Below are 65,969 nucleotides of genomic sequence, written 5' to 3'. Positions count from 1 at the left end.
AGCTGCAGAGGGGAAGTGCCTGCTGTAGCCTAACTAAGGGTGGTAGAGCTGCCACTCCAGTGTCCATACTTCCTGATTGCTGGAGGAATTCTCACAGAGTCAACCCATATCCCTTCAGTGACCTCACAGCAGCATGGCTTTCCCACAGCTTCCCACCCTAAATGCAGCGCAGACAGTGGCTTAAAACCACAATCTAGCCAAGTTTATTCTAACAGATCAATAATTTTGAGCACATTGTTGGAGCTAAATCAATTATCTTAACAGGGTTGCCCACCTTTTACTATCCCTGAAAGTGCCAGGCCTTGGACACTCCTTGCAGGTCTATCAAATAAATGCCATTTGGGACATAAAGAGGGTCAGAAATGCGAGACAGTTAATGCTGACAGAAGATCACGGAGACCATTAGCTTTACAACACACTATATCGAGAAATGAATGTAATTTGTAACATCTTCCTGTAAATGAAGCTTAAATCAACTGCAGAACACCATAAATGTATTTTGCAAACCAGCTCAGTTGTGGCTGGAACAATTCCAGGTTATGATTTTACTTCTGTAAAATCAAGCATTGCAATTTAAAATGAATGCCTTCAGGTATAAACATTTTTTAATTCACTGATACTGCCATATTTGCCATTAGGAAGGAAGGGTCTATGAAGAACTAGGTGAAAATTCTTTAAATACAACACTGAAACAAAAGAGATATTTTAAAATTAGCAGAATTATAAGGAAAGGCTCAGAAAGCACAATGCTGTTTGAAATCTAAACCAGGTGGGCATGGAATGTTGCAATCAGCCCAGCAAGCAATGTACAAAAGAATGACACTGCTGATGTTATCTACTAAGCATAACTGTATACTTGTGTAATATGAGTCCAATGCTGCTCCTCTTGAAGCCAAGTGGGAATTTTGCCATTGACTTCAAATAGAGTAGGATGCAGCACTGTATTTCTATATTGACTAATATCTGATTTACTTGTGTAAATTTGAGGGGCATGGAGGTGACTGAAAAATAAATTCATTATTCAAAGGCTAATGCAATTTTTCTTCCTATCTCTAAAAGCCTGTGTATTGGATGAGATTTAGAAAAATATACATCCTGATGCACTAGTTTTCCATTTTTTTGTCCAAAAGGAAGTTCCATTTAGAATGTATTTTGCTGTAAGTTCAATTCAGAGTATTTGAAATTCACAGACAAAAAAACAAAACAAAACAAAAATATACACACCCAAGCCAGGCTAATAAACATTTATAAATTAAATGTCATTGGCATTATTGCTGAAATATTTCAGAATAGCACTATAGCAAATCCTAAACCTTATCTCACTGATCTCCTACACTGCTCGCTAGATGAACTGCATGCAGAACGGAGGAGTTTTAAGTTTATAGGGCTGAATTCTGACCTGATGTAAACCCTGCGTCAGACAATTGGAGTCCATGGAGATGCATTGGTTCAGGTGACAATGATTCTTGATATGACTTGTAAATATTATGTGGAAAACAAACTATATCAGGGAGAAGTTTTATATATAGCAATTGAACGAGCTGGCTCTTTCACCTTATTACTATTCAAACTAAGTCTCTGGTGGTGATGTAAAGGTCCAGCGTTTAATGTAAGGTCCCACAGGCCTAGAATCCAGGCCTGTAGAGCTGCTAGGCAGCAGCATCTTCAGGCTGCCATCCAGCTGTAGCCATTTTGTGTCCCACTGCCATTGGCTCACTGTGGACACAGACTGTGGGAAGTCCTGCCTCAAAGGGTATTATAGGCAGTAGTCCCATGGCTCCTGATTGGCTGCCTGCCCTAAATAAATGCAAGGGGCACTCCAAGAAGTTCCAGGCAACAGCGCAGGTTTCCTGTAGATGCAATGACCACTCCTGCTCCCTTTTCTGGAACTCCTGGCTTTGACCTCAGCTTGATTTGGACTTCGCCTCGTGGCCGAGACCCTAAAACCTGACTTGGACTCTTACCCTTGTTATCAACCCCTGAACAGCTCCTCTAATCCCATTCTCAGGTTTGACCGGGCTCTGACCTTTGGTTCAACTGTCCTTGTTAGGATGTTGACACTTAAATTGAACTGGGATTACTTGGTGTAACCGTACGGGAAAGGCAAAATGCTGCATGAGGCAGGTCTGCAGATGAGATAAGCCCATAGTAATTGAGAGGCAGCACCACAGAAGTGTGACCTATTTCCTTCATCCTGCACCAGGATATCCCTATGCCAGTGATACTGCTGACATCACTGGACTGATCTACTCCTTCTCCCCACTGCTTTTTGACAATATGTCACTGCTGAGGCAACTTTCCAGGCACGCAGCTACATAGCTCTGTATTCTCCATAGGCGGAATAGACCTGCTAACTAGGGAGTGATTAATCACCTTCTATCAAACATAGAGCATTAATGTAGGGCAAGGACGCATGGTCAGCTAGGCAGGCCTGCAGAATCCTCTGAGCCAATAGTGGAGCAGTCCTCAAACTGTGAGGCATGCCCCTGTAGGAGGTGTGGAGGAAAGTTCAGGGCAGTGCAGCTGGGCTCAGGCCAGCCCCCACAGGGCGGGGAGGGAGTGCCATCCAACCCCTCTCCGCTTCCAGCTCTTCTCTGGCTTGGCCCCAGCCCTGGGCCCAGCTGTGGCTCTGCTCCCGGCCCTGGTCCTGGCCCAGCCTTGGCCCCTGACTGGGACCTGGCCATGGCTTTGCTCCTGGCCCTGGTCCTGGCCAAGCCTTGGCCCCTGACTGGGGCGCAGCCATGGCTTTGCTCCTGGCCCTGGTCCTGGCCCAGCTTTCGCCCCCAGCCTTGGCTCCTAGCCATGGCTCCGCCCCTGGCTTTTCCCCCCAGACCTGCCCCCAGCTGCGGTCCCAGCCTTGGCTGAGGTAAAGGGGGGCATGACTCTGAAAAGTTTGGGGATCACTACATTAGAGACATGAGCACGAGACTGAGCCTACACCAGATCTGCTTTGCTGAGAGATGGCAGATAGAGCCTATATGATCTATTTTCCCCCATCCCTTGCCACTAGATATCTGATCCAGATATTCCCATTCATTGCAGTGGGAGCTGGTTCGGGCCCTAGAAGAGATGTAGTATGTAGCCAAGGAATTCAAAGGAGCTCTTGTTACTGGTACTTTTAGTAATAATACTCATTTATCTCTTTGGAAGAATTCCTATTTGTCGTACAGCAAAATTGATTTCAAAGGAATTACTTTTTGTCAGCCACCGTTGTTTCTCAGAGTAATAATTTACAATGTGCACTACAAACCTGAAACCTATGAAACCTATCACGCAGGTAAAGTGCCATTTTTCTAATCTGCTGTTTACAGCAGAAAATAAAGCTGGTAAACAAGGTAAGTGCCTGTTTTGCATATTGCTGCTGCTATAGTAAATACAATGGCTTTACCACCATGAAGTTTTGAGTTTGTGTACAGTTGTCTTACTTTTTTTCCCCTTATAGATGGTCTCTGCTACACTTTTTGCATGATAGTAAAATTTGATTGGATTCTCTTAAAGAGATTTTTTTTTTGTCTTACTAAGTTGAAGAAACACTTTGAAGATTAAAACAATTAAATTATTTATACAGCACCATGGACATGTCTGACACTTCAGCAGATTACAGATCTCTGCCCCACAGAGTTTAGTCATTATAATTTCTGATGCACACATGTGATTTGTTTTTAATAGCGGGCGTGCTTATTTTATATTCTGTTTAAAATCAAATCTAATATTGACAAATTATTCAGGTGTTATTACTTAATCTACGGGCAAAGAGATAGTGGTAGAAGATTGTGCTTTGGAAACCTTACATAATCCTTCCTTTCTTTGTGTTATTGACTGGAATGAGGGTCAGACCCTAGATGGACAATGGCAGAAACAATGCGTGCACTAAGACAAACGTATGGGGGAGCTGTTATGCTGCAGGCAGGAAGTGCACCTTCCGCTCCCTCTATCATACCCGGTTTTCCAGAAGTGAATTCTTTCTTCACTGCAACAAGTTGGTGGTTTTGAAATGTTGTCTATTAGCTCATTCAACTGCTTTACTAAATGCTCAGGCTTGTAACATGTAGGTAAATCTACAGTAGCTTTACATCAATATTTGTACAATTCTTTGAAGATATAAAAGCTTAACACTATTATTACAGGCAGGACATTAAAAGATCTTGTAAAATTGAAACTATATTAAAAGGGAAATTAAAATGTTTACATTGGACAGTGTAAGCATACACTAAGGCATGGGGATTTGTCAGAGGAATTTTGAAAGGAAATAATATGACTAGAAGTGTTTTTTAAAAAAATGGAAAGAAAAACAAAATATCAGAGTAAAATTGCAACTATGAATGGATTCGTATCTTGAAATAACAAATTTAGGTATTTTCATCAATTGGGCAGAGCAAATGCCCAGCTTTATTATATATATAATATTTTATATGTATAGGTAATTGTATATGTTCTGCTAGCTAAATATGACATCTTGACACATTTAAAACTAGAATAGACTATTAAACATACAATAGGGAATAATCCATGGAAATGGACTATGACCTAAGAAGGTATTTCCATCTTTAGATTCCATGGGACAGTTTCTGGGCTCATTTACACTGGTGTAATTATGGAGCAATTCTGTTCAATAGAATTAAAATACTTTTGCACTATCAAAAATATGATCCAAATTTGGTCCACTGATTCCATGATCATCTTAATATTTTGTTCAGTAAAAAAAGCCTATTTACTCTTTTGTCTAATCCTCTTCTCCTCTCCCCCGCAAAAAAACTGAAAAGGCATGTAATGTTTCAACTGAAAGCACAAGAAGTGCCGAAAAATAATTGTAGTGTAATTACTGAATAGGATTTTCCCACTAATAAATTGAGCTGGGTGAAATATTTTTTAATCAATAGTTTATTTCAGGAGTTGGCAACCTCCGGCACGCGGCTCCTCAGGGTAAGCACTCTGATAGACCAGGCCAGTTTGTTTACTTGCCACATCAGCAGTTTCGGCCGACTGCGGTTCCCACTGGCCACGACTAAAAACAATTGATGAATTTTACACAAATTTGCTGAGTAGGTTCAGCCCAAAATTTCTAGATTCACAGGTTTAAGTGCCATTCACAAAATGGTGAGAGGAGGAAATAATGTTGGAGGAACAGGTTCAACAGGAGAGATTGAATGATTTACCTGAGAATATTATAGAGCCCAAGGGGGAGATCAGGGTTCAAATCTCTGTTCCAAAGCAGGTATTCAAACCTGGATCTCCCACATACCACGTCAGAGGGCTAAAGGTCCTGAGGAAGAGTGACACTACCACTTCAAGCCAAACAGAATTTTTTTATTTTTTGTATCTGCCCCAACTTGAAAATCTATTAATAGCCCAGATGTACTCATAATCCAGTAGAAAAAGCCACTGAATTCTGTATCTGTTGTGAAGTTTTGTATGCCTCAGATCAATATAATATTATGCTTTGTAGAATGGAACAATTAGCCTAAATTAACCTATCTTGAGATGGGAATATAGTGCTCTTGTCCTTCCTCCTTCATTCCCACCCTGCAGTGTACTTGCCTCCCTTTGTTGCCTGAAATCAGACTGTAAGCTCTTTAAAGCAGGTAGGTCATCTTATATGTCCTATGAGGCGCTTGCTCACTTTTGAGTGCTGCTAAATGACATTATTAACCTTAATTTACAGATTTTTTTATATGGGGCTTATTGCTATGTCTACCAGCCTTATATTGCTTGTTTGCTGCACATTGGATAACAAGATTAGTTGCCCTCCCTTCATATGTATGGGATAGTATAGAAAAATGGTCTCAACAAGGAGTCCGAGGCCCCCTGGGGGACTGTAAGTAGGTTTCAGGAGGGTTGCCAAGCAGGGTTAGCATTAAACTTGCTGGGGCCCAGTTCCGAAAGCCAAAGCTATGCTCCATGAGGTTGAAGCCGGGCGCCTGAGCCTCGTCACCTGGGGCTGAAGCTGGAGTCTGAGCAATGTACCTTTGCAGGGGACCCTGTGGCAGTTGCCCTGCTTGATACCTCTTAATGCCAGCCCTGGCTTTTATATGCAGAAAACCAGTTACTGTGACACAGGTGGGCCGTGGAGTTTGTATAGCATAGTTGGGGGTAGGGCGAAAAGAAATAGGTTAGGAACCCCTAGTTTAGAGTATTTGCATGAAGGTTACCTGGAGCCCAAGCACGCATGCTTACTGCTGGCCATGAGACTGATGCAGATGATAAATCTACTGGTAAGCATCCTCCTGTAAAATCCTGTGAGAGCAACATGTGTCTTGACTTCCTTCATTAGCTGAATGTCCCCTGGATGCTTTCTGATGAGATACTGTGGTCTTTTGTATAGAAGTAGGGGATATAACATGGGCAAAGGGATTTTAAAAAAATCATTGTACAGCTTCATATTAAGCTGTTAAGCTGTATGATTCATTTCACCACACCCTTTTAGAATTGTAATGATACACCGTAGTACCACCTGCGTGCATTGTAGAAAGGTGCATACATAACATAGTGTGGTGATGGATACCTGACAAGAACCAGTTCCCACATCGTCCTATCAGCAGACTTCTAGCACTGTGGTGACCAACACCTGACAAGTTTGTTCATATGTCAGCCTTTTTACAGTTAACTGAGTATAGGTAGTACAATAATACAAATAACTAACAGCAATAATCACAGTTCTATCAATCACACCTAGCATTCAGTAGCACAGTTATGAATCTTGATAGCCTAGATGTTTACAGAATAAGTCATGAGTTTAACTACTGGGGGAGATGAAGAGGATGCTTCCTGCTTCTAGAGTAACCTCACAACTCAGGATTCCCCCTACTTCTGCCACAGTGCCAGAATCTATGCCTACTGCAGATAAGCCAATGATTGCAGAATGGAGGAAGTAGCTAACAGGGAGAGGCAAATCTGTGCTATTTCACTGAGTCTTTAGACTCACACAAGCCAATGGACTCCTGAATTTGTTGGTAAATTAGAAATGGAGGAATCTGAGTTGCGTGAGTGACCTAATAACTTTAGCAGGTACCGGGAGCATATGAGAGGTGCTCAGAGATACTATGGTGAAGTGAGACATGTGAGTACCTAGACAGATGAATTAAACAACTGAAGAACAAAGGCTAATCAAATAAATAGGTAAAGTGAAAAAGGGAACATAGTTTTAAAGGGTTCAAAACTGAGCTAAAGGGAAAAAAATCTTGGGCTGTAACCCATTGTCTATTTAGCTTTTTAGTACTTTGGAGCAGCAATATTTCTTCATGTGTGTTTGGTCAGTGCTTAAAAGACTGAAGCTTTATATAAATAATTACAGAGGAAATGCCAGTTTGCATCACCCACATCCTCAGTACTCCAACACAATAACAGTGGCACACCTAGCTTCCAGCATTGACCTGATGATATTTTGCTTCCTTCATACGTGACTGCAGCCTGCCCTGCAGCCACTGACTTAATGGTCTTGCTCCAACAGTGCTAGGCTACAACATTTCTTGTGATTTGTTGTGACTAAAAGTATTGGAGAGCCAACTGTCATGCAATTTGTTGTCAATCTACAGATACTGATTTATGTTTGGCTCAGACAGGATTGCAGATGTATGCCACTCAACAGCCAGCAAAGCCTGGCACATTCCGAAACAGAACAGAATGTGGTAGAAGTGTGTAGGCCCTCTGGTTCACAAGGGGAAGAGCCACAATTATGCCATGTAAAAACGGAATCATGCATGGACATGTGACTTGCCCAAGTGACTCCAAAACTGCATCTTGGAGCTGGATTCTGCATAGGAGAGAGGAAGGAGTCTCCACCCACAAGAGAGAGTCTATTTAAACCCCTGGGAGATGCCTCCATTTTATCTTCAGCTGGCTCAAGAGAGAGCCTCTTCTGCCCCCGCAAGGACACCTGAGAGAAACTGGAACAAAGGACAGTAATTATAGGGGATATGAGTGATTGCTGGACCCAGACTAGAAGGAGGCTAGTCTGTAAAAGGAAGCTCACTGGAACACCTCTAAGGGTGAGGTTTTATCTGTATTTAGTTTCCTTACTGTATTTGACATAGAGTTGCGTGTTCTATTTTGTTTTGCCTGGTAATTCACTTTGTTCCGTCTATCACTACTTGGAACCACTTAAATCCTACTTTCTGTATTTAATAAAATTACATTTAACTTATTAATTAACCCAGAGTAAGTATTAATATTGGGGGGAGGGGCAAACAGCTGTGCATCTCTCTCTATCAGTGTTACAGAGGGCAAACAATTGATGAGTTTACCCTGTATAAACTTTATACAGGGTAAAATGGATTTATTTGAGGTTTGGACCCCATTGGGAGTTGGGCATCTGTGTGTTAAAGTCAGGAACACTTCTTAAGCTGCTTTCAGTTTAAGCCTACAGCTGTTAGGAGAAATGGTCCAGACTCTGGGTCTGGGTTTGCAGCAGACTAGTAAGTGTGGCTCAGTTGAGGCAGGGCACTGAAGTCCCAAGCTGCTAGGGCAGGAAAGCAGGGGCAGAAGTAGTCTTGGCACATCAGGCAGCAGCCCCAAGGGGTTTCTGTGATCCAGCCTGTCATATACCCTATCAGTACTTTTAGTGTGTTGTGGAAAGGGAGGATGGCTATTTAGTAGTAGCTCATCTTTGTTTTGGTCCTGTGTAATGTGCAGCAAATTGATTTTAAGTAATAGGATAATAATTTTGTGGAATCAAACAGTTTCTGGCATTCTGACCATACTGGACGAAGTGGTGTGGGGCAAGCATGGGATATTGCTCATTACTGATAAGAAGCTATGAATTATGTTAAGAGTTATGAATACTTTGGGAATAGAGGTTGTTCATAACTTTGAACAAAACATTATGGTTGTTCTTTCAAAAGTTTACAACTGAACATTGACATAATAACAGCTTTGGAATAGAGATGTAAATATAGGTTAAAAATTTTACTAGTTAAATGATTAAAATTATATCAATTAACTGTTAACCAAGGTTGCTCCGGACAGCCTGGCGCAGCGGCGGCTGGGGCTGGGGTTGTTCCAGCCAGCCTGGTGCAGAGCCACCAGAGTTAACGATTAAGGTCGGTTAACGATAAGCGTAATGCTTACTAGTTAATCATTTAACCTTTTACATCCCTACTTTGAAACCTTACTATGTAAAAGAAAAATGCTGCTTTTAATCATCTTAATTTAAATGAAGCAAGCACAGAAGCAGTTTCCTTACCTTGTCAAATCTTTTTTTTAAACTTTCCCTCTATTTTTAAGTTTATATTTAACACAGTACTGTACTGTACAGTATTTGCCTTTTTTGGTCTCTGCTGACTGATTGCATACTTCTGGTTCCAAATGAGGTGTGTCGTTGACCGGTCAGTTCGAAATTCTGGTGTTCATAATTCTGAGCTTCTTTTGTGCTTTTATATTTTCAGTGTAGTCTGGTGATCTCCATTCAGCTTTTTTTTTTTAAAGATACTGTAAAGTTTATCAAGTGTTTAAAAAATGTTTCTATAGTGAAACATGCCTTTGTTCTTATACACATTGCAACTGTGTGTGTGTACTGTGGTGGTTTCTCTAGTCTTAGAGTGTAGCTACTTCCAATCTTGAATCAAAAAAGTAGCGATGTGTTTGTGATCCTTATGCAAGTGTTATCAACAGAGATGATGAGAAACATCTTTCCTATGACAGCAGTGGAAGTAAAGTTACTTGGAATAGTTGAGTTTTGTGACACTATGTCTTTAAAAATAACATTGGGGGAAAGAGGTCAATATGGTTTGATGGTTCCATGATTTGTAGGTATTTAACTACAGGCTGGTCCATATGCCACATTCACCACTGATCCTAAGAATGCTCCTCTGATGGTCTTCCAACATTGCCTGCAGATTCTCTCACTCTGCAGTCTTCGGGGCGGGAGTTGGAGATATCTGCTCCCTTTTACCTACTAGTGATGGAATAATATCCAGCAGGGAGGACTATTTTAAGCTGTCAAACATATCAGCATAGAAGAAGATGTACTGAGCCATTGTAATACCAGCAGCACTGTCACTCTATCACTTATGAGTTGAGTGTCTGCTGTTTTAGGGAAGAAGATGGGATCAGAGGAGCATTTTCAGGTTCTTTTGGGGACAAAGTCATCTACTGAATCTTCATGTGCAAAAATCCAGAACTCTTCTGCCTGTTAAATACTCAAAATCTGATTACTATGCAGCAGAATTACTCAAACCACCCATCTGTCCAGACATTGTCTGGAAATACTATTCACTATATCCTTGTCTTTGAACATATTTAAAATAAGTCATCTTCCTATCATCCAATATGTGTTTCTGCCAGAGATGAGGAAATTGGCAGCCTATTTGGATCAGGTCAATGTTATCAATTTCCTCTATAAAGAGTGTAATTTGGCATATGGTTGCTAATACCGTATTCTGGCTAGCAGACTGAAGGTCAGGTTTTCAGTGAGGTTGGCATACAATTATTTATGCAAAATATCTTGCACACAGCCATTAAAATTTCACAGTCAAGTAACTGCAAAAAAGTGTCTAAATAGCTGTTTGCACATACAATTCTTGATCTGCATACACAATCTCACTAATTGCAAATATATACTAGATGTACAACCGGAAACACATTTTGTGCATACAGTGGCATATCTAAGCTTTCTGGAAATCAGTGAATGTTTCACTATGAAAACTCAGTGATCTACTGCACCTGACTGCTGTATTTTCCTCACTGCATAGAGTGTAGGCAGGCATACCTCATAAAGCTGTAGGTTGAAACAGCTGTAGATTGTATGAAAAACTGTGTAATTTTCATGTTCACTGAATATGCGTCACTTTACTTACATAAATACTTCACAATTTAATCTTTCAATTTCTTACTCCTCCCTTTAAAATCCATCATTTCCCACTCTTGACTTTCCCCTCCCCCCTCTCTTTGGCTTCCCTATTGAGTTTCCCTCACCTCCTTCATCTCTCTCTGGTCCCCCACATCCTCTCCTCCTAGAAAAATGTTATAACAGCAGCTACTTAAATTAGACATTTTAAAATCAACAGGTCAGGATAACTTTTATGCAAGAGTTTTTAAATTGCTGGATGAGGCGTTCAGTAGATCATTTATTTTGATCTTCAGTAAGTCTGGGGAAGTTTGAGGAGACTGGAAAAAACCTTATGTTTTGCCAATATTTAAAAAGAGAAAACAGGAAGACTTAGGTAATTATAGGTCTGTCAGTCTGACATTGATCCTGGTCAAGATAATGGAGCAGCTGATACATGCTCAATTGATGAAGACTTAAAGGAGTGTAATATAATTCATGCCAATCAACGTGGTTTTATGGAAAACAGATCCTGTCAAACTAACTTGATATCTCTTTTTGACGAGATTACATGTTTGGTTGATAACGGTGGTAATGTAATATACTGGGACATCTGTAAGGTACCACAATGACATTTTGATCAGAAAAACAACCTAGAATGATACAAAATTTACATGGCATGCACTAAATGGATTAAAAACTAGATAGCTGATAGGTTTCAAAGTTAAATTATAAATGGAGAATCCTTATTGAGAGGGAGTATGTGTGCTGGGGTCCCGCAGGGATATGTTTTTTGGCCCTATGGTATTTAATCTTTATCAATGACCAAGAAAAAAACATATCATCATCACTGATAAAGTTAGCAGACAACACACAAGTTGGAGGAGTGGTAAATAATGAAGAGAACAGGTCCCTGATTCAGAGGGATCTGGATCTTTTGGTAAGCTGGGCACAAGCAAACAATATGCATTTAATATGGCTAAATGTAAATGTATACCTCTAGGAACAAAGAATATTGGCCATACTTACAGGATTGGGGACTCTCCTGAGAAGCAATGTGTCTAAAAAAGGTTTGGGGGTTGTGGTTGCGAGTCAGCGGAACGTGAGCTCCCAGACATGACAGTGTGGCCAAAGAGCTAATGTGATCTTGGATGCATAAACAGGGGAATCTTGAATAGGAGTAGAGGTTATTTAATGAGATACCACCAAACCTTTCATGGGTTGTCTATACAACCAATATATCCCTTGCCTAATGCTACTATAAACTATATAAGTCTCCAAATCCTATTACCGGATAAGTCTGAGTTGATAGTTCATGGGAAAGCCATAATGGCTTGTGAATGGTACACTGATTTAGTGCCTAATAGTTTAGTGATGATATTGTGTATGGCAGCATTTTAGTTATGTACATTGATTTCTTGTGGGGTCATGTTCAGGATTCTATTGACCTATACTTTTGTTCTCTTGCAATGATTGGCATGAGGTCCACAGTCTATTTTATGATGTTTGTATTAATTTCTTTGCATCTGTTTATCTTGATTATACCCTATGTGCTGCAAGTAGAAGTACTGTATGTGCTCCCCAATGGCCACAGTAGACATGTGAATTGACAATTGATGTCAACAGTGGAGAAATTTCATTGTACTCCACCTCCCACCTAACTCATTGTGAGCTCACCAAACTGCATGGAAACTTTTTAAAAACACCCTAATAGAGGCTCAAATTAAATGTATACCCCAAATAATAATATTTAAAAAAAACGAAGTAAATGCCACCATGGCTAAACAACAGAGTAAAAGGGGGCAGCTAGAGGTAAAATGGCATCACTTAAAAATTGGAGTTTGAATCCTAATGAGGAAAATAGAAAGGTGAATAAGCTGTGGCACATGAAGTGAAAAATTGCTTTTCTAATTCTTTTTTGACTTGCACTTAACAAAAAACTCAAACTAACAGCAAAAAAAACCCACCACCAACAACAACAACATGAAGTACATCAGAAGCAGGAAGCCTGCCAAACAATCCGTGGGGCCACTGGACAAATGAGGGCCTAAAGGAGCACTCAGTGAAAACAAGGCCATTGCGAAGCAGATACATGAATTCTTCGCATCGGTCTTCACTGCAGATGACGTGAGGGAGATTCCCACACTTGAGCCATTCTTTTTAGGTGACAAATCTGAGGAACTGTCCCAGATTGAGGTAACAGTAGAGGAGGTTTAGGTTCAAATTCATAAATTAAATAGTAATAAGTCACCAGGACCAGATGATATTCACCCAAGAGTTCAAATTCTGAAGGAACTCAAATATGAAATTGTAGAACTACTAACTGTGTGGTATATAACCTATCACTTAAATCAGCTTCTCTACCAAGTGAATGTGTAAGGAATATCTAATGTGACATCAATTTTTTAAAAAAGGCTCCAGAAGTGATGCTGACAGTTACAGTCTGGTAAGCCTAACTTCAGTACCAGCAAATTATTTATCAGAGGGTTAGCTGTGTTAGTCTGGATCTGTAAAAGCAGCAAAGAATCCTGTGGCACCTTATAAACTAACGGACGTTTTGGAGCATGATCTTTCGTGGGTGAATACCCACTTTGTCAGATGCATGTAGTGGAAATTTCCAGGGGCAGGTATATATAAGCAAGTAAGCTAGAGATAACAAGGTTAGTTCAATCAGGGAGGATGAGGCCCTCTTCTAGCAGTTGAGGTGTGAAAACCAAGGGAGGAGAAACTGTTTTGGAGCTGGCAAGCCATTCACAGTCTCTGTTTAATCCTGAGCTGATGGTGTCAAATTTGCAGATGAAGTGAAGCTCAGCAGTTTCTCTTTGAAGTCTGGTCCTGAAGTTTTTTTGCTGCAGGATGGCCACCTTAAGGTCTGCTGTAGTGTGGCCAGGGAGGTTGAAGTGTTCTTCTACAGGTTTTTGTATATTGCCATTCCAAATATCTGATTTGTGTCCATTTATCCTTTTCCTTAGAGACTGTCCAGTTTGGCTGATGTACATAGCAGAGGGGCATTGCTGGCATATGATGGCGTACATTACATTGGTGGACGTGCAGGTGAATGAACTGGTGATGGTGTGGCTGATCTGGTTAGGTCCTGTGATGGTGTCACTGGTGTAGATATGTGGGCAGAATTGGCATCGAGGTTTGTTGCATGGATTGGTTCCTGAACTAGAGTTACTGTGGTGCGGTATGCAGTTACTGGTGAGAATATGCTTCAGGTTGGCAGGTTGTCTGTGGGCGAGGACTGGCCTGCCACCCAAGGCCTGTGAAAGTGTGGGATCATTGTCCAGGATGGGTTGTAGATCCCTGATGATGCATTGGAGAGGTTTTAGCTGGGGACTGTATGTGATGGCCAGTGGAGTCCTGTTGGTTTCTTTCTTGAGTTTGTCTTGCAGTAGGAGGCTTCTGGGTACACGTCTGGCTCTGTTGATCTGTTTCCTTATTTCCTCATGTGGGTATTGTAGTTTTGAGAATGCTTGGTGGAGATTTTGTAGGTGTTGGTCTCTGTCTGAGGGATTAGAGCAGATGCGGTTGTACCTCAGTGCTTGGCTGTGGACAATGGATCGTGTGGTGTGCCCGGGATGGAAGCTGGAGGCATGAAGGTAGGCATAGCGGTCGGTAGGTTTTCGATATAGGGTGGTGTTAATGTGACCATCACTTATTTGCACCGTGGTGTCTAGGAAGTGGACCTCCCGTGTAGATTGGTCCAGGCTAAGGTTGATGGTGGGGTGGAAGCTGTTGAAATCATGGTGGAATTTTTCCAGAGTCTCCTTCCCATGGGTCCAGATGATGATGTAATGAATGTAGTGTAGGTAGAGAAGGGGCATGAATGGACAAGAGCTGAGGAAGCATTATTCCAGGTCGGCCATAAAAATATTGGCATATTGTGGGGCCATGCAGGTGCCCATAGCGGTGCCACTGATCTGGAGATATATATTGTCATCAAATTTGAAATGGGTGTGTGTGAGGATAAAGCCACAGAGCTCAGCAGCCAGTGGCATCATCATAAGGGATACTGTTCTTGACAGCTTGTATTCCATCTGTGTGTGGGATGTTTGTGTAGAGAGCCTCTACATCCATGGTGGCTAGGATGGTGTTTTCTGGAAGGTCACCCATGCATTGTAGTTTCCTCAGGAAATCAGTGGTGTCACAGAGATAGCTGGGAGTGCTAGTGGCATAGGGTCTGAGTAGAGATTGAAATTATTTGAAACTATGGTAAAGAACAGAATTATCAGCTGGATAGATGAACATGATTTGTTGAGGAAGAGTCAACATGGCTTTTGTAAAGGGAAATCTTGCCTCATCAATCTATTAAAATTCTTTTTGAGAGGGTCAGCAAACATGGACAAGGGTGAGCAAGCTGATATGATGTACTTGGGCTTTCAGAAGGCCTTTGGTAAAGAGTCCCTCACAAAAGGCTCTTCGGAAAACTAAGCAGTAATGGGATAAGAGAGATGGTCTTCTCATTAATCAGAAATGATAGGAAACAACAATTAGGAATAAATAGTAAGTTTTCAGAATGTAGAGGGTAAATAACGGTATGCCCCCGGAATCTGTATTGGGACCAGTTCTGTTCAACATATTCATAAATGATCTGGAAAAAGGCATAAACAGTGAGGACTTTGCAGATGATACGAAATTACTCAAGATAGTTAAGTCCAAAGCAGGTTGCGAAGAGTTACAAAGGGATCTCACAAAGTTGAGTGACTGGGCAACAACATGGCAGATGAAATTCAGTATTGATAAATGCAAACTAATGTGCATTGGAAAACATAATCCCAATTATGCATACAAAAGGATGGGGTTCTAAATTAATTGTTACGACTCAAGAAAGAGATACTGGTGTCATTGTGGATAGTTCTCTGAAAAATCCTCCCAATGTGCAGCAGCAGTCAAAAAACCTAAGAGAATATTAGGAACCATTAGGAAAAGGATAGATAATAAAACAGTAAATATCATAATACCACACTATAAATCCATGGTACAGCCACACCTTGAATACTGTGTGTAGTCCTGGTTGCCCCATCTCAAAAATGATATGTTAGAAATGGAAAAGGCACAGAGAAGGGCCACAAAAATGATTAAGGATATGAAACAGCTTCCCTATGAGGAGAGATTTAAAAACTGGGGCTGTTCTGCTCGGAAAGGAGACAACCAAGGAGGGATGTGATAAAGGTCAATAAAATCTTGAATGATGGGGAGAAGGTGAATAAGAAAGTGTTATTTACCCCTTCACATAACACAAGAAGCAAAGGTCACCCAATGAAATTGATAGGAAGGAGGTTTAAAAACAAGCAAAAGAAAGTGCTTCTTCACACAACACAAAGTCCACCTGTGGAAGTTGTTGCCAGGGGATGTTGTGAAGGCCAAAAGCATAACTGGATTAAAAAAGAATGTGAAGTTCATGGAGGATAGGTCCATCATTGGCTCTTAGCCAAGATGGTCAGAATGCAACCCCATTCTCTGCGTGTCCCTAAACCTCTAACTGCTAGATGCTGGGACTGGACAACAGGAGTGGATCACTTGATAATTGCCAAATTCTGTTCATTCTCTTTGAAGCATCTGCCATTGGCCACTGTTGGAAGAGAGGATACTGGGCTAGATGGACCATTGGTCCTACCCAGTACGTCCATTCGTATCTTCCAGGGATGGGGTGGTGTTTTCTTCTGCTGCTCTTATCTCTATGAATTCCCATGAAATACAATGCCACAGATATCAACTGCACTCTCTGCTTTCCTACCTCCTGCCAGGGCCGGCTCCAGGCACCAGCTCAGCAAGCAGGTGCTTGGGGCGGCCAAGGGGAAGGGGCGGCATGTCGGGTTCTTCGGTGGCAATTCAGCGACGGGTCCCTCGGTCCCTCTCGGAGCAAAGGACCAGCCGCCGAATTGCTGCCAAAGAAGAAAGTGGAGCAGACGCCGATCGCGATCACGGCTTTTTTTTTTTTTTTGCACCGCTTGGGGCGGGAGGAAGCCTGGAGCCGGCCCTGCTTCCCGCTTGTCTTCTCTGCACCTTCTCACCAGTGCACCTTAGGGAGAGCTCAGTCTCAGCAGTGCACTTTAGGAAGAGTTCAACAGTCCCCCAGACCTAGCCCTTCCTATATACCCCTCAATTAGAGCCACCCGACCTGTGGAGGCAGAGAAGGTTATCCAGCCCATACACCTTTAACAAGGGAAGTAGGAAAAAGATGAGCTGTCTTGCCAATGCTACTTGAGAAGAATGCTAAGATAGTAAAACCTGTAAATATTCATAGTTTGGAACACAGGGTATGCAGGGCCAAGTCCACTACTGACGTGCAACCCGTGTGATTCCATGAATTTCAGTGAGCTTGCAGAGAGTTAACAGACAAACTGTACAGTTACCTGCTATGATACAGTGAACTCTTATTATCAACAAACATCAGTATGAAATTCCTGGAAATTTCCATCAGGATTCCACTAGGTTCTGCACAATGCGTCACCATACACGTTTCAAATGCAGCCTCCTATTAGTTGAACTGACTGTGGAGTACTAGAGCTGAGGTGCACTTAACATCTGCATCTTCTGAGGAATTTGTCCTTTAAACTGGAGATTACGGTAATAGCATTGTGCTGTAGTTTATCTTGAAATATGTGAAATGTGCCCTAACTGATTAAATGGTGATGACAGCATGGTGTATTTCAAGTACGTGAATGTAGCAGTCTGCAGATGGTCAGCGAAAAGTTATGGCTTAGCTGATATTTATTGTATTTTCAGTTTAATTTCAGAAAGACATTACTCCATATATAGTACAGACATAGTGAAGGACAGATCCTGCAGCTCTAACTCACTCAATACCCTCATTACAGTCTATGAAAGTTTTATGCCTAAGGAAGGAATGCAAGATCAGGCCATTAATGAAGTTTTTCAACATGTAAATGTCATGTAGCAGTAAATGGAAAAAACTGCAAATAGTTTGTGTAATCTCTCTCATCACACACAGAATCAAAACGGTCTCATATTGGCTTAATCATGGGAGAATTGTTACAGGAAAATGAATATTTCAAGAAAAATCTACCTTTTTTTTATATAAGAGCAACATTTTAGTATTCATTACTGTGATCTGATTTTTAAAGATTTATTTGAAATACTACTTCCTGTGCATAAAGACAGGCTTTTTTCACTAATGGAAACATCAAATTGTGCTGATAAATCAAAAGAGCTTAGTCTGTCTTTCTGAGGATCACAAGCCCATGAAGACCAGACTTTGCAGTAAGATTTTTCAAGAGGAAAGTCAGCCTTCTGCAAGTCACAAAAAAGAAACGTAACTCTTTGCACCAGAGAGCTTGAAAGCCACTTGGAGTGAGGAGGAACATTCTTATAACTGAATTCTCACATTCCTAGCCATGACTAGTCTTCATTCACTGCCAGGGATCTTATTATGGATCGAAGACTGGAATCATTCCCATTCCCAGTTGAATGCAGAGGAATGGCTTTAAAAATTACAGTGTGTATGCAGATGATGATCTGTAGTTTCACAGGACCCACTGCGATTTAGGTGAAGGAGGCTCTCTGTTTAGTTTTGGGGGAAGATATGGAGGGTGATTTTTTTTTTTTGCCCTATCTGGTCTGTGGAATGGAACCATTAGCTCAAGAGATTTTATTAGACTGCCTGCACCCTATTCAACATGTCCCTTGGCTTTTTTCATTGTACAGTGCAAAATCATGAATGCAGTGTGATGTATTTTGGAATATGGTTGATATGAACTTAATCTTCTTATAGTCTATGATAATTTTCTTATAAAATACTAATGCCCATTCTTTATAAGGACAGAATGTTGCTAGAACACACCTACTATATACTGTTTTACATTATTCCAGGAAATACATATAATATCAGTGCCTGTAAAATTTAGAAAGGAAAATTAAAGATGTACAAGTTTTAATATGAGGTATCTGATAAAAACTGATGAAATGAAAATGACTGTACAAGAGAGAGAAAGAGAGAGAACATTTTATATTAAATGAAAAAAATGTAATAAATTAAACCTATTTGATATCCTGTTTAAAGTTGTGTTGTAGTGTACAGCCCAGCAGATGGCACTAAAGTATTCCTTTTACAAAACCTCCTATTGTGAATGTTAGCCAGGATTGCCCCCAGTTTCTACTCTAGACTAACAAGAATTTATGAACAATAGAAAGAAGAATTTAGTAGCTATAAAATCCTGATCTCAAACAAGAACAAGCCTCATTTTCAGTGTGTCTGTTTACTGTATTTAGTTTATGATTTGTCTGAAATATCTTTATACATTCCATCCTGTTTGGAAGCTGTGGGCCTATTTACACAAACATTTAGTTTTCAGCAACCTTGGGTGTAAATCTATCCTGTACCACCCTGCTACCCACTGTCCATGTGGACACTGCTGAAGCACAGTACAGTTTATTAGTGTGCTTTGATCTACCCTTTTCTCCTATATTTTTACTAATCTTTGTTAAGTAAATTACAGGATTTTTGAACTGTAAAGGCAAGCAAAGTCTGCAGCCCCCGTGCCCTCTGTTAAGAGGTGATGTAAAGAACTGCGTAGTGGAACTCATTTGCAGTGCCCAACATCAAGAAGTTTTATTGGTTCTGCATAACCCAGAAATGAAATTTTTAAATATCATCTTCTAGATTTTTTTCTATTATTTTTTACATAGATAAAGACATAGAGCACTATTATAACACCCTTTTCCAAATAAGTTGCTTAGGACTTTAAACACTTAAGACAATGGATTGGAAGAAATGAAGCATCTCCCACATCAGGTTTTTAAATAAAGTTTGAACAACCCAGCATACTTTTGAAGCATCAGTGAGTGACAGGTTTGCCTTATCGATGAGATTATAGCAACAGTGGAGACTACTGGTAACTGGTAATCAATGTACAGGAATGGATGAAAAATTGTAAGTGGGTGTGGATTGTAAATATTCCCCTGAACCTGTCTGATATTTTAAAAAAAATGAAAATTAATGAAATGTGATGCATTTAATACCTATTAACAAGAACATAAGTGAAATTTTATTGTTTTTGACAGTGCCCACTTTATCGATGAAAATAGCATTGCTCGCTCATGTGTAAAAGTAGGACCCATAATTCCAGCTGAAATCAATGGATGCAAATGTGGTGGTTCAGCATCTCTGAGAATCAGACCCAAGGCATCTCAAGTTAGCAACTCCAAAACTGAGGCTCCAAGAATCAGTGGTTATGTTTGACTATTTGGGCCTCAAAACCTTTATTTCTGGGCCAGGTGACCAGTTACCTTTTGATAGCAGAATCTTAATTGTTTTTCTGTGTATGATATATTGCATCTATTGCCACAGAGAAGGCTATTTGCCTTGGCCTTACATCTAAAATAAAAAAGGAATTAGCAATTTAGAAAAAAACAAACAAAATGCAATGTATAATATTCCACTAACGAAAGGCTGGCAAATCCCCAGCTAATGCGATGAGATTTATAGGAATTTGGTTAGCTGACCAGCTGCCATTTGTATTTTAACTGAGAATATGCTAGAGCATGCCGATCACAAAAAGTAGAACTACTGCTATTTATATTATTGCCAAACATGCTGTGATGGAGGTGTGCACCTCACAAAGGCCCTGAAAGGGTTATTGTGGGCTTGAGGGGTCAATTATGTTATCTGGCTGCACTTGGAGAGAGAACCAGGCTTAACTGAACATGAAGCCCAGCTGGGTAGGAGCAGGCTCCTTAGTCTAAAGCCAGGAAATTTAAAGCAGAAGGAGTCTGCAGAGAGAGTCTGTGATCATTTCCCGCGAGCAGAGAGGTAGGGAGGAGAAAACCCACAAGGGAGAATAAGACTTGGAAGAAGGATCAATCCTAAAAGAATTGTGGGGGAAAGAGAGCCTGAGAGCGCCGAGTAGGAAGAAGCTCAGGGAAACAGCAGCAAGGAGTAGGACTTCGCAGGACTTCACTGCTTGTTATAGGGTCCCTGGGCTAGAACCCAGTGTAGAAGATGGGCCTGGATTCCCTTACCAGCCACTGCGAAGTAGCACAGGATTGTTGGAAACACCAGCTGGTCCAGAGGGACATAGTTACCCTCAATAGTCCTCCCCTTCCAGTGTATGTCTGCACTACAGTTAGACACCCGCAGCTGACCTGTGCCAGCTGACTCAGGCTCGTTGGAATTAGGCTGTGGGGTTGTTTATTTGTAGTGTAGATGTTTGGGCTCAGGCTGCAGCCCTAGCTCTGGGGCCCTACCGTCTCTTGGGGTTCTAGAGCCTGGGTTTCAGCCCAAGCCCAAAGGTCTACAGGGCTAGCCACGGGTTTGTAATTACTGCGTAGACATACCCATAGTGACCTGGCCAGAGGGCCGAGTCAGGAAGAGAGAGCATTCTGAATTGGTGTGTGTGTGTGGAGGGGTGTGTGTGTCACAACATGAATAACTGACAAAAGGGGGAGGCCAAAGTGGGTAAAAGCTGATCTCCAAATGTAGCCGTAAGGAGGTGCTACCTGTGGCGAGTGTACCCCTTCATACTTGGCAAGAATGATTAGATCTTCTACCTGATCCTGCACTCAATGTAGTCAATTATAAAACTGTATCACCATCCACTTCAATGGGCACAAGATCGAGAGCCTCTGTTGTTGACTCTCTTTTTTGCTTGTGATTTTTTTTTTGTTTATTCCATTGTCACCTAATGGAAATGGGGACACTAAATGTCTTTTAACTGCATAATCCTACAGTCGTTTCTAAGAGAAAACACCCTGAAGTGTTTTGCCTGAGTAAAGGCTGTAGAATAGTTGTCTGTATCTCTAATTGTCTTTAGCTGAACTAACAGCAAAATTATTTCTCATGTTAGACCTTGCTGTCAAACTAGGAAATCCTCACTCCAGCTTTTCTTTAGTTAGCACTGGCACGGAAGGCCTGACCATGTTCTCGTCAGGTTCACTTAGACCAAAAAAATCCAACTTTTGCAAATATTTTGAATTGGATAATATTTCTTATATCACTCATTTAAATTTTATACATACACTATTCAAATACTGTTTATATTTAACATTTATTACATGTATACTTTATGTGTTTGGGCTGCATAGCTACCCATAAATAATACCATTGGACAAGAGACCCAAAGAAGACTTGTAAATGAACAATTTAAACACATGCATATGGAGACTGAATATTAATAACAGGTTTTCACCAGATTAGGAGTCAAATCCTAGTCAGTTAATTCTCATGGCTTGGACAATCAATATCAATGAAATCATCTGAATAAACAAGGCAGGAAAATCCTAATTCCAGTACAGGAAAGCCCATATTTATGTGATTTTCACTCTCTTCCAGTCCCATAGCATGTAAATTACACCAGTTTAGCCACCTTGAGGTTCTCTGACATAACTTGTATCTCCTTATACACCACCTCTGAATTAGACTCAGTTCAGCAAAGGACTTGAGCACTCGTGTAACTTTTAAGTAGGCAACTAGTATTATTGAAGTCACTGGGACTTCTGATATGCTCAAAGTTAAGCTTCTACTTAAGTGCTGTGCTGAATCAAGGCCTAAAAGAACTCTCATGAAAAACACTTTAATATTAATTATGAAGTCAACTGTCATCATCAACTTTAACAGCAATAGTTATTGGTAATGGTAATAATTCCTACTCTATATGACTAGGTGGTTTTAGACTATGCTTTGGGACCAACTCTTCAATCCATAAATGGACAAAACTGCTTTTAAAGTCAATGAGAATTTGCTGGATATTTGAACTGCAGAATTAGCTCCTTACAGGGATAAACTCTCTCTCTCCATCTCAGATACAAGGGGGTGGTCAGTTTCCAAAAACTGTAAGAAAATATGCTTTGTGGAGCTTGGATACAGTATTTCACTGGGGACAAATAGATCCACACCCCCTTTCATCCCCACATCTTCCTCCACACCTGTGGAGTGCACTGGGCAATGGACCTGCATCCCTGAGGCTGAAGTGGCAATCATGGCTCATACAGAATTGAGTGGGGGAGAATTCCTTAAATCAAAACCCCAAGGAAATCCTCATCAAACAGCCTGGTTACTTGTACTGTGCACTGACAATAGGATTTAGTCTGTAATGTTAACTGATGAGAATTTTTGGGGGGAGTGGGGGCATAATTAGAAAACGTACTAACTAGCAGAGTGGCTTTGTGGTTGCTGCCACTCCATAGAAGTTATTCTGGACTTTCACTTTTGTACTTCTGGGTTATGGTCTGCTTTATGAAGCTTGCACAATTGAGCATTTAAGGTATAAATAACCATATGGCATGGAAATGTCTCCTGCTGGCAGCATAGGTGTCTGTCTCAGAGGAGACTCAGGCTATTACCTTTCCTGGTAAGAGGAGGAATATGATGAAAGTAGATACACAGGGAAAATGGTACACACAGAATGGAGTTCGTCATAGACTCTACTGTACTAGCTTGTGTGCCATATTCAGAGATGGTAAAGGAACAGCCTAGACAGGGATGCCTGTTGAATATGGAAATGGGATCACTTTCAACATAGCAAAAATATTATTTTTGAGGTAACCAAATGCCCATATTAATAAACAGCAAAAGGAGAAGTTACAAAATCTACCGAGAAACAGAACCTTTGTTTTCCCAACAAGAAATATGAAGGATGAGAGCTTAACAAGAAAGGCTTACTAAAATGTGTGTAGTTAAAGTACTGCAAAGACCTGTTTCTGTGACATTTAAATCAGTCTTCTGTATATTGTGGTATTTATTTGCCTGAAGACTTTTGTGATAATTTCTGCAAAAAAGAAAGATACATGCATGTTAATTTGAAATACATGAAACAAATCCTAATTGTGAGACTATTCTTTATAAAGAACTTAAAAGGGCAAGGACATGGTCATAACCTCCACCATATGTCAGCTGACTTGGGCTAGTATGTGGCCAGGAGTATTCACCACTCTCTTTAAAGAGGTATGTCAGATATTGTTACTGTGTGTACTCCTTCACAGGAGTCAAAAACAATGTGCCAGTCTTGGGTACAATACCTTTGGGAATTACTGTCTTTGCACAGCTCCTGTTCCCTTGTTCCCAACACATGGGTATGTCTACATTGCACCTAAACACCTGTGGCTGTCCTGTGTCAACTGGCTTGGGCTACGGGGTCCCAGAAGGATGCCCCCTAATGGGGTCCCAGAGTCCAGGCTCCAACCCAAGCCTAACAAATACACTGAAATTAAACAGCTCTGTAGCCCAAGCCGAAGACAGCTGACACGGGACAGCCAGGGTTGTTTAACTTCAGTGTTGACATACCCACAGTGGCTTAATGTCAAAATCTAACCCCTTGAATTTTAAGAGGACTGAATTTCTTTGTACTTATACTGTTTTTACAATAAATTTTAAACATGTAATGTGTCAGTATACCAAACGAAATTTATTTTGTTTACACATCATATACAACATCCTGTACATAGTGAAGTATGTAACATTCCCAAACCACCTCAATCAGCTTTAAGATCAGTATAGCTACATTGCTATATTTAAAGTTGAGCATTTCCATGAGGCATCTCATTTGGGGAATTTAATCCCACTCTGTGTATTTATATGGCCCCTGTCATAGTATATGAGCCTCTCCCAGCATTATTATTCTTGGCCTTGCTTGAAAGTGTACATTTTAGATGTTTTAGTCCTCAGAGAAATCAAAAAAATAGAAGTTTCCATTTTGCAAAACTTTGTTTCATGTGCTCATGATAAAGTTAATGAATGAGGTTCAAGGTTACCATCCTTCTAAATAAAGGGTTATGCAATAAATTACTCTGCCACAAATATTTTAACTGTTCATTGAAACCAATGTACACAAATCCAAATAAGTCATATCCTGTCACTGATGCCACATTTTTTTCCCTAGTAGCAGTTGTAACATCAAACAGTAGCTAGACCAGAGACTCCAAAACATCAACAAAAACCCGTCACTCTGAAAATGAGACCCTTAAAGTGTTTACCTGCAATGTATTTGTCCCCTTCTTTTTAAAAATTAATATTAAGAGCAGTAAAATTTATAAATTCACAAGTGTTGAATAAATAAAGCTGTGACACAAACTAACAGTTATGAAAACTGAAGAAAAGGTTGATATTTAGCAGAAAATATGCAGTCTTCTCTAGTCAGTTTCCATAAAGAACCCTATGAGCTTACAACATTCAATAAGTACATGAGAATTGTACTCCCCTGTGGCCCAATTGCTACATGTCTATTTAAATAAAGGTTGCTCTCTAGGATCAATGTAGCTCCTACTGCAAGATCTGCATTCAAGTGGTTCAGCATTCAAGAGGTTAATATTAATGGTGGCCCTACAACTAAATCCCTGCATCTTTTGCTGAAAATTTCTGTCTTAACAGGTAATGTCTTTCTGACTTTCCCTTTTCAGTGTGAAGAATGGGGCTCTATGCAGTTTGCAAATGGTGGGCCTAAAATTAATGGAAATTAGGAGCGCTCAATAAAAATAGCATACCATCTGCAGAAATTCAATTTCTGTTTGAAGAGCTTCACAAACATTTTCCAAGTCATCATCTTTGTAAATGTCCAGTTCTTTTTTAATCCTGTTTCAATTTAAAAGAAAATGATATCTAAGGTTAGTCAATTATTGTTTCATTCAAATTTGGCCCAAGCCTGCAATCTGATCAGCGTGGGCAGACCCTGATGTCCTACCTGCACAGATCTAATTGCATGATCAAGAGCTAGATTTGCAGTTATGACAGACCTGCATGTTCAACACTGCATAACTCCTGGAGATTATTCATCACTGGCAGTTGTGGTAGTGATGAGGCGAACTTTAGAAAATGACAATCTCTGGGTCTGAAGAAAATATATCTAGAATAAGTGCTGCAACAGACAAATGTGAATTATAGGGCTGTAATTCTATTGCTGTGTTGTAGTGATATCATAAACTATGAGACGATTATAATCTCATAATTCAAAATTTGCGTTTCTACTAATGCATGGATTTGAATCATTGATCCAGGCTTTCCACAGGCTCCCACTACTTTGCCTCCATAGTTATCGCTGCTATCTCTCCACTGCTATTATGTTTGTTCCATGCTGGTGCTGTCCTCGCCTTTGCAAATACCAATAACCTATGTCAGGGGTTCTCAAACTTCTCCACAGTGTGGATCAATTTCATTAGAGTGATTCTCTGATTAAACCTCCCCTCCTGTTCATTGTGCTGTACCACATTTCTCCTTCCATTCAATGTCACGTGACAACCCTATGGCAACTGTAGCAATTGCTTACCTGGAAAAATAGTAGTATTAAAAGTATCTTTAATTTTTAAATGTGTTTGTAGCTAAATTGGAAATGCATTAGCAGCTGGAAATAAGTAGGTGCCAGCACCTTGTGACCAGCCACCTCACTATGTGGACCACCAGAAAGTGCTCTGCAAGCCAACAATGGTTCAGAGTCTGGGAACCTCTATGTTAAATCTTTCTTAAACTGAAGGGCTCTAGGTCTTCACATTGAGCTTCCAGGAGGGATGTTATGGAGAATGAAATTGATCACAAGGACAAAACTGTCTAATTGTCACTCAGTACCAAGCTCAGAAAGCAGCCCCTACAAACACAGAACCTGTGACCGAGTTAACCTCTGGCATGGAAGCACTTAATACAGCAGTTTCTTGTCGTCAAAATTCTGAATTGTGGCAGATCCTGAGACAGAGGAAATGCCCCCTCCAAATGTTACTGGAGACTGGATAGAACCATTGAGAGGGATTGACTTACCTAATACTGTCTCCAGAGTGGCCTCAGAGGCCACGACCAAAACAACAGATGCCCTGTTCATCAGATAACCAGAGTCTGTGCAACTCTCACAGAACCAAAGAGAGCTATTCACAAATAAATAATCCTCTCTGAAGAGGGCGGGTTCCCATGGGGAATATTAAAGTTTAGGAAACAAGCAGGCAATTAGTGCTGTCAAAGGTACCAGTCCAAATTACTGTGCATCACCCATTATATTTACTTAGCTAGACATTTAATGGACCAAGGAAAAGCTAACCCCAAACTTTTAGTGGCCTGAAGTATATCAAGCAGTAAAATTATATGGTGAGTCCTATCATGGGTGCTAATAGGTAGAGAAACAGAAGAGAACTGCAAAGTTAGGTTAAGTCCACTTCCTATAACAGAAGAACAATTTCAAAAGGTCACGCTGGATATTTTGGGCCTACTGTATAGGCAGATAAAAAGGAAGAGGTATATCCTGGTGCTACTGAAATATGCCAGCCGTTCCCTTACAGCAGAAGACCTGTGCACTGCTGATGTTGAGAGAGAAACTAACAATCTTTAAGTGTTTCATACTAGTGAGTTAGTATGTGTATATATAGGTGACATTTCCTGAGTCAGCCTAACGTGGGCAGAGTATCTCTTCCACATGGAGCAGTGATGCTTCTCATAAAAATGGCTTTGCTAACCATGAAAGAAAAAGTGTAACCTTGATTTGATAGAATTAGCTTATTCAGGACACAGAGTTCTAGAATGGATGTATTTAATAACAGAGACTGATGTTTGTTTCATTTTTTTTCCCATTAAAGTACCAAAAATGCAAACGGCAGAAAGGGATAGGTTAGAGCTGTATGTGATGTGTGAGGTCTCTCTGTTTACAGAAGGGTTACAGAAGCTTACAGAAGCATTTATTTGGAAACAAACTGCATACATACATGTGTTCTGACAAAAAAGGAAGATTTTAAAGAAAGTTTTAAAGATGGTCTACAGTGTGGTCCACAAACTTTTTAGTACTGCAGTTCCCTTGCAGATATTTTAAGATTTGGTGGCTCCCCATACCAAATCCCTTTTTTTTTCAAACTGACGCAGGATACTAGAATCAAGATGGACTCTAGAGTTTGGATGCTTTTTGTCACTTTAATTATATACAGTTTGTTTAATTATATAATCTGATCTAATCTGGGTTTTTAAAACTATAATTTGAAACTATAGGGTTTTTGTGGGGGCTGGGGGTATTGTCTTTGGACAAAGCCTAAAATGTTAGTGAAAAGAATGGACCTGTTCTGAACTGCACGGTTGTGCAATGTTTGGTTGAATCTCTGATAGTGCTGGATATTAGTTGTTTTCCAAGTTTAAATGATTTCCGTGTTTAGTTTTCTTGGAAACAATTGCTGAAAATGCAGACACACAGAAATAACTAAAACTGAATGGAAGCAGTACCTTTGTAGCTTCATCACTGAGTTCTTTGTACTCTCCCCTAGCAGAAATCCAGAATTTCTTATTTGTCATATTTGAAAATGTGCTGACAGTTTTTAGCATGTGATCACTTGACAATTCTAAGTGATTTTCTTGAGCTGGGATACCTAAGGTTGGAATTGAGTTAGCTGTTACCAAGAATGTCTTTCAAATGCAATCGATCTGGAGATTAATGTTCAACTTCAAGAAAATATTCATCAAAGTGGGAATACAATCCAGACAACTGTGTGAATATTGGGTCGTTAATTCCATTTTGATTACTTTCACTTTGTTCTTTTTAAAAGTCTGATAATATTGGAAACATCTTGGTAACTCCCTTTCCAATGTGGCATCTTCAAAGACAAACTTTCTTCATTAATCCCGATTTTCTCTTTCATATCTAGTATATTTGCATTCCAACTTTGACGTATAAGGTTCAGTGCATTCAATTTGCTAATACACCTCTACCCCGATATAATGCTGTTACTTGGGGTTCTTTCAACCCAAAGCTCTTGGTAACTTTTACTCTGTGTGAGGAGGTGTCAGAAAATAAATCAGGGGAGGCACGGCCGTCTGACTGATAGATGGCTGGCACAAACAGGATAACACAGGAGTGCATTTACTTAAACCTAAACTTTACTAGTCTCAAGCACTTACACACTCCCGCAACAAGATTAGTGAAACACCTCCAACCCTGGATAATTTCAAAGCTGAGTGTGACTTTCGAGTGACACAGCGGCAGGCTTCCGGTGACCAAATCTTCCGTCTGCCGGTGGGGAATGCAAGATGTACCCAGAGGAAGAGTCCAAAAGAGCCCCCAAATGAGTCCAACTATCTTAAGGTTTTCCCCCTTATTTATACATTAATAATAGAATGACATGTCCCTTAAAGAAACCTTGTTAAGTAAGCAATTTCAATGATCAAGCCAGAGGTTCCTTCTGATTATTGATTAACCCGTTGTGGGTTTTTCCAGCGTCTGCAGCCTTGAGACCCCAATGGACATTCCTGAGGGTACATCCTGCTCTTTTAAAATGCATGTATCAGCAACTTCAACACAATTCTTATCAGGAAGGACGCAGGGTCAAGCTTCCCTGGCTATGGCACCCCAAACCCAAACCCCTCCCCTCCTGCCTTGGTCAAGCTGCATGGCCACTTTACGGCTTGCTGATTAGGCCGCCTTTAACAATAAGCTATAGTGGTTTTAGGCACTTTACTGGTTTGCCAAAGTCTCCCCCGTACAAACGTGACCTGATATAACATGAATTCGGATATAATGCAGTAAAGCACTGATCCGGGGGGTTGGGGCTGCGCACTTCGGTGGATCAAAGCAAGTTTGATATAATGTGGTTTCACCTATAACGTGGTAAGATTTTTTGGCTCCCGAGGATAGCGTTATATCAAGGTACAAGTGTATGTCCCCTGGTTAATCCAGTGTAGTAAAGAAGTCCAATTACATATGTAATCTGCAAGATCCGTTTTCCCCAAAACTTGAATGGTCAGTGCCCATTTGTTCACAGAACATACTAAAAGAGTGTATGATCACCAAGGATCCTAGTTTTCTGTGATTTAAAAAAAATTCTCCTATAAGAAACATAAACATCCACCTGTTTCTGTGATTAAAATTAAATGTTGAATTTTCAGTTTCCCTAGCCACAATATATATAGGTATCAGTTGAACAAAAGGTTATTGATACAGTAGACCCTTGTTTGTCTGAGCCTCCATTATCTGGCTCTCCATATTAACCAAACTCGGGCTAACAGCTGAGCCCTGGGATGGCACCACCATCAGCCCCAGGGTGTTTAATATGGAGAGCTGGATAATGGAGACTCAGCTAAATGGGATACTACTATATATGTTTTTATTTTTTCACAAAATGTAAAACCTAAAGATTCTCTATAAAAATGCAAATTCCATGTTTTTCCATTGTAGATGGATGTCTAGGATCCCAGGTGATCACTGCCCAGGATTTTATAAAATTAACAATTTGAATAACAATGTTGAGAGCCTTATATACTTCAGGCTGCAACTTCTTCAATGGTAAAGCTTGGTGATGAATCATACAGAGTGTCCAAATTGATGCTGGTGTTACTTTCTTTAATTGTGCTGCAGTGTCTCCGTTCTTTCTAGTCACGGCTGCAGCCCCCTCCTCACACAGCCCAGTTAAGACCTTCATCCACTATGAATTTATCAAGGATCTTGAGTATTTTCTCACTTGCTGTTTGAGTTGGGCTTTTTTGCAAAATAAAAGTTCAACTATTGTACCTGCTATGACAAATTTCATATAATGCAGAAACTGAACTATGTTGGCTATGTCTGTGGATTCATCAAGCTTCAGTGTAAAACATTTATGCTTCTTAACTTGTACTTACAACTGGTCCTAGCCGTTTTCTGCAAAATCATCAGTGTGCAAAGGGATAGAATTATTTGACATCGGAATGGTTTTGAATGCCATGGCTGTTCGTTCCCCAATCATAATTCTACACATCTATGGCTGCTGGAAGAAAAAGGCTCTTGCCAACAGTGTGTGCTTGTTTGCATTTTGCAATTCACATCTAAGGCTTTTTGAGGCAGCTTCTTTAGGCACAATTCTTTTTTTATTTTGTTTTGTTAAATCTTTCATTCTTCTTGTTTATGAAAGAAAAAATTGTGGCTTTTGTATACAAATTCCAGGTATTTATTTTCTAAATGTCTCTGTATTTTCTCTGGCCTCAGATTTTCATTTATTAACACTTGAAAACAAGGGACACATTGTGACTGTGGACTCTCCACAGTAATATCAAGACTCAAAAATCCAAACATAATATAGTTGTCATCGTATCATCTACTTTTCTTCCTTTTTCAGTTTAAATTTATTAAAGTCATCATCATCTTCAGCCAAACATTTGCTGCATATAGGCTTAACGCTTGATAAAAATCATTCCATTATAAAGATAAGATGCACTTGAATTATAGAACCATAGGGTTAGAAAGGACTGCAAAGGTAATCTAATCTAACCCCCTTCCAAAATACAGGATTTGTTGTGTCTAAACCATCCAAGACAGATGGCTAACCAGCCTCCTTTGAAAATCTCCAGTGAATAAGCTTCCACAACCTCATGAGGAAGTCTGTTCCTTTATCCTACTGCTCTTACAGTTAGGAAGTTTTTCCTGAGATTTAATCTAAATTTGCTATGCTGTAGATTGAACTCATTGCCGCTTGTCCAGTCCTCTATGGCAAGAGACAACAACTTTTCTCAATCTATTTTATGGCAATTTTTCAAGTATCTGAAGACCAATGTCTTATCCCACCAAGTCTCCTCTTTTCCAAACTAAACATACCCAGTTCCTTCAGCCTTTGCTCATATGGCTTGCATTCCATCTCTTTGATTGTCTTTGTTGCTCACCTCTGGATCCTTTCCAGTTTATCTACATCCTTTCTACATATATTGGTGACCAGAGCTGAGGCTTAACCAGCAGCGAGTAGAGTGATACTATCACCTCTGGTGACTTGCATGCTATGCCTCTGTTAATGCAACCTAAACTTGCATTTGCTTTTTTTGCAACAGCATCACACTACTGACTCATGTGAGGTTGTGATCAACCACAACTCCCAGATCCTTCTCAGCAGTGCGGCTACCAAGCTGGTTATCCACCTTTCTAGTTTTGTGCCTTTGATTTTTCTTCCCTATGTGTAGCACTTTACATTTGTCTTTGTTGAATTTCATTTTGTAGTCTATAGCCCAGTTTATCAAGATCCCTCTGAATTCTAGCTCTATTCTCCAAAGTATTGGCAATCCCCTCTAGTTTTATGTCATCTGCAAACTTGATCAGTATGCTCTCTCTACCTACAGCCAGGTCACTGATAAAGATGTTAAATAACACCGAACCAAGAACAGATCCCTGTGGAACCCCACTTGAGACCTTCCTCCAATCTGACATAATTCCAGTAATAGTTACTCTTTGTTCGTGGTTGTTCAACCAATTATGTATTCGTTTAATGGTAGTTCCACCAAGCCTGCAATTTCTCCAGCTTACTTATCAGAATGTCTTGTGGGACTCAGTCAAAAGCTTTGCTGAAGTCCGGGAATATTATGTCCACTGCATTTCCCCGTATCCACCAAATTAGTTAGCCTGTCAAAGATGAAATCAACCTGGTTTGGCATGATTTGTTCTTGGTAAATTCATGCTGGCTGCTGGTGATCCATGCTGGTTGCTGCTTCATCTTCCACAAATTCGCAAATTGAATGTTTTATACATTGCTCTAGTAGCTTCCCAGATATTGAAGTCAGACTGATTGGTCTATAGTTCCCCAGCTCCTCTTTTATTCTCCTTTTAAAGATGGGGCATTACATTAGCCCTTCTCCAGCCTTCCAGGAGCTCTGCTATCATCCATGAGTTTGTAAATATTATTGCCAGTAGCTTTGAGATTTCTTCAGCTAATTCCTTCAGTACCCTCGAGTGAATAGCATCGTGCCCCGCTAATTTGAATTCATTCAGATTGGTCAGAAAAATCTCTTTACTTATCTCAATCTGCATCCCTTCCCTTTTTTCTATGGTAACATCACTTGTCCTCTGGTCACACATTATTTTTTGTGAGAAGACTGAAGCAAAGTAGGCATTGAGCAGCTATGCCTTCCTATCATCTTCCGTTACGAGCTCACCACCTTCATTAAGTAGAGGACCCACACTGTCCTTGGTCTTTATTTTTTGCCTGGCATATTTTAAGAATCCCTTCTTGTTGTCTCTAACATTTCTTGCCAGCTGTGACTCACTCTTTGCCTTGGTTTTCCTGATGTTGTCCCTATGTGCTCACGTTATTCCCATGTATACTTCCTTGGTGACTTGCCCCTCCTTCCTTCCATTTCCAGTATGTATCCCTTTTGATGCTTAGATAGCTAAAAGGCTCCTTGTGCAGACTGTGGCTCTTTTTATCCTTTCTCGGCATCGGAATAGCTTGGTGTTGAGACATCCCCCTTTGACTCCTCTTCTTCCTAATTGGACCTTGCCTACTATTTCTCTGAGTCAGTTGAAATCTGCCTTTCTGAAGTCTAGTGTCCTTGCTGTTCTCATGTCCTCCTTTTTGTAGGATCTTGAATTCTATCAGATCATGATCACTTCCTCCCAAGTTCCTGACCACCTTCATGTTCACAACTAATTCATCCCTGTTTGTCAAAACCAGATCCAAAATGGCTGACCCCCTAGTTGTTTCCTCAACTTTTTGAATCAGAAAACTATCCTCAACACATGGTAAGAATTTGCAGGACGTATAATGTTTTGCTGTAATAGTCTTTCAACCGATCTCAGGGAAGTTTAAATCCCCCATTAATACTAGCTCATGTGTATTAGTTAATCTTGTTACCTGCTTGTAGAATGACTCATCCACCTGACTTTGTGGCCTATAATAGACCCCCACCATAACGTCGCTACTGTTCTTTTCTCTTGTTATCTTCACCCAGAGACTTTCTGTAGGTCTGCCTCTCACTTCCCATTGGACCACGGAACAAGTGTATACATTCTTGATGTACAGTGCAACGCATACTCCTTTCATTCCCAAACCTATCCTTTTGGAACAAGCATACTCCTTTTATTCCCAAACCTATCCTTTTGGAACAAGCTATCTCCCTCAATGCTGGTACTCCAATCATTGGAGTTGTCCCCACAGTGTCTGTGATGCCAATTAACTCATAATCTCCTTCATATACCATGTTCCCCATATGCCTTGTATTTATATATAGGCATAAAAGATATTTTGCAGACTGCCTTGTTGCTTTTCTTTTTGCCTTTTTAATGCAGTTGTGATTTCTAGTCCCTTGTCCAGAAATTAGCCCCTTCCCCTGGTCTTTGCCTAGATCCACACTGGACAGATTTTTGTCACCATCCCCCATAGGACCTAGTTTAAAGCTCTCCTGATCAAGTTAGCCAGACGATGTCCAAAGATGCTCTTCCAGTATTTGATAGATGGAGCCCATCCCAGCATGATGATCCTCTTTCCTGGAACATCCAATTGTTGTCAAAGAAGATAAAGTCCTCTTGCCGACACCACCTGCATAGCCAAGCATTTACTTCCATGATTCAACTATCCTTGCCTGGGCCTTTCCCTTTAATAGGGAGGAAGAATGAGAACACAATTTGCACTCCAAATTCTTTTATCCTTCTTCCCACAGCCTACATACTCTGCAGTGATCTGCTCCATGTCATTCTTGGCAGTATTGCAAGTGGAAGGGGTAGAGGTCTCAGTGCTTAATGAGTCTTGGCAGACTTTCAGTCACATCCTGAATTCTAGCTTCAGGCAAGCAGCACACTTCTCAGGATTCCCAATCTGGATGGCAGATGGATGACTCTGTCCCCCTGAGGAGGAAGTCCCTGACCACTAACACCCATCTCCTCCTCTTGGGAGTTGGTTGGGTTCTCCCTCAGCAGCTCTCTTCAACTATCTGGTAGTGTGGTGCTGCTGCTGGCACTGGAAGTCTCTTTGCCTACCACTCCAGCAAGAGGCCTTCAGCAGAGACTTCCTGCTGAACACTTCCCTCAGGAGGAAGTCTCTCTGCTGAAGGCCTCCTGAAGGAGTGGAGGGCACAGAAGCTCCCAGCCTCAGTGGGAGCAGCAGCATAAGCTGCAGAACCATAGATGAGGTACAGGAAATTTTTAAGCTCAGTTTAATAGTCTCTTAATTAGAAAATAAAATGGGCATATCTCCTCCTCTCCCCCCCCCCCCGCCCCGCCCTTCAAGGCTTCTTTGGAGAGCCAAGGCTCATAATTTGGGAGGCACTGCTCTAAGAGGTAATATGCACTGCACTGTAATAAAGTTAATGTATAGCTCACAGCACCTTTGGAAGGGAGAAGTGGTACATTTAAAGGTCTAAGCCTCCGATTCTGATCTTGGTTACATTTATTTAAATCAGAGTAACTTCATTGTCTTTGCTCCTAATTTATTACTTTCTGTATTTTCCTCTGTTAGTTTGATATTAAAAGCCTAATTTGTTTAAGAAAAACAAAAGCATAGTTTATTTAATATGGGAATAGGCAGACACTGATTGCTTTCAAAGTGAATATTGCTGTTCTTGTCTTCTGGAGTCAGGTGAAATTGATGTGTCTGATAGTCTGGTTGCGGGTCTTGAGCTGCAAATGATACCATGGCTGTGATTCATGTGAGGAGTCCCAACTCAGTTTGTGGCACCAGTACTAAGGGTAAAATAACTGAGACTTGAGCAATAATTTTCACTCATATTTGCTTATCTGCCTCTCGGAACTATTATGAGAATTCTCTGTGAAGTGCTTTGAAACTGTCAAGGGCTAATTAAATAATTATTTATGCATTTTATTTTAAAAGTTTTTCTAAAACTTTTAAATAGTCAGGTGGAGACATTTACATTTCTCAGAGTTTGGGGGACAGTGGTAAGTCATTCTCATTCAAACGGAGAGGTTAATTTTACATTAATCAATTGATTCTACTTTCAAGTCTTCCTTCTTTCTTATTTAGAAACTAAGTAATTACAGTATGTGCCAGGAATATTATACTCACAAAACAGGAGATGTCTGTTAGGTTATAGGCTACACAATCAATGCTGTGGAGACGCCTGAGTTAGTGAATAAATGATGAAGTTTTACCAGAAAGAATGCAGAGACAATGGAAATATTCAAAATAATGCTTAACCTGGAAGTAGATTTAGCTTTCTCATTTTAATGATCAGATCAGAAGGACCTTCATACCAATCTTTTCACTGTGAAATTAGATGTGCAAATCTATGGAACTATATCACCCTAACACAATTCTCAGTTACTTTTAGAAATGGAGTAAGGCGTACTTCTCATCAGAACAAGGCATAATAGGACATTTTGCCCTCCCTCAGCATAATGACAACAGTTCTTTAAAAACAAAGAAAACAAAATACGAAGTTAGGCCACAAGATTCTTGCTCCAATAATGCAGATGAGTATTCAGAGAATTATTAGCTTAACCACTTACTTTCCAAATAAGCCAATATTTATATAAAGCTCTATTATCCCCTTTCACTTATGGCTTCTTTACTCACCTGAATTTGTGTAAGCACAACACAAAACAAGTTAGTTGTTTTATTTTATGCTGACAATCATCAGAGAGCCATCACCAACTCAGTATCACTAAGCACCTGATTCTGCAGGGTTTTACTCACATTGAGTGGTACCTTACTGAGGACCCAATCTACTGCCCACTGGAGTAAATGGGAATTGAATCAGGCCCTAAGAGTATGTCTACACACTACTGCCAGGATTGAGCCTCCCAGCCCAGGTAGACAAATTAATGCTAGTGGGGCTTGAGCTAGCAAACTAAAAATAGCAATGTGGACACTGCAGGTTGGACTGCAGCTTGGGCTCTCATGTTCACCTGTCCCCCTAGGCTTCAGAGCCCAAGCTACAATGTTCACACTGCTAGCTCAGGGCTGTCTACCTGAGCTTGGAGTCTCACACCCAGCTGCAGCGTAGAGATACTCTAAGTGACTAGCCTCACTGACTTCAGCAAGGCTACTCATGATGAGTAAGGCTGGCAGAATTGAGCCCTAAATCAGTAATACTTAACATTGCTGTAGAAAGCATACCAGCACACTGCTGATTCCTAGCTTTGCTCACTTTTTTTAAATATTAGGTTTACTTAGTATGTTCTTGCACTGCCAATGATGCCTCTTCCATTAGTCTTGAGTGCCAGAAATGGCAACGAGATGAAGGCTGAAATTAGTGTTTTGTTTTGTTTTGGGGTTTTTTTGCAGCTGAAGTTATTAAATATCATTGACCTTCATGGTTCATACATTTCCTTCTCGCAAGTCAGCTGTATATGCAGCAGGCAATTGGAAAAATAGGTGTCAATTCAATAGAAACTGGTGGTATTGAACTGAAATGCAAAGAAAATGAAGTTACCCGTAAATGGAATTATCTGAATACTCATCCACATTATTGGAGCAGGGATCTTGTGGCTGAAGCTTGCATTCTAAGAGTGAGTATTTGTGGATTGTAGCAAAAGAACTTTTTGTTCAGAAGTCAGAATGATTATCTTTTTATTTCTTTTTTCTAATAAATGGGAGGAAAGAAGGAAATCACTCAGCTGCTGTTAAATTTATTGCAATTGCTGCCATTTACACTTTTACATTGTTGGAAAAAATTGAGGTTTTGTTGATGCTGCTAGTAGAACGTTTTCCATTTCTTTTCTCTCTCATCCCTTGCCTTTTGTTTGCTTTTGACCTTCTTTTTATGTCTAATTTACACCAGAAAATTGTTAGCCATTTTATTCCTTATAATGGAGTCTATCAGCGTGGAAGATAATAGAGATGTGGTGGATACAGACCATGGGTTTAAAAAAAATCTAGCTTATGAGACCAGCCTTGACAGTTCTCTAAAACAGTACCCCAAAATCTGAGAGGAAAGTAGCTGAGGAAATCTACCTGGTTTTTTGCACTTATTAAACTGTCACACAGGTGACTAATCAGAAAGCAGTAGTATTAATGAGGGATCTAAGATTGGGTTGAAAACTGTCTGAAGGAAAGAGTAAGACAGGGTTCTGGTTCATGGTTTCAAACCAAAATGGAGATAATGTGTGGAGTCCTACAAGGTTCAATGCTGGAACCAAATTTATTTAGATGATCCTAAAGCTATGGTAGTAAGGTGCTGACTGTTCACAATTTGCTGATGTCGCCAAGATAGAGAATGCTGTTAATACAGTTGAAATCAATAAATTGCAGGATATTATAATTTGACTGAGGATGAGGGCGAATGACTCTTAAATGAAATTCAGGATCATAAAATGTGAAGCCATGTCCATAGGTTGAACAAATAAATTAAAAAATGTGTGTGATGGAATTGAACTAGAGCAAACAAATTTAAAAAGTGATCTGAGAGTGAGGGTAAATTATATGAAGATGAAACACAGGGTTATATCAACAGTAACAAAAGTAAGTATAATATTAGGATGCCTAACTATAGGAATTAGATGTAAATCAAAAGAGATAGAAATACCTTACGTAAGATTAGATAGATTATGCGCCTGTCACTTAAGAATCTAAGTGCTAGTTCCATTGTATATAAAGCACTAATTAGGATAGAATATCTAAGCAGCATCCAACCAATTATCTTTAAAAATATATTAAATTCTTAGAAAATGTCTGGAGAATGGTTACAAAATGTAATTTAGGTATGACTGGAATACCCTCTGACAAAAATTTTAAGAAATATTACATTAGAGAAAAAGCATTTGAAAGGTAAATATTTAGTGGTCAAACCAGGGTGAAATTCACCGCTGTTCACAGAATCTGCAGAAGGTCTAAACACCACTTACATCCTAGATAATTTGAGTTTCTTAAGTGGGTCTTAAATGACATATTGGCTTTGTGCTGGCCCTTAGCATGCTGGTGAATTTGACCATAAACAAAATAACTTTTTTCATTGCAGGATAATAGTCCAACTCATGGACATCAATTAAGCAGAAGTTTGCAGGATGGGCTTTTCCTCTCCAAGGCTTGTTGAGTAGTTGACTTTAATGGAGCTATAACGGATTACACCTACCCAGGATTTGGCCCATAGTATTTATAAAGCTCCCAGCCAATGAACTTAAGGCACTGCACAAATAGAAACAATCACAGATTTGAGAATTAAATTAATAATCTTGATGTATTTGTACTGTAATTTAATATGCCAGTGGTTAAACTCTGGGCTAGGTGAAAGAGTTTGTCACATACTAACACACTATTTAACAAATGTTTAATTTCAGTTAATTTGCTGCCTATGTGAGGGGCACATTTCTTCCCAATACCTAAATAACACTTCTTAACTCCCACTGGGTTCTCTTTTTAAGGAAGAGACTGGCAAGGGAGTGGTTAAAGCTACAAGCCTCAGACTTCAAAGCTGAAATGGATAAATAGCTGGGGACTGATAGCATTTCTGGTTATACCTGCTGAAAGACAGAGGAAATCATAGATGAACCAATGGTTGTTTCAATCCAGATTTCTTATGTTTCTACTTGCATAAAGAAAATTGCTCCCAAGCAGACTTTAGATGTCAACATTTATGCTAGAGCAAATTTTTATATCTGAATTATAAACCCCAGAAATTGAGGTTCATAATGGAAACCATGACAAAATCCTAACTGTAATAGTCTTGCTGGGCAGTGCTATAAAAAAGTGTTAGGAAATCAATGAGCAGATTTTCATTAAAGAAACCCATTTTGCATCACATATTACTCCAGAGATTGATATTTCCTGCTTATAAAATTTAACATAAAATTTAATTGCAAATATTTTCTCCAAACCACCAGAATCAGGCCTTAGGCAATCTACTATTAATATGAAGCATTTGTTCAGCTCTAGTGGACATATTTCTTATCTGATTTATGTGAAAGAAGGCATCATTTGCTCCTTCATGGTTTCAGTAATGAGGTTTCTTTTCCTGTAATATGAAGCATAAGAAGCAGTACTAGTTCTTTTATAATTAGGCAAGTAAACAAAGCCCCGAACTATTAAATAATGTAAACTGACTGTGCATTTTGTTTCTGTTTCCAGGCTTCTTAAATAGTGTGGAATTTCAAGCTTCAAAGACACAATTTATCCTCTGCTTTCTCTTGTGTAATGGACTGGTTTTAATTAGAAACTGCCCCAGCCTTCTCAGAATCACCTTTTCATTAAAAATGCTTTTAGCCTGTTTGATGTGTGGCAACATATAGTTCTAAAGTGAAAGTGTAAAACAAGTTAAATAATATTTACCATGATAAGTAATTGAATAGAATATAACAGAAGCAAACACTGTACTCAAGAATTCATTAGTATCAGTTAGAGGCCCCTCTCTACTTAACTCTGAGTTAGGATTTCATGTTTGAGAAACAAGAGGGGCAGAGTATTTGGCATCTGAGAGTTAAATGCAAACTTTAGGTAGCAGATACCCATTTTAATCACCCATTCTAGGTCTCATGATTTAAAGGCGCAACTCCCCTTTGAAAAAGCTCAGTTTTACTCTAACTGCTGTCTTGAATATGCATCCAATTCACTGAGACTTTTGATTTTTTTGAGGCTGCTTTGAAGCAGAGAAGGCACTTTGGAGAGAAAGAGAGAGACTTCTGTGCATGAGTTGTAAGTAATTTTTGGGGTAGGAGCAAAGGCAGGCTTTTGGTTTTTTACCCGATGATATATCCAGCAGAATAGTGGTCACTTTATGAGGCATGCAACATACTAGTTGTAATGATCTGTGAGTGACACCACGAAGTTATTGGAGTTGTTTCTAAGCCAGAATATGTCTTTGAAGGCATACTTTATTACCTAGCTACCTTGTTAAAGCTCTTATGAAACTGACAGTACTCATTCCTATTGGTATACTGTCGTAGTTGCTTATGCAGTACTCATTCCTATTGGTAGACTGTAGTAGTTGCTTAAAATTTTTCATGTGAAATATTTTTCAACAAAATGTTGATAAGAATATTTTTATTAAAAAATGAGATGTTTCTTTTAAAACCCTTAGAATGAAAATCTTTTTGAAATTGTTTGTAGCAATTTTCAGTCACTTTAGACTTTTTGTGATGAAGATGTGATGGGGACAGGCCAATTTTGCATCAGAGTCATTGAAAGACTCCAGGGAAGCTGACAGGCATGTGAAGCATTCAACCTAGCATGGTAACAATTTGAGATGATATTCTGGAGAAGATCTTTGAAGCCAGCTGAGTCATGGCTCACTGGAAATCCAGTTACCAAAATTTCAAATTTTGACGCTGTTTCCAATTTGCAAAGTTTTCAGATGGAACAATTTTTTACGTTATCACCATTTTTTATTAAAAAATGTGAAAATTTTCAAAACGTTTGAATTTTCATTTCTTTTCTCTTTTTCGTCTTTATGCTGCTGAGTGCAGTACCAGGAATAGTGTCCAGATTTGTCTTCTCACACTCATTCACTTTCCTTTTTCCACTCTACGACTCTTGAAAACTTCATCCACTTTGAAAAAGTTACTAAGTAGCCAAGTAAATGTTTCAGTTTTCCTTTTGCTGCATGTAATTTTCCAAAGTGGAGGACATTTTGGAAAGTTTAGAATGGAAAAATGATAAATTTTTTAAAAATTGTGGAAGAAAAAAACCCCAAACCAAAATCCTAAACTTGTTAATTCTGTTGCCTCTAGTAGCAAAAAAGGGAGAGAAAATAGGAAAAACAATAATTTTCAGTATTTTCAGTTATTAGATTTTGAAAAAAATTAAACAAATCTAAAATTCCATTCAAGAAAAAACAATTGTTTAATTTCATTTTGAAATTTGATATAGAAAAAATGAAATATTTAATCAAAAGATATTTTGCCAAAAAAAACTTCATTTTTGATGAAACACTGTTTTTCAGCAGGAAAATTTCAGTTGAGAAATTTCAACCAATTCTTATTCTGGGGCACATTAGACCAAGAGTGTTGCCAGTCAGTGAGATAGATCTTCCAGCAACACTCGAGGCATTTCTTGAAGCCTGTAAATTGTTTGTCCACCAGAAGCTACTGAAGGGTTTTGAATGTTCACAGTAGTTCCTGTGGAGGTTAATTGATGGACAGAGTGTAGGTGAGGTGATTGAGGTGTATGATAGAAGCAATTTAATGCACCTACGTGATACATGCTTCAGTTTCTGCAGGCTCAGACAAATATTATTTATTGGAGATAAACAGTAAGCAGACTGTATCAGCAGCAGTATCTGGCAATAGACCCGCTACCATCGGTGGTGCACAATGAAAAGACTATTGTTGGCAGTTCTGGTAGTTATATCTAATCAACAGGTAGTTAAGTGCCTCCTGTCCCCAATGTGTATTAATGATTTTTGAATTCTGAGCCAGAGGCATTCCTTCAAGGCACGTACCCATGGGTGAGGATCCATGAAAATACTGCATTTGGAGAACAATATTTTCTTTCAGTGTTCCTCAATCTCAGAAAAAGCCAAAAAGAAACTAACAAATTTTCCCCAAATTTATCTTTGAGCATGAGAAATTCCGGCCATTTTTGGGAAAACTTGTAAGTGTTGGAAGCTACTATTTAGCTATAACTATATCAGTGCTTTTTATTTAAATTGTGTGTGGCTGGTTCCTATATCTGGGGCATGTTGTGGAACATCTGCTCATCTACATCAGCTCCATCAGCTGTTTGAATCACCAGTGAGTGGGGCTTTTTCCTGACCGTGAGTGATAACTGGAGGGATTTGGGAGAGATTTTATTAAACCATAGACATGTTACAGAGCATTTTGCTCATCTCCAAGGTGAGTCACTGTAATTTGAATTACCTTGCTATACTTTTCAGCCTTTTCAGCTGTAATGCAATATACTTTAAGATATATATTTAATTGAAATGAAGAGACTTCCTTTGCCAGCTACTTTTAATATTGATTTTTGAGCCGGGCCTAAGTATGTGATACAATAACAGACTTAGAGGACAGTCTGGGAGCTACATATATCAGGTTTATTGATGCCGTCTGTGTCTCCTTTTTTTCTTTTCTAATGAGGCACTAAAAACATCTGTATTTTTACCATTTACAGGATAGTGTAGTTTTTCTATCTGTAAAAGGTAAACAAAAATGTTTTGATTCTTTCATTTTGTAGGCAAATCTATGTATATTATCCATGATTCTTGTCAAAATATCATCCTTTGTATACTAAATATTGTTTCTAAATGCTATTTAGAAACAAAGGCTCCATTCCTACAATGGATTTTGCATAGGCAGCACCCTGTTTTTAAGCATAATCCTATTAGCCCTATCCTGAAGGCCAAAAAAGTGTGTTTTTTCCCCAAGTATATTAGTTAACAGCTTAACATGACTGAAAATCTCTAAGATGTAGACTAGCACGTTTGAAACCAAATAACACAGCTTCAGAAATGTTAGTATCTTAACAGGGCTTTTCAGTCATGTTAAGCTCACTTGGCTGAACTAATGTGACAGAAAAACACACTTTCTGGGCATTTGATATCAGTTAGGTTTCCATGCAGGTGCAAGGACATGCCTGCCTGGAAGTTGTAGGATTGACTTTAGCAAGACAATGACCTCTTTATAAAATATTTCATTTGAAAATGATACAGAATCAATACCTGTAGTCAGAAATTTTTGACTGCCTGTGTTTGGGGAAAAAAATAATCTATCTCGTGTAAAGAGTACTGCTGTGTCTGAAGCAACATTTGAAGTCTTCCACGAGGAATATACAAGTTACATTTCAATAATGAACTAAGAAATATTATAGGTCATTTAGTTAATCTTTTTCTAAGCCTTTATAGTAAATTATTTCCAAGAGAAGAAGTTTTTAATTAGTATTTTTCTTGTAAATTGCACAACAACAAAATGTCAGGTTTTAGTCAGCCTATCAGCTAATGTGGAATTGCGTTTATTTTCTTGCTGAGTCAGCTTTGTGTCAGGTATATTGAAATTATACTTCCTTCATTCAGTATTAAGAGTTGTTAATCTAAAATAGCTTATTTATTTTGAAGGAAGAGCCATAGCCATGTTCATTCTTAACATGCAACTATAGAATAGAAAGCAAGTAATCAAGAGTAGCTTAATAATTAGCAACTTAGCCAATAATTCATAACTTGAGCTAGAATATCCACTTTTTTCTCCTTTCAAATGCAGAGGTGAGTGGGTGAATCCAAGACAGCATAAGCTAAAGTAATTTACTCTTTCACACCCTCCTGTTAGTTGCTTTTCTTTCAACACTGCTCTCTTATGGCTCCATATTTATATTAATAGAATGTAAATTAAATCATCTTTGATTCCCTCTCTATCTTAGCTCAGTTGGCCCAATTAAGTTGTGATATGTCAGGGTTGTAAGAAACACAGTGGTAAAGGTGTGTGAATCTGAGTCTAAATTGTTGCAACTTACATGCTAAAGAGCAGAGATGAAGGTGTAAGCCAAACTATCTTAAACAACTTTGGACTTACTTAAACGCCACTCTGAATTTGGCCTGAAGTGTGAAATGCTAAAACAGATTTTATGTGAATGTAGTAGGTTTTTTAAAGAATTTCCTAAGTCACAGAAAAGGAAATGTTTACTATTTTAGTAGTAGTAGCACTTTATACATCTTCTAAACACTATGCTGTCAGTAGCTAATTAATATAAACTTATTGCAACATAAAATACAAATCTATGATCAATTAATCAGCAGATCTCCTCATATTTCCTGTAGATTTGATTTCTGTAGGATGCTTCATTGATTAGTATTCGTGACTTAAATATATTTTATCTTCTATAGTGCCTTCCATCCAAAGTTCTTAGAACACTTTACAAACATGATTGAACCTCAGAAGACCCCTCACTTGCTTATCATTATTTACAAATGGAGAAACTGAGGCACGAGTTAATTTATTTGCACAATGTCTTTCAGTGAGTCAGTGGCAAATCTGGGGATTGAAAATAATCCTAATTCTTGGTGGTTCCAAACTTTCTACGCAGACAATCTTTCCAAGAAAACTAATTATGCCAGGCTGACTATTAAGTGATGTTACAGCACTAAATTACTCTGAGAGGTGTATTATTTAGAAGGAAGATGACAACCTCATACATCAGAAAAGCTAATGCATCACTATGGAATTAATAATGTAAAAGAATGAATTCTAACACATTCCCTTATGGATCAGCAGCTACTATTATTATTTCCATTGTATCTTGTGTGTACATATTGTACAAAAGTCTTTTGCCCCTGTATGCAGATTTCCAAATTAATTAATTCTCATTTGGAGGGAATTTTGACCAGGCTTCAGCTCTGTATAAAGGGTCGGGAAATAGGGTTGGTGGTTGATTTTCTATGAAAACTGTTTCTCAACAGGAAATTGGGTTTTTGAGAAGCAAAATTTTCCTGGAAACTGTTTTAATTGAAAGTGTATAGCTGCAATCTTTCAGTTTTCAGCTGAAAAGTCAAATTTCCATGGAAGATTTAGATGATGACAAATGTTACTTGATTTTCATCAAAAATTTCCATGGGGAAAAGAAAACTTCAGATGACTTCTGCTATGAAGAAGTCTTTTCCTTTGCTTGGTTCAAGGCCAGCTCCAGCTTTTTTGCCGCCCCAAGCAGTGAAGGACCCATCGCTGAATTGCCACTGAAGAAGAGGTGCTGCCCCAATACCGGATGGAGCGCCACTCCTTTCTATTGGCCACCCCAGGCACCTGCTTTCTTCACTGGTGCCTGGAACCAGCCCTGGCTTGGTTAAAGAGTTCTTACATCCAAGGACAATTTCACCAACCTCAGAAAACAGGATATTAACATGTCTTCAGTATTTTTGTATTGAAAAGTTATGGATTCTCCTTGAAAGAGATTTCAGAATTTACATTTGTATAGAAGGGGAAATGTCACATTTAGGCAAACTAAGATAGATGTCAATTTCCAGGACTGGGAAGTCCTTTTTTGTTTGTTTGTTTTTGGTTTTCAGAAAGTGAGTAAGATGGAAGATCAAGTACTCACATAGAGCAGAGACTGAGTCCATGGTCCTGCATTTTACTTATGTCCATGAGAGAACTAGCCATACGGGGTTGCTGATGCACCTTTTATGCACCAGAGGAGTGACTCCACAGTAGCTTCATTTGAAGACAATCACACTTGGGGAGGGTGGGAGTGATCAGAGAAAGTAGATCAGATCTAAATGTATGTGAATCCAGTGTCCTCAGATCACTGCACAATGGGTCACAATGGGTGCAGAGGGACTAGGATCACCATTCCATTCTGTAGGCTGAAACAGCACAGCAGGCAAGGCAGCACCCCCCCCCTTCCCTTTGAAGTGTGATGATCAGGTGGAGTTCGAAGCTGCTGTGGGCATTGCGCTAGTCTCTCCTTTTTAGGGGGGCTGGGAAGGAATTTTTCCCTCACCGCTATATTGGCTTCAGTGGAGTGGGGGGGGTTCGCCTTCCCCACAGCGGGTATCAGGGAAGGCCTATTATGGTGAGTAGAAAAGGTGGTAGGCTATATGTCACAACTTATTTTGTAAGTGTGAGGCAGATGTCCAGTGCAGGTATTCGATAGGGAAGACATCCAGTGACCAGATAAATGGCCTGGTAAAGGACATAAAAAGGAAGTGCTGGTTAAAGGAACGGAACGGGGCAGGGAGTTTGGGGCTCCTATGGTTGGAACGGCAGGGAGCCAACCCCCTTTTCTTATAGCCCACCTCAACCTTCTTGTGAGGAGGGAGGGTGGATGGTATGGTCCTGGCAAAGGATGTGCTGGAGAGATCTGGCTGGAAAAAGAGGAGGAGCTGGTGGAAGCCTCCCGAGTAATTACGAATAAATGGGGTTACCTGCACTGTACACTTTTATCTGCTGAGTAGTCCCGGACATCTAATAATAAAGTTGCGGCCTGATTAAATACATATCAAGTGTCTCCTGTCCTTTTTTTGGTATAGCCAGACAATAAGGAGCAAAGTCTTTTACTTAACTGGATGTCATAAGTAAGGGCAACAGGATTTGTTCTGTAACACACACTAATTTTTTTGGACTTCAAAGGGAATACTATGCAGAAAAAGCTAAAATTAAGCCTAGTGTAGCTACCATGATGTTACAGCAATGGTCCAAAATCATAAAGGCAAAGTTTAATTTTGAAAACTAAACTATACAACTGATGATCATTACCTTAAACATTCAATGTCAGTCTGAGGCTTTTCACTAACTTTGACTTTTTCTGCTTCTAAACATTTTGTAATGTCTTCAGCTTCACGTAGTTGTTCTTCAGTATCTAAAAGTAAAATAACAATGTCCTTACTAATATATATTAATCATCTGTATTCACATACAGCCTGCATTTTATAAGTTCACACGTTCTAATTATTGTGGAAATTGCTGTGAATGTGACTTTATTAGATCACAGTACATAAATTAAAATATTTTACAGTTATAGTTACCATGCAACTGTAATCTTTCAATCAATTGCAAAATCTGCAGGATGCTTATAGTATCTGTACATTAAAATTTTAACCTCATAAAGAACAATTTATGGCATTTCTTTCCTAGTTCAACTACTATTACATATGTATTATTTAAACAATATACATACGTTCTGGTTATTTCCATTTTATACCCAAAGTTTTGTAGATTTAATAAAAATAAAAGATTGGCTTTATTATACTATTTTAGCCAAATCTCAGAACCAGTACTTCATCCTCATTCTCCTTGACATGTCAGCTGCCTTTGACACAGTCAACTGTTTTTTTTCTTTTCTTTCCATAACTCTCTTGTCTCCTGATTTTCCTCCTACTCTACACCTACACACTAATCTCATCTGTAAACACAAATTCAACCATCTCTATGTTGATGACTGTCAGATCTATCTTTTGGCTCTAGGCCTATCTCCCTTTGTCCAAACTAAAATCTTGGCCCGTCTCTCTGACACATGCTCACCGATGTCTAGTCATTAGCTCAAGATGACCATGGCTAAAACTCAGCTTCTTATCTCCTGCCCATTCCCCCAAGCCTTCCTCAATACCTGTTTTCTCAATCACTGTGGACAATACAGCCATCCTTCCTGTCACTCAGACCCATGTCATGGGCATCATCTTTGACTTGGACTTCTTTGTAGGTCCTCACCTCCAGGCTGACTAAATATTGCTGATTCTTTCAGATTTTTCTCTGGCCTTGACAAATGTAGTCTTGCCCTGCTTGTATCCCTTCCAAATGCTGCTGCCAAGTTCATTTTTCTGTCCTGTCACTTTGATCCTATCACTCCTGTCTTTTCATCCCTCTCCTGGCTCCCCCTTCTCTATTACATGAAACAGAAGATGCCTGTCTTCATTTTCAAGGCCCTTCATGGCCTGTCACCACCCTAGTTCTCTCTCATTCAGTATTGAGATGTTGACTCCCACCTCCAGTCGGCCCATGATGCCATCACCCACTTGTACAATTTTTAAACAAGCCCTTCAAGGAACTGCATGTGATAAGGAATGGAGATGGGAGGGGCAAATCTACCATTTGCAAATCTACATCATTATCTTCCTCCAAAACCCTCCTTAAAACTCAACAAAGATAGCTTGAGAAACAGTACTAGTGAAGCTGCGGCAGCATGGTTGGTGACTGCTCGAGTATGTATGCAGGGTTCTGGCAGGCAGGCATAGCCTGTGCAGACACCAGTGCTGCTGCTGTTACTCAAACTAGCTTTGATTTCATATATGTCTGTATATACTTCAGTCACACCTCTGCATGGCAGAATACAAATACTCTTATGTTGTAAGTTCTTTGGGACAGACATCATCTCTTAGTTCTGAATTTGCACAGCACTTACCACAGTGGCCTCCCTAGTCTATAGTACAGTAAATAATTATGATGGTGAATGGACAGCAGTGTTAAACAAAATGGGACAAAAGTTGGACCCAGTGAACTCTGCACTATTTGAAGTGTCACACAAATAAATCCATTTTATTACTAGATCCTTGTATATAATAATCTAGATGATGGGCTATCAAGAGGTGTCACAGTATATATGGATCAGAGCTGTATTTCAAACACAAGTATTTTGGAGAGAGATTGTTTCAGTATTATGAAGAGAGAAAAGGTGAAAAGGAAGGTGAGGTTGGGGAAAGGAATGATGGAAACAGGAACTGAAAGGAAATGAGGGAAAGGGTAGATAACTAAATTACTATCAATCTATCCATAAATGATAAAAATAGTCTAGAAATGAGTGACACTACTGGTTCAATTTTATAAGCATCTTTGTCTTTTATGGCCCCTATCCTGATTCCACAGAAGACAATGGTAACACCTACTGTTTTGACTTCAGTGAGAGCAGGTTCAGACCCCAGATTATCCTGAGTTAGCCGATGCTCCTGCTTTATTTTATTTCAGATATGCACCACTGGCATACTGACAAAAACTTTTACTTTGTCACCTTTTGTTGGTTCTTTTGTAAATCAAGTCACATGCATATATATTTCTCATGTCCTCATTCTAAATCAGTGCTGTATTATATATGAAAAGATTAGCAGGATAAACAGCTCCTCATTAAAGCTAGATGGACAATGGCTTTTTTTGGTTTTCAAGAAGAAGTTTTCAGTCAAACCAAAAATGACATTTAAAAAAATGGTTTGGTGAATCTAAGTTTGAAAATGTTTATAATGTATGGGTTTTACCCCAGTGATAAGGGCGCTCACCTGGGATGTGGGAGACCTAGGTTCAATTCTTCCCACTGCCTGATGTGGAGAAGAGATGTTAGTTGGGGTCTCCCACATTTCAGAAGAGTAGTGCACTACTATCACTGGGCTATGAACATTCTAGTATGCGTCTTTTTCAGTCTCTTCTCTTGAAGCTGTGTTCTACTTCTAAAAAATTGTCATTGGAGCATGGAGTTGGGTATCCCGCCTCCCCAGGTGAGTCCCTAAATACCAAGCTATACATCCATTCTAACTCTTTCCCTATCCATTGTCATTCTAAGTAACAATTCATATCTTTCATTAAGACAATGAATAGTCATTGGGACATTCTTACTTCTGTGAAAAATGTCTGAGGGGAACTATTTGTCAAATATGTTTGTCAAATCACAAATGATTATCATAATAAGTGATTATCAAACACATTAAATACCTTTGAGTTTGCTCTGGAGAGTAAATAAATCCTGCTTTAATTCATTCTTCTGCAGCTGGAGTGCATTTAACTGAGCATTTTCACGTTCCATTGACTCCATTTCTAAGAAGAAATATATTTTAAGTTAAAATATATTACAGTTTTAATCTTCATGGTATAATCTTAAATACTCTTTAATTACTTCTAACCATTTTCGGGTATTCTAAAAGGACATTAGGCTAAAAATACATTTAGCCTGGTGTACAAGAAATTATATATGGACAACTATTAGAATTATCTGTATCTACAAACAGGGAATACAAGGAACAGGTGCATGATGAATTAAGTCTGTCAAGTCAAATTGTCTGGAGAGTGAATTTTTTTACCCCTGTTGGCTATTCATGTTGCTAGGACTCTGGACTTTATTGCCAGATGGATGAGTTGAGTTCACCTGGAGAAATAGGAACTGAAACGGTCCAAGTAGCCATTGCCTTTGTTACTAGTGTAGTCTATGGCTAGCACAAAGAATGACTGCCCAGTCAGCAAGGAAGAGGAACAAGAAATGCCATGGTTAGACTACCTGCTATGATAATCTTATATTCTGTACTTTAGCTCAAAAGGTCATAGGATCCTGTTTCAGACAATAACTATAAAGCACCAATCCCGTGAGGTACCTGTGCATGTAACTTCCACTGAATTTAGAAGGGCTTGTAGGACTCAAAGCTTAGGTGTTCAATAATCATTGAGGGCTTAATTGTGGTCCATGTAACACTGTAATGCAATGTGCACCCCCCTATGCCTCTGTGTTGGCTATGACCTCCTGGACAGCTGTGCAGGAGTAGATGCAGGGACCGCAGAGCTTGTACTTCCCCGCATAGCACAAATGAGTGGGAGAGAGTGTACTGGGCAATATAGCCACATCAACAAACTGCCCCTTATTCAGGGCAGATCATGATCTCACAATCTAGCCCTACGAGAAGTATCCAGCTAGGAAGGCAATCAGTTTTAAACTATTGCTTTACTCAGTTAAGTTTTAGTCATTTGTATTCTCTAGCAGTCCAAGATAAAATAGTTTAACATAAGACGTACCATTTTTCAAAATATTTGCCTTAGTTTCTAAGTCACGTATTTCAGTCTTGGCTTTTTTTCTAATCAAAAGCTCTCTGTTACATGTTAGTCCATACTCATTGTTAAAATCTGTGATTTCCTTAATAAAATTCTCCTCTTCTTCAATCATTTTCCTTTTTGTATCTGACTAGAAAGGTGGAAAGAAAATACACAGAGGAAAATAGAATCTTTGTTAAAATAATCAAGCTGAAATACAGTTTTACCCTCTTATAACTATGTAAAATCAGTATGTATTCTATTTGTAACCTGGAAAAACAGGGAAATGATCTAGATCTCCATCATTACTTCTGTTGCATTAATCTTACTGTTTCGCTCCTGTGACAAAATGAAAGGAGCATGTTCTATAATAATAGTGCTGTGTCATTAGTGTTAGAGGCCACATTATGCTATCAATTTTTAAGCATGTGTTGAAATCAATGGAGAGTTTTGCTTAAAATCAATGGCACAAAGTGGTCATTCTTTTTGGTTCTTTAAATTGCTCATTAAGGGTGAAATTCACTCCTCTGCAGAAGTTCAGGACAAGGCCACTGCACTATTTAAGCTCCCAAAATATAGCCTAAGAGAGCTGATCCTGTTAGGGAATATGGGGTTTCTCAGTGCCTTTTAGAGTAGGTCCCAAATTTAAAATATTTGTTTTTTAAATAAAAACTTTCATTTATAGAAAAATACATTCATAAAGTCAATGACAAGATTAAATTCTATTCAAAGCTCTTGAATACTAATTTAAATAAAAAGTGATTTCCCTTGTAAACAAGAAAAGATAACCTGATAAATCTGATTGGATACAACTGATACAGTTGATAGCAAATTCACATTCCATCAGAGGACAGCAATTTTGCGTTTATAGCTAAGTAGCATTAATGTAATAATATTTACAGTATTCCTTATTCTGTCCATTTCAGTTGTCTTTATAATTTAGACTACGCTAGGCACTGCAGTAATACTAAATTATAAAGACAACAGAAAAGTTTTTAAAGGTAATCCATCAAGTAGATTATCTAAAATCACAGATTAAAATTTGGAGTGAGATTCTGAATTTCTTTGTGTTTTAATTTGTTAGAACCAAAACAAATTTTAATCATTCAGATTTTCATAATTAGTGTCCAGTTTTTTTCTAAATATAAAACTGACTGTAGTCATACAGTATTTTGTAAAACTGAGCTCTCCTAAATAGTATAGCTGGAAACATACAAAGATTTTGAGAAAAATACTCCTTTGATTCATAAGTTCAACTTTCTTTTTCTCTAAGATGTCTTCACGGTTCTTCAAAAGCTGTAAGTAGAAGAGCTTTTCAGACAGCTGTTGAACCTTCAAAGAGAACAAAAGATTATAGGTGATAAAAATAAGTACACATGATGTATAGGTTTTGCACATAAAAAGCCTTATCCAGAAAAAAAATAGTCTGCATAGCTGCTGGACCATGGAAGCTTAATGGGTCTCCTTTTCTCATTAGCTTCAATCTAATCACAATTCTTTGCAGCAGTATCCCCTCTTCAGAGGCTAAGATCAGTGCTGTTCCCAATATAGAGAACTGAGTCCTTAACTCTCATTTTTAACCAGAAAATGTTTCATCTGGAATGGAGAGAGACTCAACAGAGCATACAGTCTTTTAGATTGCTTAACATAGTGGTGAGTTTTTCTTCATCTAACCAGATATCATCAAGTCAGGCATAGATTAACTTCAAAGGGACAAAAATCCAAAGTTATTGTGCTCTTCTCTGAATGTCTGTGGTTAGCCATAGAGAACTATTTATGCTATGCCTCTTCTACTACAGACGATGAAGTAGGAATTGATGGTCTCATACATTTTCCCAGTATAACTGTGAGAACTATCAGCCAGGGAAGGGTAATGAAGGGACCAAGCTTTGGGCTGAAGACAGTTCTACTATAAAACGCCAAATAAACTAAAAACCTTCCTTCTGCACACATTTGTATTTTCAGATTTAATTTTTTTAAACAGTACTTCAACTGATGAGGTAGGCTCTCAACTAATTTGTGCATACCACTCAAGGAGAATTCTTCATGATTTTGTGGCACAACCATGGTTGGAGGTTTACAACTAAGCAAGCATAGAGGAACAGAATATGATAAGATACAAGAGCAGATAAGTAGGGAGCAACTAAGTTATTGAAGGATTTTAAAGGCAAGCACCAGAAGCATCTGATGTGATGGTGAGTGGGAACCAATGAAGGGACTCAAAGAGAGGGTTGAAACGATCAAAACACTGGTTAAGGAAAGTGATCTTAGCAGTGTTTTGAACTGATGACAAGGGAGCAAAGCGGCTGTCAGGAAGCCCACGGAGGATGAGATTGCACTAGTCAAGAGGAAATACGGTGAGAGTCTATATGGTAGGTTTAGTGGTGTGGATGGCAAGAAAAGGCCAAATATTAGAGATATTATGGAAGAAGCAGCAACAAGATTTGGAAACTGTCTACATATGCGAGTTGAGAGAGGGTACAGTCAAGTTGATATGCCTGAATAACAAAGAGAATGGTGATAGTATCAATAGTAATGAAGCTTAGGCAAAATTAGGAGAATTTGGAAAAGAAAACAATGGGCCAGATTTTCTCCTCACATACCAACCATATTTTAGTGAAGGTGCCAAGGAGCTTGTTCCTCCAATATCAAGAGCTTTGGGATAATTTATTGTTACGTGCTGATTCAAAGGAAGTTACTAATATTGTGCTTCTGTATTTATATTACTGAATATAACCAGGCTTTCTTTGGCCTCAAAGTGCCTTCATAATCTATTACTTTACAATAATTTTTTGTAAAGAAATCATTGTGCCATGAAAGGCAAAATGCTATAAATCAAGTTCTAATTACATGCTAGCTGTTTTTACAGAACAGAAAAAAAAATATTTCCTAGGAGCGTTCTCTTGACCACAAGCAGTCTCTGTGAAATAGATGTCAAAACATTTTTGAACTCTAAGGCTCATCTGCTTATTCAGGCTTGGGTTGAGATGGGGCGGGGGGAGAGGGAAGAAATGACATACAGTTATTTGGAGGAGGACTTTAGTATTATATTATTACTTAGAATTAATTGTAGAATTGTAGAATAAGCTAAATTTTAGATATTGAAAAATAATTGACAATGTAAGTAATCTCACTAGTCAATTTGTAATCTTTGTATTGAAATATTATTTGATTGAAATAATGCATTTTTGCATTTCCTTTATTGCCTTCATCATTTCCTTTTGATAAATGAATCAATTTCAAACTAAACAAGCAAATAAAATCTACTGTTGTACACATTGGTAAGAATATAATTAATTAATATATAAAAGACACTGGAATCAATTAGGAATGCATCTTCACCTTTCTCCACTAGTCATGTACAGCAATTGTTTTACTTTTGAGTCCTCTGTCACCTACCATACAAACCACAATTATAAACTAGAATGAATCAATATGAAATTAGGGGTATACAAATAAAATTGTGATTCTCATAAGTTAATTTTATAAGCAGGACTACAGGGGGTTGGTTACCTAGCAAATATCAAACATTCCAACCTTGTATTGATTAAAGACCAGTTCCTATTGTAGATCCATATTGGGTTCTGATCTTTGAAACATTTATGCATATTAGTTTCATTGAAGTCAATCGGGCATGACATGCATATGTGTAACTGTTTGCCAAATCAAGGTCTAAATTTGTAACTAGTAAACATTTCTAAACAAGTATGTGGATTCTTCCCCCCCCCAACATACCTTAATCTATTTTAGGGGGTTTTATAGCACCTGTCACAGTAGCATTGAAGTGCATACCACTGGCAAACCACACAACAGCCTATATTTTTGGAGATATGGGTATTGCCACCAAACCATTCATTCACCTTACCAAATGAATTAGTAGTATAATAAGTGTTGGTAAAAATAGGAGTCTGGCAAGGGGCACAAAGCACAATCCAGAAGATTGCAAGATTTATCTGTAACCTATTTCTGTTATTTTATAGGTAAAATACTAGAGATAACATAGGCCTGACTCTAAAAGGAGCCTCTGTCTGCTTGCTTACTATGCAGCTACAATTTTGTGGGTGCAGATATTTAAGAGCACATTTAGACCTCATTTGCAGGCACAAACAAGTGGGTTTCTTACATCAGTTTCACCCACAATTATTAGTACTGACAAAACTGAGAGTATAAAAAGGGAGTACATGTCTCAAAACAAGGCTCCACATCTACTATATGGAAAAAGAAATTAGAAAATGTAAAAGTGAGTGGCTGGGCACTAACTGGTCTGGCTAGAAAGGTGGTTCTGTCTACAGTGGCACTAGCCAAACTATAAGTGCAATCTTTGTACATGCTAGACAGTGAGTAACACAAATAGAATTACTGATGTGTGGATGAAGTGGGAACTCTTAAGGCCTGATCCAAAGCTCACTAAAGTCAATTCTGGGACTCTCTTAATTTACTTCAGTGCACACTAGGTAAGGCCGTTATTGAATGGAAGTGGGCAGTGAAGCGTGTGTGTGAACAAACTCCATGTATCTTAGAGTGTTAATAAAGGAGAAGGAAGGAGAGTTCTACCTTCTACATCAAGACCCCAAGCTTGTAAAAATAACCAGATTGGTATACCCCTGAGCCCATATGGAATCCTACTGAGGCCCCTGGGGCTCCCTGCAATCTCAGGGGTCAGTCTGAATGGTGAGTCTTGTAGGACTGGGATCAAAATGGCAGGCCGATGTTCTTGTGAAGTGTTCAGATACTATGGCGATGAGCATTATAGAAATGCATACAAATACATACATAAAGCAAACACTATGATAATTTAATATAAACACTACATGAAGTATACTGCTTCAAAGTGTTCATGAATAATGTATTAAAATAAGAGCCATTTATCTATAACAATAATTAACATATTATAAGTAGTACTACTCTACCTTAGTTTCTAATTTTATTTTTGCTTCATTCAGCTCTTCTGTTATTTGCTTAATTTTTTCATGACTTCTGTTTATGTCTAATTTAACTGCAATACAAAAGGAACCTTTAAACACATGAAATCAATTGGTGAAAGTGAGATTCTTTTAACAATTTGTTGCTTGCAGATAGAGTGGTGTAGAAAGATGACTTCAGTAGAGACATATAATTGCTAGACTTCTAATCACATTGGTTTTCCTATAACAGCTACTGTCACTGTCATCAGTTACTAGAAGCGGAAATTGACATTCAATTGCAAACAAACAAGTGCCTAATTACTACTTTAGTGTGGACAAACATGACATTTGCATAGATAATTCAGATAGCTAGCTTTGGAAATTTGATTTAAAGTAAGGGTCACCTGTTTTACTGTATAGTAAAGTACCTTGTTGACACTCTGCTATACCATGACCAAGGGATTATAACAACAGGCAAGGAGACAAGATACAGGGGTTCTGTTTCTAAATCTGCTGGCGGTTTTCTATGTAATCTTGGACAAACTTCCTAAAGTTCCCACTGCACTTCAGGCAATTACATTTTCTGAAAGCAGATTTTGTAGAGTTCAAACTACAGGTCTAGACTGCAGTATTGCCAGAACCAAGCATTCAGAAAATCATGACTTAGCCCCCCCAATATTATGAGGTCAGCTTAAAAATCATGAGATTAAAAAAAATAGTAGATCCTTTTTATTCACCTTCTGGTTTAGAGCCTTTGGGTTTGTTTTTTATCTTTCCTCCACCATCGGGAGGATAGAAATGTACTCTTATTAAAAAAAAAAAAAAAAAAAGAGTGAGTGAGCACAGAGATTTGCTTGTAATAACATGATTCCAGGAACTGGGGCTTTAAGAATAACAACAAATACCATGAATCTCATGATAAAAAAATTAAATGTCGGCAAGGCTGTGCGTGAGGATGATACAAGCCTGACCCTGCTATATTCACACACAGGAGAAGGGAGATAGGCTCTTTCAAAGCCAGCCCACATGTCTATTGCAGGGCTGCCCTGAGTCCTTATGGAATTCACTAGAACTATTGAAACAGGAGATGGTGAGGAAGACAGGAACTCGAGTTATTGGGCTCAGTACAAGAGTGACAGGGTAACTCTCTAGCCTGTGTTATACAGGTGAGACTAAATACTCTGGAGGTCCCTTCAGGCCTTATAATCTAGGAGTCGATATACTCCAGGGGAAAGGCTCAGTCAGCATTTACTGACTTTGCTTGAAAACACCATCCCTACCACAAGATGGAGGAAAAACCTCACTGCCATTCAGGGTTCTCTGGGAACCATGGAGTTGTGTGACCCAGGGGCGGCTCCAGGCACCAGCACGCCAAGTGCGTGCCTGGGGCGGCAAGCCACGGGGGGCACTCTGCCGGTTGCTGCGAGGGCGGCAGGCAGGTTGCCTTCGGCGGCATGCCTGTGGAGGGTCCACTGGTCCCGTGGCTTCGGCGGACCTCCCACAGGCTGCCGCCAAATTCGCGGGACCAGGGACCTCCCGCAGGCAGGCCGCTGAAGGCAGCCTGCCTGCAGTGCTTGGGGTGGCAAAATATCTAGAGCCGCCCCTGGTGTGACCACAGGCACCCCGGCCATCCTCGCTGCATCAGGCACAAGATGGCGGCCGTGTGGCTGACCTTGGTGCATGAGGCGCCGCTTCTCCTCCGCTTGCTGCTCTGTGAGGAGAATTTGCTGGAACAGGGAGTCCAGGCTCATTTCTGTCTCCTGGGGTGAAGGAGGGGGCAGGAGTTGGGGTTATTTCCCTGTCCCTGGGAGACTTATTCACCACTTCAGAGGCCCCTCACAGGGGGGTAGGGAGCTCTTCACTAAACCTGACTCCTCTCCCTCTGGCAGCAGCCTTGTGCTCAGTCCCTCACACCTACCCCTCCTCCCGCCTGGCCACCTCAGTTCCTGCCTCTCTACCTCCCGACCAGTGTCTGGAGGAACAGTCCCTCCGCAGGGGTGTGTGCAGCCGAGGAGAAGCCCCAGAACCAGCCCGTGAGGCAGGGAAGCCTGAGGTTAGAGCAGAGGAAGGAAGCTGGGTTGAGGGGTCGGAAAAGATGATCTCAGCAGTAGAAGAGGCTGGTGGTTTTGGGCGGTAGCAGAGGGAACAGGGATTGGATGGAGAGAGCATGGGAGGTAGCAGGGGGGTCTGCTGGTGGAGAAGATTGGATTGGAGTGGGGCAGGGATAATCTTAATACATAGAGGAAGGGGTGGTAGTCCTCGTTGTACAATGTTTCAGAGTTAACGGGATGAAACAACTTCAGCAAAATGTTATATTATAGTCAAGCTACTGTTGAACAAAATAAGGCTCTGATGAAACTTGAAAACATGCAACTGACCCATCTTATATAAAACTGAAATGATTTTATTTTTAAATTGGCACAAAGTGAAACAGAGAGAAGAGTTCACAAAGATGAATTTAGGAAAGTGTTTTAGTAGTGAAGCTTCCTAACCAAAGGCCAAAGGAAAAATGGAAACTATTAGTGAAATGGGGAACTGTTGACTATTCAGATAGCTATTTCTTACCTGAGCCTGTGAGTGAACAAGTCATGTTATAAAAATTAAAGAAAACGAACTACAATATCTTGGGATAAAGGCAAAAATAAAATGAAAACCAGTCTTTGAAGTTTTCAAGACTTTACTGCTATGGTTGCAACAGGGGCTTTCATGTTTCAAACTGTGAGAAAGCTGCTGTATGCCAGGATGGTGTTCTGTGTCACATATTAGAAGAGCTGCTCTTTGTGGCAGGGCTCCAGTCTCAAATTATGGGAAAGGAACTGTTCTTCATAATAGAGGAAGCCAGAATCCAATTATAGTGCATTTCTCAATGTCTGAGGATGCCCAGTGAGCCCTTTTACAGCTCTGGTAAAGAAGTCTTGAAATTCAGGATGGGGGAAGTGAAATAATCTTTAGAGTTCAGCTTGGTAGCTGTGATTTGGGCCTCAGTTCTGCAAACATGCACATGCATAACTACACATAGTAGTCTCATTGAGTTCAGTGAGACTACTCATGTGTAAAGTTAAATACGTATGTAAATTCTTGCAGGGTCAAAACTAAATGTTAATGCATTCCTGTTTAACTAGAGCCATGCAAAGAATAAGACCTTTTGTAAATTGTTGGCTTTTTCCTACGGTGGTTTTAATTTTATTTTGTAGGTCATATCAGTGCATCCTAATCTTAATCTATATCTGTATCTTAATCATCATGCCCTAATCAGGTCATGTCTTTTTAATGTACTTCAGAATTAGTAATTGCCTTTTGTAATCAAGGTGCTGTGACAGTAGTAAAGTTTTCTCTACAAACTCTAATTTGTGTAAGAAGGGGGTGGGGAGAGAGATTTTGTTACTAAGTGGAGCTAAGCATAAGAACACTTTTCAATTTAAAAAGAACAGGAGTACTTGTGGCACCTTAGAGACTAACAAATTCATTTGAGCATAAGCTTTTGTGGGCTACAACCCACTTCATCGGATGCATAGACTGGAACGTACAGCAAGAAGATATTTATACATACAGAGAACATGAAAAGGTGGAAGTAGCCATACCAACTGTGAGAGGCCAATAGAAGGTGTCAGATTACTTAACATGGTCATCTTGTTTATCACTTCAAAAGTTTTTTTTCTCCTGCTGATGTTCCAGTCTATGCATCCGATGAAGTGGGCTGTAGCCCACGAAAGCTTATGCTCAAATAAATTTATTAGTCTCTAAGATGCCACAAGTACTCCTGTTCTTTTTTGCGGATACAGACTAACATGGCTGCTACTCTGAAACTTGTCAATTTAAATGCATGTATTTTTAAATTTATGTGTCAGATTTTTTCAAAATTTAGTGTCAGATTTTTTCAAAAACAATATAATTTTGATAGCCTGAAATATAAATTTGAAACCTCTTCCCCCTGCTATCCTCTAAATATTTAGAAATATTTATAAATTAAAAAAAAATTAATGGAACCTTCAGGATGTACATGAACTCTGAGTAGCTCTTATTCTCTTCTCCCTTGTTTATTGTTCTTATTCAACGCAGAATGTCTAAAATTAGGTACTGATCTTGTGTATATTTAAGCATGTTCATAACTTTTAAAAAAAGGGGGAGGATGGGTTGGGATTTTTGCTTTTCTCAATCTTCCACACTGTGGACCCCTCTTTTTCTTCGTAACAGAAGTCTCGAACACAGCCACACAGAGATGCCAGAGTCTTTGGCCTTTAAAAATATTTTCTATCCAACCAAACGTGACATGAGAAATGCCTTGCCTTTCATGCTAAGATGCTGTGGGACACAGAATGTGGGTCATTCTCCCTGTCTTGATTGTTTTATGGCAATCTGCTTGGACAGAGTTCACCTCTGGGAAGAAGGGGGCCATAGGCAGCTGTGAAATGTCTAAAGCACCAATCCTGTGTTTGCACACAGTAACATGGACTTTCACCTATGAGAGGAGTTCCACTGAAGGCAATGGGATACCTCCTGGGCACAGGGAGATTGGGACCAGAAAAAAAACACCACTACACAGTCACTAGCAAAAGGAAGACTCCTTCTCAGAATCAGGAGCAATGTTTGTAGCTGTATAACCCAGACTACAGAGGTACTATTGGTTAAAAGATAACAGTCAGCTGAATGGCTGGATACAACTCATGCAGTCATCAGATCCTTTTGTGTTAAGATTTATGTAGACATTTACTCATTAATCAGTCATTTAAACCAAAATGGCTTCTCCTGAGCTATTAATCTGGTTTAATGGGTAAATTCAGAGACTTCATATGCACAGTAGAATAGTGTGCTACACATTTTGGTATAGGAAAAAGCTACAAGAAGGTGCACATTGGTAGCCTCGTGATGCCTCTAGTGCCTTGTGAGTCATGAACCTGTTAAATGTCATTTTAAGAGAAATAACCTTTGTAGAAAACTATTTTTGGTGGGAGTAAAAGGAAAATAAGGCTGTAGTAGAACTAAGTTAGGTAATATGGCCTCCCTCTAAAAATAACAGTAGAAAGATCGAAAATACAGAAACAGGGAATAGTTTATAAATACATTTCTTCTCCTATTTTGAATACATTTAATGTTTGTTTTTTCCTAGCCATTTTTCTCTTGTTTACCTGTAGGATTTGGACTGCCTGTCCCTCTTCTGATTACCCATCAAGTCCAGCTGTCCATTCAGCAATATCAAAGGTACAGCTAATATTCTTAAAACACTCTTGAAAGAAACAGAATACTGAATAATTTCAATATGAAACCAAAGTGCATGAAAGTGGCTGGAGGTCAACAAAGTGCTATTGAAATAGGTGCTTGGCATTGTGGGGGCAGGGGAAAGTTTTTATTCAAGTGCTTCTCTCCCCCTAAACTGCCTCACTTCAATCCCATGCTGACTACTTCTTTTTGTCTACTTCACTCTTCCCCTCCCATTTAACAGAATAGGTCAAATTCTTCTTTGTGGTAATTTCCACTTACTTTATTTTGTGTTTGTTTTCAGTGATGAAGTCCCTGCAGGGAGTTGGTGCTCAAGTGTGACATTATAAAAAATGTGGTTTTGAACAAGAAGAGCCTGATTCTGATCTCACTTAACTAAATTTTAACCCGGCATAACTAACTCCATGACTTCAGTGGAATCAGTTCTGATTTGCACCAATGTGGGATCAAACTCAGTGTTTTGGCATAAATGAAATAAAAATTAAAAAACAAAAACAAAAATTCAAATTAATTTTACATTGAGCCATTCTAAACAGGAACATCAACTAAGTTACACTTATGACTGCATTGTTACAACAGAAAAAACATCAGATAGTAAAACAGATCTCTCATCAATGGTGATGGCCTATAAAAGGATGATTGACTAAAATAGATATATCACAGGGTTTCCAAGCCCAGCAAATGACATCAGTTCTGGCACAGGGAAACTGGACCTATGTTCCCACTTTGGGCAGTTAAGAAGGCAGGGCACCACTTGGGGCTATAAAGGAGTCAGGGAGTCAGACAGAGAGAGAGACCTGATGAATCAAGTGGGAGCTGCTGGAGACCAGAGGGCTGGAGGACCTGGCATAGAGTTACTGGGGAGTTGGAGGAAACTGAGGCAGGTGCACTTTTTGTGCTGCAGCCTGCTGAAAACAGGTGCTGTAGGGCAGTGGTTCTTAAACATATTTGATTGTGCCACCCTTCTTTGTGTCTAGTAGTTTACGTGCCTCTTTCCCCCAGGCATCTGGCCAGCAGCCAGCGCTCAGTTCTCAAGGCAGAGCAGAGAGCAGCAGCTCCTGACTGGGCACCCAACTCTGAAGGCAGTGCCGCTGCCAGCAGCAGCACAGATGAGAACCAACCTGCATTGGCTCCCCGATTTTCTGCTGCAGCACAAGTTAAAGCACAAGTTAAAGCATGGTCTACATATACCCCTCTCCATCTCCTATACTATGGGCTGCAAGGTGGGATGTATTGAAGTCAGTGCTCCAGCTTTAAACCCATTGGAGGTTCCCCTTCTCTTGGATGATCCTCAGCAGGGACCTTGCGAGTAGGTTCTGCTTTTTTTGTGTTATCTGAGCAGGGAAAATGACTAGAACATGGCAGAAAATCTGCCCCCAGGTTTTAACTGTTGCCCAGGGACCTATTTTAATATTATGTTTGGCCTGCAGGGTGAAAAGCTTAGGCACAACTTGTATGCAGCATATCCTATATCTGCAGAAATACATTACAAACATGAAATACTGGTGTTCTTCATTTAGCTTTGTCTTAGAAAAGTTAGAAGTACAATTTTAAAATCATTTCTTCCAAACAAATCCATTGATTGAGCAGCCAGTTCAGTACCACTGTCAAATAAAAATATAGGACTGATTCTGCTTGCATTCATATCAATTATTTCCCCCAACTCCCCTCACCCCCATTTTCTTGACTAGAAGCAGGATTGGCCCCAGGGTAAATTCTGCGGAAATAAATACAGTCATATTGGACTCCATCTTGTGGCTGTGAATGGTAATTTCAGGATACTCTTTATGCCTAACACCCACATTTGTTTTTAATGTTTAAATTAGTGCTGCCAAATCAGCAAAATAGTGTTTTGTCCAAATGATTGGTTAATTCAACTATTGCTACTGCGGTTGTTAAGAGTGAAAAATATTAATACTTCCAGTAACATTTTGTGATTTTCCTTTGAAGTAATTGGACCAGATTATTGTGCAGATTTATATCCTGTGTAATCTCAGTGATTTATGTAAGTGTCAGTGAAGAACTTGGCTCATTGTTTTTCCAGACTGAAAGTGTTCAGTATTTCAAAACTGAAGTAAATAAAATGACATCACTATCTAATAAATTGTTAGTTATTGCAGACAAACAAAAATCTACATTAGATCTTTGAATTTAAACAAGCAGGTTAATATTAAATAATAGCACTAGGAAATGACTTTCTTACGCCCAGACAATGTTAGCGTCACTGGAGGATTAGTTATAGCCTTTTGCATTTTGCTAGGAATGTAAACAACTTTTCAACAGATGTCCCTTATAAAGGAAGCCAGCTATTAGCATTGTGATATCTCTGTTTGAGTCTCACATCCAAGATTTTGTGTAATTCCATCTGGAAAGTCTTCATTGGATCCCATCCCTAGGGGTTATAAAGTGAAGATTTTTTTTTTAAATCTAAGCCTTCTATTGTCTTTTAGTCATCATCATACAGCACCTGTTTTATTTCCTGATTGTTAATTCTGCTGTGTAAAAGGTCTTTACATTGTATGTCTGCAATGCTTTTTTAATTTAAAAGGTAGCTCACCTGTCTTCTTTGCTAGACTTTTCCCTTAAAACTTTTTAAATCTAACTTTCCTAATAATCTGGATATTTGACAACTGAGGACTTCCTTTTGAAACATTTATCAGAGCTCTATAATTTTTTGGCATGACTATAGTAACATATGTAATGAAGGAAAAATATGACTAATCGTAAAAAACTAGCAAAACAAAAAATACTTTGGTTTAGTGTTGCAGCAAACTTGTTTAGTTGTTAATCTGGAAATCTACAGTTTGGTTTTAGTACTTAGTAGATAGGACTCAGTTGTTTGAGGCAGCTATGAGCTGTCCATTTTCACAATGGAGAGAGGTAAACAGTTGGGTCCCCAACCCTAAGAAGCTGCACTGGAAGCTGTGCTCTTCAACATATTCATTAATGATCTGGGAAAAAGAGTAAATAGTGAAGTGGATGATACAAAATTATTTAAGATAGTTAAATCCAGAGCTGACTGAAAAGAATTAGAATGGACTCTCACAAAATTGGGTGAAACGGCGACAAAATGGCAGATGAAATTCAGCACCCCCCCCCAACACCTCTATGATGATGGGTTCTAAATTAGCTGTTACTGCTTAAGAAAGAGATCTTGGAGTCATCATGGATAGTTCTCTGAAAACTTCAACTCAATCCACAGCAGCAGTCAAAAAGGCTAAAGAATGTTAGGAACTATAAAGAAAGGGCCAGAAAATATAATGCCACGATAGAAATCCACTGTGCTCCCAGACCTTGAATATTGTGTCCAGTCTGGGTTGCTCTACCTCAAAACAATATAGTAGAACTGGAAAAAGTTCATAGAAGGGCAACAAAGATGAGCAAGGGTATGGAACAATTACCAAACAAGAACAGACTAAAAAGATGAGGACTATTCATGTTAGAAAAGACTCAGTTAAGGAAGATAAGATAGAGTTCTATATACAATCATTAATGCTATGGAAGAAATGGATGGAGAAGTGGTATTTACCGTTTCCCACAATACAAAAACCAGGGGTCACCCAATGAAATTAATGGCACTGGTCTACAATTTTTGAGAAGTCATCTGCTTCAGAGATAAAATGTGATATTTATTATGTATTTTGATGTGCTGAATTCAAATATGACAATTAAAACAACTGATTGGCTACTGTTTCTAAGATATTTAAGTTTTTACATTTTATGTCTATGTATATTGTGTAGATAGTAGAGTTTTAATCATAAATTGTAAACCTAGGTCTTTTCATGTGTTTATGGTTGCTTTACATGATAAGATTTCACCTGTCCTGTTTATGTAACACTTGAAAAATCAGCAAAAGGGTTATATAAATAAAATTTATGATGAAACAAAAGGCAAAAAACTATTATGTACATAGTTTAGTCCTATTCAGTGTCTACTCGGCATTTCTTGGCTTGTCTCTTGTATTCATTAAATGGAGCATCTCTTGTCACTCTCCAGCAATAGTCTGCAAGCATTGATGGGCTCCATTTGCCCTGATAGCCTGCCTGGAGATTCCACTGCTGTAGTCTGGAGCCCAACTGCTCTGTCTTACCCTTGGGTAGTTCCAAATCCCTGACAAGGTCATTCAGTTCACCTGTGTTATGAGGTGTGGTTCAGAGGAGGAGGATGGGAGAAAATGTGGGTCCTTGTGACATTGATGGTTCAGGACCAGAAGTTTCATCCTCTTCCTCTTCGTCTTCTGACTCAAGTGAGAATGATTCTGGTGCATCAGGAACCGGCAGTACTTCTCCGTGGGGTACTGGGCGTATAACTGATGGAATGTTTGGATAATGCACAGTTCACTTTTTCTTCTTTGACACACCTTTCCCAACTGGAGGCACCATGCAGAAGTAACAATTGCTGGTATGATCTGTTGGCTGTCTCCAAATCATTGGCACTGCAAAAGGCATAGATTTCCTTTTCCTGTTCAATCACTGGTGAAGATTTCTTGCACAAGTGTTGCAGCATATGTGTGGGGCCCACCTCTTGTCCTGATCTCCAATTTTGCAGCCAAAAAAAGGTGATAGGCTTTCTTAAACATAGAGTTATACTGCGCTTTTGTGATGCAAAAGTCACTTCACTACAAACATAGCAGAAGTTATCTGCACTGTTCACACAAGTACGAGGCATCTCTGCTCACTTTGGCTAAATAGAAATGTGTCCCTTTGCAAAATCAAACACTGACAAATAAGAGAGCACGACACTGTATGATTTCTAGAGCTGATCTAGGGCAATTTGTTCAGCAGAGTGATATAAGCTTCGTTATGATTGTATCATCCATGACTTCTAGGAATAACATGATGCAATTCATATCATGTATGATGCAATACCAGCTTCAGATTGCATCATTCATTCTTTTGCCTAAAAAGCAAGTACTGTCCAAACCCAGTCATAGATTTATTCATAGATCCAGTCAAAGATGTATTTTAGTCATTTCTGGTTTCAATTGAGATCCCTTCCCTTTATAACTCACTTATCCTCCGCCATTCCCAAGTCAAGGGTCGTATATACTGACCCAATAGCATATCTTGAAAACTAGAGCCAATCAACAATTTTAAGCATCATTTTCGTTCTTAGTGACCCAGAATTAGTAAAGTTGGACGACATTTATTTCAGAAGCATTTTGGCTGTAGAGCGGTGTAGTCAGCAGGTTTAATGCAAACAAGAGGAAGTACTTCTTGCACACAACACAATATTAACATGTGGAACACATAGCCATGGGATGTTGTGAAGGCCAAAAGTATAACTGGTTTTGAAAAAGAACGAGATTAAATTCATGGAGGATAAGTCTATCAAGGGCTGTTATCCAAGATGGTCAGGGATGTAATCTC

General features: G+C 39.3%; 1 protein-coding gene across 1 annotated transcript; it reads right to left on the bottom strand.

Annotated features, from left to right (window-relative positions):
* Positions 1 to 23,457: 23,457 nt before the first annotated feature.
* On the bottom strand, positions 23,458 to 57,133 carry CCDC172 (coiled-coil domain containing 172). The gene is made up of 8 exons (XM_030571323.1): positions 57,055 to 57,133; positions 55,389 to 55,474; positions 51,694 to 51,810; positions 50,464 to 50,629; positions 49,396 to 49,497; positions 46,459 to 46,561; positions 25,199 to 25,286; positions 23,458 to 23,487 (listed from the first exon to the last, which is right to left on the bottom strand). Exons 1-8 carry the CDS (start codon positions 57,131 to 57,133, stop codon positions 23,458 to 23,460), a joined length of 771 nt encoding a protein of 256 aa, XP_030427183.1.
* Between the last annotated feature and the right edge of the window lie 8,836 nt (positions 57,134 to 65,969).

The sequence above is a fragment of the Gopherus evgoodei genome, chromosome 7 (assembly GCF_007399415.2).
Source record: "Gopherus evgoodei ecotype Sinaloan lineage chromosome 7, rGopEvg1_v1.p, whole genome shotgun sequence".
NCBI classification, from domain to species: domain Eukaryota; kingdom Metazoa; phylum Chordata; order Testudines; family Testudinidae; genus Gopherus; species Gopherus evgoodei.
The sequence above is the reverse complement of the archived record's forward strand: the minus strand, read 5'-3'. Positions and strand labels throughout refer to the sequence as shown.

What these genes read in the sequence shown, in the direction of transcription:
- CCDC172 (XM_030571323.1), bottom strand. Translation starts at nt 57,133, where the DNA reads ATGAGCCTGGACTCCCTGTTCCAGCAAATTCTCCTCACAGAGCAGCAA. An exon ending in GTATTTTTCTCAAAATCTTT is followed by an intron (nt 50,630 to 51,693) that starts GTATGTTTCCAG and finishes CCACCTTTCTAG; the next exon opens with TCAGATACAAAAAGGAAAAT. An exon ending in TCTCCAGAGCAAACTCAAAG is followed by an intron (nt 46,562 to 49,395) that starts GTATTTAATGTG and finishes TTTTACTTTTAG; the next exon opens with ATACTGAAGAACAACTACGT.